Source organism: Staurois parvus, unplaced genomic scaffold (assembly GCF_062004578.1).
Source record: "Staurois parvus isolate SC_StPar_1 unplaced genomic scaffold, SC_StPar_1.0 ptg000075l, whole genome shotgun sequence".
In the NCBI taxonomy this organism is placed as follows: domain Eukaryota; kingdom Metazoa; phylum Chordata; class Amphibia; order Anura; family Ranidae; genus Staurois; species Staurois parvus.
The window spans coordinates 3,663,564-3,735,652 of record NW_028317871.1 but is presented as its reverse complement, the minus strand read 5'-3'; positions in this window follow the sequence as shown (position 1 = coordinate 3,735,652).

Sequence of the window (72,089 nt, the reverse complement as noted above, 5' to 3'; positions counted from 1 at the left end):
GCTACAATCAATAATCTCCACTATCCCTAAACCGGGCAAAGACCCTCAATTAGTTCAGAATTATAGACCAATTTTACTGCTAAACACAGACCTAAAAATTTATGCCAAGATAATAGCTCAACGACTGCTCCCATACCTTCCCACGCTAATCCATTCTGACCAAGTAGGATTCATACCAGGTAGACAAGCTCCTGACGCGACTCGACGAATTATATCACTATTACACCATCTTGAATCAAACAACCAACCCTCACTCCTCCTTTCACTTGACGCAGAAAAAGCATTTGACCGCATTCATTGGCAATTCATGACACTTACTCTCCAAAAATTCGGAATCACGGACTGGATGCTGTCAGCAATTCTATCCTTATACTCCAAACCCTCTGCTAGAGTCCTCACCAATGGCACGCTCTCGCAACCATTCCAAATCTCTAACGGTACTAGACAAGGTTGCCCTCTTTCCCCCATAATCTTTGCTTTACTCATCGAACCACTAGCATCCAACCTTAGGAATGACCCCAATTTCTCGGGAATTAAATTTCTCAAGCATGAATACAAAATCAGTCTTTTTGCAGACGACATTATATTAATAATTACAAACCCCTATAAATCGCTTATTTCAATACGCTCACACATACATGCCTATGCAGATGTTTCATATTATAAGCTTAACGAACCCAAGTCCTCTATCTTAAACCTTTACACCCCTGCTCCGACCCAAACCCTGCTTACAAAACGATTCCCTTTTAAATGGGAACCACATAATATACCCTATCTGGGAATTAAACTAACTCCTAAAACCAACCAACTCTACGCAGCCAATTTTAAACCGTTACTTGACACAATTCCGCGGGAGCTTAGGAGCTTACGTACAACCACTTTATCAATGTTAGGCAGAAAAGCTACTATCAAAATGTGCATATTACCTAAAATATTATATATCTTCTGTACACTACCTATTCCTATACCCTCCTCCTTCTTCTCTACACTACAAAAAATTCTAAATAAATTCCTATGGAACTCCAAACGGGCTAGATGCTCCACAAACCTCCTGATCCGTCCTCCTTCCAGAGGAGGAGCTGGCCTCCCACATTTAAAATCCTATTACCAAGCGGTCTTATTGGACCAGCTCTTCTACTGGTGGCACCCTACCCATGACAAAACGTGGACAGTCATGGAAGCTTCCTTGTACCCTTCAGGTGCCCTGTCAGATCTCTTATTTACGCCACGTACAATGCAAACTGGACCTCTACACACACACCCTTGTATCCAGGCCTCTCTGATAGCTTGGCATGATTTCCTAACATATACTCATTCACACAAGTCTAACCTATGAATGCCTACCCCAATATCTTCTCTGCAGCTCCTATCCCCCCATTTGAACCTGACATCTTGGAGAGCGTTTGGCATACAGTATATCCAAGATATCTACAACATTCATACACCAGATTCTTTCCAAACTCTTCAGAAGAAATTTCATCTTCCTGATACAGAACTATTTACTTTTATGAGACTATCCCATTTACTCCATAAAATAAACATACCACTTGAAATTGACCTCCCTGCTACTGCGCACCATTTCTTCCACAAGACTATTTACCCAAAGAAAGGAATTGCTACCTTCTATACATTACTAACCGAAGCACTATTTATAACCCATACATCATCCTTGACTAACTGGGAGAAGACTCTGATCCTCCCAACAACTCCACAATCTTGGCAAACAACCTTTACCATCACATACAAAGCCTCGAAATGTAGTTCCCACTGGGAATCATATTTGAAAATTCTCCACCAATGCTATTTAACCCCTACCAAATTATCTTTATACTATCCACAACAATCACAAACCTGCTGGAGACATTGTGGCAAAAGTGGCTTGCTCTTTCATTTGCTCTGGTCATGCAAATCCCTCAAGTCGTATTGGAATAAAGTGTTCCAAATAATCTCTTCAGTCTCAAGTTTACCAACATCCCCAAATCCCGCTATAGCCCTCCTTCATTTAACAATAGAAAAATTTCCCGTACGTTCACGCATCATTATAATACACATCCTAGTAGCAGCAAAGACCAACATTACAAAATTATGGCGATCTACGTCACCTCCCCTACTATCCCGTCTAGTTGCTGATCTCAATTTACAATGTGAGATGGAACGCAGAACGGCCCTCAAAAACTCTTCCTACCATACATTCATACTATACTGGTCTCGATGGTTAAAACACCCCAATTGCTCAATTACCTGATTACTAACCATAACTCCTATAGGATCCTATATTTGTAGCTCAGTGGTGCCCTCCTATCCCCCTCTCCTTCTTTCCTTTTTCCCTCTCTCTATCACTACCTAGTCCCTTATGTTTCACGGTTTTCTAGTATGGTTCACAAACCAACGAGCATACCTCTCATGTAAACATGATTACAGAAAATCGGGCTCCCAGCCGAGCGGAGGAGGTCTGTTACATCTTTTTGTCTTGCATATGCTGTTAATCTCCTAATGTGAACCTTGTACTCGACTTTTTCTATACAATGTTATGTTTGTTATGATATTTGAAAAATTTCACTAAAAATTACTTGAATATAAAGTGTTACTAAACCCATGACCCTGCATTCACTATCCGGTTTTACACAGAACATGGAAATGCAGGTATTCTAATAAATATAAACTGCTTAAATACCTTTTCTCATCAGCAGTATATAGCAATCTTGTGACTTCTATAAGTGTCCAGCTGAGCACTGGTTAAAGCTTGTAGGAGGAGTTTTAATTCTCTTCTCACTGTTATATGAGGCTGCATAACCCTTGACCCTCTGTATGGACAGTGCTGATTGGCCCTGTGCCAATCATGTGCACCCTCCAAAAGGAAAAAAAAAACCCTCTAGTAATACACGCAAAACTGAGTATGTGCAGTGACTTCAAGAGCTCTGTGCTATCAGCAGATGGATTGGGGACAGCAGAAGAATGGGAGGATCAGAGAAGACAGGATCAAATAGCCTTTTCACACAATGCAGAGGATTAACCCCTTAGGTCCACAGTGAGTATAAGAAGCATGCTTTACTGCATGTACAGACTGATTTTACTGTTGTGGGTTTAGTAACACATTAATTGGTTAGTCAACTTAATCTAAGTCTGCTAGTGCATCTAAGGTGGAACCACATTTAAGCTGCAATGTATTAATCTTTTTGGTTTAACACTGCTTTAAAGATTACGCTTATTACTAAGCCTATTGTTAATCATCGAACCCCTGCAGTACTGAGGCAGCTTCACTGCAAGGCAGGATCTTTACTGTACCCAGAGTTGGGCTTTACCTGGAGGTCAGCAGTATCATGAGGGACTACTAAGGGCCTGAGAATTGGTGAGGAGATGGAAGGTCTGGAAACGGCTGATGGTACAGGGTAATTATTGAACCAGTACCTTCCTGTGTAGGTTACTTAAAAGAATATCAGGGCCACGAAAGGAAAAAAATAGAGAAGTGGTCTCATGGGATTGTCACCCCTATCACCCATTTGTTTTTTATATACATTTCACTCTTAACCACTTGCCTACTGGGCACTTTTACCCCCTTCGTGCCCAGGCCAATTTTCAGCTTTCAGTGCTGTCACAATTTGAATGGTAATTGCGCTGCCATGCAACATTGTTCCCATATAAAACTATTATCATTTTTTTCACACAAATAGAGCTTCCTTTTGTTGGTATTTGATTACCACTGGGTGTTTTATTTTTTACGCTATAAACAAAAAAAAGAGCACAAAATTTTGATAAAAAAAGTTTTTCTTTGTTTCTATTATAAAATTTTGCAAACAGGTAATTTTTCTCCTTAACTGATGTCCATTGATGAGGCTGGACTGATAGGCAGCACTGATGGACACTGATAGGTTTCTCTGATGGGCACTGATAAGCAGCACTGATGGGCACTAATGAGGTGGCATGGATAGGCAGCACTGATGGGCACTGGTAGGCTGCACTAATGATGTGGTACTGATGAGGTGGCACTGATAGGTGGGACTGATAGGTGGCACTGATGTGCGACACTGACGGGCGGTGCTGACTGACGGCATTGAATGACAACCCTGACTGGCAGCACTGACTGATTGCACTGACTGCTGGGCACTGATAGGCAGCACTGATGGGTGGCACTGCTGGGGGCACTGATGGTTGGCACTGCTGGGCACTGGTGGGTGAAACTGGTGGGAGGCACTGCTGGGCAGCACTGCAGGGCATTGATCATCAGTGCCCTGATGATCAGTGCCGGTCTTCTCTGTGACAGCTGTTGATTATTGCCGATTAAGTGCTGCTGATTACCGGCAAATGTATTTACACCGTGCTCTGCTGTGTCATTGGACACAACTGATCATGTGATAAAAGGCCGCTGTGATTGGCCTTTTACCACATCATGTGATCAGCTGTGTCTGTAAGAGATCGCCGGGTGTGCGCCCGTGGGAGGCATGCAGGAGGGCGCCTTCTGGGAGGACGTCCTTTGACTATAGCGCAGTTACCAACTGGTTGATAGAGGGCTATGATGATTGTTCATTCCATGTCTCTCTATGGCTGCTTTGTTGGTTCTTTCTGCATTGTGTTTCAGCTAACAAGCTGCCTGCTGTTGCAAGGAAAATTTGCCTCAGCTGCTGAGCAATGGATTGGTGACAAATATTTAGGCAGGAAACATCTAGCCAATGAGTGTAACCTTTCACTTATATCCTCTCTTATCACTGGGCAGAGTCAGCATTTACCTCAGGTCTGTCAGCTGAACTCACCTCTGGATTCTTCTCAGCCTTCCTCCTGGATCTTTTGACCTGCTCTCCCACCCTTCCCTTGTTGTGGTCCACCTTTATGTGGGGTAATGTTGCTCAATTTGTGGGTTGACAGTGGTTGGTATGCTGTTATTTGGTTGGCATAAGATATTGCTGCTTGAGCCTTAGTGACTAAGCATGTTGGTCTGTTATTGGTAAACAACAGCTCTGTTTGATATTGAAGGTTCATCTTTATGAGGTAATGTCGCCTACTTTGTGGGTAGACAGTGGTTGGTAAACTGTTATTTGGTTGGTATAAGATATTGCTGCTTGAGTCTTAGTGACTGAGCATGTTGGTCTGTTAAGGGTTAACAGCGATTCTGTTTGGTATTAAAGGTTAAAGTTTATTTCATATTTAAAATTGATTTAAATCCAATAAAGGGGCCGTGGCCTAAACCTTTCCACAATCCTTGTTGCGTGATTATTTAGATATGTTCCTATGGTGTGATGGGTGTTAATGGGGTATACAATCCCATATTAAGGACACAAATGTGTAGTTTATACATTGTATTCCTCCTACACAAACTCAGATGTGCTCTCACTTAACCCATTGAATTGGCCCCCTGGAATCTGAAGTCCAGGAATGATCTGTATTGCATTCATACAGTGGTCCAGCTTAGCACAATGTAAGTATGCATATCTCATACTTGATGGCCTACTAGGGAAGTTGAAAATTACTGTGCTGGTCAATTGACCACAAGGGGTCACACTCTTGGCATAGTTGATATTCATAGAACCTCTTGTATTTGTTCAATAAATACAAAGCATTCCCTGACTGGACAAGGTGGAGATTGTGACATCCCCATCCCCTCCTCTCCACTTCATTCAATCAGAAAACTACTTTAATTCACATAAAAAATACAAGGGGTTCTATGAATAGCAGCATTGAGAAGAGAGCATCCCCCTGTGGTCAGTGAGCAGAGGGTAAGCTGTTAGCACAGAAGCCCAGCAGGGCCCAAAAGACTACAACTCTCAATGTAGTAGCATCCAACTACTACAGTGATTTTCAACTTCCCCAGTGGTCTCTCAGGTATGAATTATGCATATTTTAAAAAGTCCTACCAAGACAGATGTAAGTATGCAATAAAGTGTTACTGCTCAGATCATCAGGTGAAAACAGAGGGGAGAAAATCCCCCAAAAAAGAATGCATCTAATGCATCTACATCTAATCATTGGTAAGATGCCTTATATTACATTTTTCGTTTGGGGTTTAATACCGCTTTGGGTTTTAAAGAGATTGTAAAGTCCTACATTTTATTTGTTTTTAAATAAACATGTTTATAACTTCCTGCTCTGTGCAATGGGGTCCCCCGTCACTCACAGAACCAATGACTTCTGCTGTTCTCAGCAAAACTGTGAGAGCAGGGAAAAGAGGAGAGAGCCGCTACAGATAGGTATAACAATATAAAAAAAAAACCACACCCCACATTGGAGGGGTGATAATCTAGTAAGAGAACTTAGTAAAAAAGAATCGTTATGGATTTATGAATTAGGTTGTCTGGCCCCTAGTGGTCTAAACAAGGAATTTGACCTTTCATGTTTTATAAGTGACTCTTAAATATATTCCATATTGAATTTGGGATTAAATAGGGATGTTGTTTTTCTGGTCCTTAGAGTATAAAATATGTACAGATTGAGGTTTATAATACAATAGAGGTAACTAGATGATTTGGGGTTTGTTAATATTTATATTTATTGGTTTTATTATGTTTATTTAGTTAGTATTATTATATTTTTTATTTTATTCAATATTTTTTGTCTATTATTAATACTATTTGTTATACATCTAATTGAACTACATGTGATATATTCCTTTAAAGTGTTAATATATCTGTTGAATTTAGGGATCTATAGGTATAATGGAAAGTGGTCAATGTATGTTACAATGTTTAGTTTGAGTAATACAATAATCTCTTCTATGTGAGCCACCAGTTTGTCTGCTAATCTGCAGGGTGAAGTGACAATTAAGTAGCTAAATATAGCAACAAGATAGCTGTATTGTGATTACCATCACAGGAAATCATCATAAATGCCGTTTGTTTGGCCCCAAAAAGATGGCCGCGCCCATGAATACTTCGGGAAAATGGAGGACAATTACTACATAAGGGAACAAGGGTGTAGTGATCGTCCAATCAAAACCCCCTGATGAACCTGCGTGATCTGCAGCGTAACGCGTAGGGGAGGGGCTACGATGTCATTTGGCACCCGTGGATGGCAAGTACACTCTGAGTGCGGCGCACAAGCAGTAGAGTTATTGGATTTTAACCAAAAGCGCTTGTTTGTTTTATTAAATGTGAGTGCAACTGGTCACAAATTAAAGCTTTTAACTTTTTAAAGGATAAGGAACCATGTTTGTGTTTCTTTTTTGCTGAGGAACATCTTGAGGAGGTGTTTGAGCAGCAGAAGGAGTGAAGGATCTAAGTGGGGATAGTGGCACAAGTGGAAAGCTGCATTGGAAAAGCATCTGAGAGATATCCACCACTATTGTTATAGTGCAATAGGCGGTTTAATAGTTCTATCAGTGAACAAAAGCTGGATAAGCCTTTAAATAGGCTTAGAAGGAGGTGAGCACATAAGTAAAGCTTGTTAAGAAGTCACCGGGAGTTTCAATTACTCATTTTGGATTCGTTTGGGTGTAGTCACTTTCATCACCAGAGACTTATTTCTAAAGGATTTTGTTGCAATACTACTTTTTGATCACATTATCATATTATCAATTTGATTATCACTATAGAGGTGTGGGATTTTATAAGTGTGGAAGATGTTATAGTTGCAAAAGAACATCAGGCAACCCCAAACGGAGACAGGAACATCTTGAGGAGGTGTTTGAGCAGCAGAAGGAGTGAAGGATCTCAGTGGGGATAGTGGCACGAGAGGAAAGCTGCATTGGAAAAGCATCTGAGAGATATCCACCGCTATTGTTCTAGTGCAATAGGCAGTTTAATAGTTCCATTAGTGAACAAAAGCTGGATAAACCTTTAAATAGGCTTAGAAGGAGGTGAGCACATAAGTAAAGCTTGTTAAGAAGTCACCGGGAGTTTCAATTACTCACTTTGGATTCGTTTGGGTGTAGTCACTTTCATCACCAGAGACTTATTTCTAAAGGATTTTGTTGCAATACTACTTTTGATCACATTATCACTTTGATTGTCACTATATATTGTTTGATTTTTGTTATTTTTTTAGTTTTATGTATTTGTGTAAAAGCATATTAATTTGCAATTTTATCACTATTTATTAGGAGCGCGGCACATATTTCTTTTTATCGCTACAGATAGGTACTTCACTAGATCAAGTGAGAGCTCAAGTAAGTATTGAGGGGGCTATACTTTAGCTTAACCTCTTGGCGCCGGCCGAACGCAAATGTGCAGCCTCCCGGCATCTGGGCCTAGACGCTGAGCAGCCGCACATTTTCGTTCTATTAAAAAAAGACATATGTGCTGACAGTGCGCGCCCTGCGCTTCCAGCACGCATGTCCAGTACTCGCGGAAAGGTCCCGATCTCCTCTTTCAATGGAGACCATTCCCACTCATGTGACCGCTGTGACGTCGTGTCATGGTGGTCACATGACTCTAAACTCCGCCCTGCCTCCCCGCTAAACAATGTTTACCTTAATGCAAGGAATGCATTAGGGTAAAAAATGTTTAGGCTTTAAAACCACTGAAGTGGATACATTCTCATTGCTTCAATGAGAAGAGTAAACAAACAGAAAGTTATTCTGATTAAAACAGCTAGTGCTCTAAAAATAAAATATTTCATGAATGATTTGAATAAAATACTATCATCTCTGGTCTATTGATTTCTGTGCTTGCTGTTAAAAAGTCAAAATACTATTTTTGTAACACTTTACAACTAACCAAATTATGCCATCCAGGTTCTAAATGGAAAAGGATAAGCTAATTAGTGCTACTAGCAACATGAAACTGTTTCTCATCATCCTTAGGTGCACTGTGGTAGACTTTAATTTAACTGCAGATCCCAGCAACCCCTTACAAAGTAGCTATTTTCAGGAAACCCCCGTTTTTCACTTTTAGCCATAACAATATTTCTATCAAAGATAACATACTTTTTATCTGTTATGGAAATGTTATTAGCCTTCTCTCAGTCATGGCTGTCTCTCATTTTAAACTGGCAGCTGTAAGAGTCCTGGCCTCTGCTGCACAATAATGTGTGCATCTTTGTGGGAAGGGGGGTGATCACATGATCGCACACCAAACTGATCATTTGCATCTTATCATAAACAACCAAGCGCCAGTAAAGAAAAAAAAAAAAAAGCAAACTCTTATTTCTATGAAAGTAAAAATATCCTCATGGATACATGTGATTCACTACAGCATTATCATTGCTAAATATAAATCCCAAGAATGGAAGGGAAAAGGCAAAATCTGTTATAGAAATGACTAGAGGAATAGATTCTATGTTCTCTTATTTTGGAAAGACATAAGGACAGCCCAGTTTATTTTTGGGGTGGAATAGGCCTGATTAAACAAAATAAGAATTGGATGCCCAGAGCAGTGTTACCAGAGGGACCTTGTCATATCAAAGCAGTGTTAAGTGTTATTTGTATAGAGAGAGAGGGGAGAAAGTACTGGGTTTGATTTGGTGGCATGAGGAAATTTTAGCCCTAAGGTTTTGTGTCAGTTCTTATTTGCATACCAGTAGACCTTCATCTATCAATACCATTCGCTAATGCATTAAAAGTATTTTTCTAAATAACAACTCCTCTTAAACATTAGTCATAGAATTTAGGCAGCAATGAATATTTGCTAATCATTTGGTCTTTGATAGACCTTTCTACCCCCAAAACACATATCATTTTACATGATATCTTAAAAGTGTGCATGATTACATTGATGATGGCACCCTTGGCACCAGTCTTATCACAGAGAATTAAAGGACAGCGGCTGAAAACTCCAACTCAACCCATGGAACTAGTTTATCTGGAGATAAGTGTAACAGTGCCAACCACAATATATGGGAAGTCAGTGGAAAAGTGCCGCCTTACATTGGCGGTTGGTGGGAAAGGAGCTCCTTAACGTTAGTGGTCAGTGGTAGAGGAACTCCCTTACATTTCTATCAATAACATACAGCTAAAAAGATCATTGATGTACAGTAAATGGTCCCTTACCAGAGAGGATAGGGGAGAGGCTCAACTGGGTTTATAATACTGGTTCTTTTGAGCAATCATGGCACCAGAGCTTTGCAGGCAATGTTGTGCAGCAAATCAAACTGCGACTGCTCACTGTTCAAGGGACTCTAAGCATTATTTGGTTCCACAGAGCAGTGGATGAGAAGGCTGAGCTAAATTATACTTGACCATTTTGTAAATACAAAAATTATATACTGTATGAAAATCTAAGGTGTACTAGTGTACTGGCACCAAAAAGAAATAAAATAGTGTTTTTTTAATTTATTACTGTGACAGTCTGCTGACTGCTGGCTTGGAGATGAGAAATCAATATCTTACTTCACTTAACCCACCACCAGTAAGTGGAGCAGCTCTTAGGCTGCAGGAGCTGACCCACCATCACCAGGTTTGGATGCAACAGCAGCCCACCTACTACCACCAACATCACTAGATAGTGGGTACAGCCAGAAGATTCTTGTTAAAGTTGTAGGTTTATACCCATTTACCCTACACCAAACCGTTCTACCCTCTTGGCTAACATGCTTATACTTTCATTTCAATATGTTATAGTCATAGGCATGAAACAGTAAAGTGATAAGACATTCTGACTTTTTGCTGTATGCTGTGGGACCTTCCTGATGTGTGTTCTTTTCATCTGCTGGTTTTCTTGCACAGATTGTAAATAACTTCAGAACACATGGATCAGGAGTAGGTAACATACTGAGTGTAGGGGTCATGAGTGTGTTATGTAAAGGAAACAGAGGTCAGGAGTGTGATAGTGCAGGGATCAGAGGGGTGTCATGTACCATGCACTGTGGTCAGGAGTAATTAACATACAAATTGCAGCAGTCAGGGTTGTGTAATGTACAAAGTGCAGGGAACAGGAGTATGAAACACATTGCAGGAGTCAGGAGTGTGTAACATGCAGGGTATAGGCATTAGGAGTGTGAAGCATATAGAGTACAGGGGTCAGGAATGTGAACAAAGTGCAGAGGTCAAGAGTATGTAACATACATAGCACAGAGGTCAGGAGTATATACTTCAAAGTGCACAGACACCATTAGGGTCCGGAAGAGTCCTAGGTCCATACAGGTATAGAAATGGCAAACCCAAATGCTCCTGCGCTCAGGGATGGACTCTAAAAGGATGGGACCACATCACAAATTTTTTGGGATATGCACGCCTTGCTGCCCTCAAATGACTGGGGAAGTCCAAGTATACTGAATAGAGAAAAACAAAAAGAGGGTGCACCAGCCTAGTGCATTACCTTAAAAAATGTGTTTATTAAATAATAAAGGTAGGTATTGTACTCACAAAATAACAATACAGTCAAAGGTACATCGTATAGGAACAGCTTGGTCCAATCCGCACTACATGTGCGTCCGTAATGGGAACTCTGGACCTCCAACAGGCTGACGTGTTTCGAGGACTTGCCTCTTCCACAGATCCATACAGGTATCCTGACCCCAAGGTGTCCCATTACAACTGGACCTTCCACATCTCCATTTTAATTGCTAATCAGGTGTATCCAAGGTATAGGTTACCCAACCTGGGTCCCTAATGTCAGGGATGGGGGTGTGACCAGAAGTGTGTGGACTGACACAGGGAAACGCAAGCTTCAGATATGGTATAAATAAGACAATTTATTAAGACTAACAATACAAATATAAACGCAGTGCACCAAACCCCAAGCTAACACAAATACATACAACAAGGTGAAACAAACCTAAACTGATAAAGATACACAGGTACATACACATACAGAGCACAACGTAGTCAGGCAGGCCGGGTCGATAACTATCGGGCAGGTAGGTACAGGAGGAGCAGGCGGAGAGAATGGTCAGGGTCACAAGCCAGGGGTCAAACAGGAGAAGTCAGCAGAGGTCAGGATCAGGCAGGGTCGGCAACAAGTCAGGCAGGAACAGGAATTCAGGTTACAAGGTACAGGGGCCCATGGAAAAACACACACCAAGGCACAGACTGCAGGTCTGGCCATCCCTTAAATACACCACCTGCAATCAGCCCCAGGTGATGGCTAATTGCCGAAGTGAACCTCTGGTTGTTGAGAGCACCCGCTGGCCAGCCCTGGTACTGCAGCCCACAAGGCCGGTGAGTCCCACCACTATTGGCAAGTCCATTCCTGACACCTAATGCACCTTGGGATTGCAGAGATACCGCCGAAGTCAGGAAAAGGTGAAACTCTGTCCTTCCCTAGAAACCCTCTACTACTGGGGCAATAAAAGAGGATGCAACTCTCATATTCAAAATGGGTATCGGGACCTCTCAGCCTTGGCGCAACAGGAGCAAATGGCTGCAAAAAGAATTAAAAAAAGGCAACACTTGTGATCTTAAACCAAACAGGTAACCCATGCAAGCCACATGACAATGGAAACTTGGAAGCTCCAGACCCATCAGTAGATGGGAGCTTAACCCAGTTAACAGAGTCCAGCTGGGCAGTAGGTAGAGCATCAGCATAGTCTGGCTTGGCTGCGGCTCTGGAATCAGCATAGTCTGGCTGGGCAGCAGCCCAGGAATCCGTATAGTCCAGCTGAGGAGCGGCCTAGGAACCAGCATAGACCAGCTGGGCAGTGGCCCAGGAATCAGCATAGTTTGACTTAACAGCAGGCAGCGGACAGTGGACCACCAGAGGCAGGCTTGGCAGTGGAAAACAGACGACCAGATGCAGGCTTGGCAGCAAACAGCAGGTAAACAGAGACAGGCATTGAGGCAGACTGAACCCCATCAGCAGGCATTGAGGTAGACTGAACCCCATCAGCAGCTATTTGTGGCAGACTGCACCCCATCAGCAGGCATTGAGGCAGAATGAACCCCATCAGCAGGCATTGAGGCAGACTGAACCCAATCAGCAGGCATTGAGGCAGACTGAACCATATCGGCATTCAGCTTGGAGGCAGACTGGACCCCATCAGTAGACAGCTTAGAGGCAGACTGGACCCCATCAGCAGGCAGCCCAGAGGTGAACTGGACCTCATCAGCAGGCAACATGGAGTTAGGCTAAACCCCAGCAGCAAAGTTGTACGAATAGAAGCATTTTTGTTTCTTTTTTTATTTAAATGCTGGACTGCAAGACATCTTTTGCCAGTCAAGGTATTTTTACACACATGTACATACATTTAAGGATATATGAAAAAAAATTAACCACTTCCCACCGGCCGTACGCAAATATACAGTCTCTCAGCTGGTGGTTTTTAACCCAAGCTGCTGCATACAGTGTATGCATCTCTATGTGAACACTTTACTGCGCATACTTGCGATCGGGAACTTTTCAATCATGTCACAGCAGTCACTTGCCTTGAATGCCCACCTCTTCCTCCCAGCATTTAGAACCCATGGCAGTGGGAAGGGGTTAAAAAAAAAAAAGTCTTCATATATTTGTCTGAATATGACCGTAAACTACAGAGCACATTCAAATATTAAATATATATATATATATATATATATATATATATATATATATATATATATATACACACACAGTATGCTGACCATTCATTTGCTAGCCTTTTTTTTGCAGCATCCCGCTGCATTGTTCTAAAAGTTACCAAAAAAGTGTAAAAACACACATTATCCCCACTCTTAGCCATTCCATTATTATCATATTCCATAATATTATATATCATATTGAGCTACATCTCTTAAATATAGCTGGGATGAATTTGGCTAGTGGCACCACAGTTCGGTAGCAGTGCCAAGAAGCCTAAATGTAGGTACACGAGGCACAAACAGATTTCTTCCTAAAAAAAGCTTGAGTTATAGCCAGTAAGTATAGGTCGGTAAAAACTGGCCAGTGAAACCACAGTTTAATGGAAAGGCCAACAGGCATTTTCGTTTTAAAACAGAGCAGAAAAAATATGAACATTTTCTGCGATTCAAGCCTGGCTGATTTAATAAATGTGAGCTAGTCTATGCACTCTGGTGACAGGCAGATGCATTTTTCATTCACAACCCTTCCTGTTGCTGAAGACCCTTTCTGACATGACATTTATAGAAGGGCAGACCATCAGTCCATGGCTCCTATTGGTGTCAACCTACATAATTGCTGATTTTCAGGTTCTGGTGATGCTTGTGACTGGTGCCATGTAGTAGGTCCTGGCTAATGTGACATACAAAAGCTGTGAGGCAGTGTAAGCTAGATTTAGCATTGTTTCACATACATTAGCCACCTTTCTCCTAAATCAAATAGGCTTACTGGCACTTGGATGCCCTCAAGACATAAGGTGCAAAGTTATATGTTCAGAATCGGGATGTAGCCTGCAAATTTTAAAGAGAGAAAGTGTTTATGTTCTGTGTCAGATGTCTTCAAAGTGGTAAGGCAATACCTTCCAAAACAGCAAGTTTGATCCATGGTCTGAAGGAATGTTTACTGGAATGCCATGTACCATGTATGCAAAAAGTGGAAGTGTCTGGCAAAATGCAACTTGGGAAATGACACAAAGTGGTACACCATTACCCAGATTACTAAGTCAATGATAAAAAATCATTGGCCTGAAGTTAGAGAGTGTCAGGGCTCCAGGTATGACCAGAGGTGCGTGGACTGACACAGGGAAACGCAGGCTTCAGGAATAGTGTAAACAAGACAATTTATTGAAGACTAAACAACACAAACGCAATGCAAGGTAAACATAACACCGTGCAAACAACCCACACCCAACAGATAACCATATATACAATCAAACGTAGTCGGGCAGGCCGGGTCGGTAGCAAACGGGCAAACAGGGTACCAGGAGCGAGGAATAGCCGAGGTCAGGACAGGCGGAGTTCGTTCAGAGTCAGGATCAGGCAGGAAGCAGACAGGATGCAGGTACAAGGGCTCATGGGAAACATACACCAAGGCACTGACTGCAGGTCTGGCCATTCCTTAAATACACCTCCTGCAATCAGCCTCAGGTGATGGCTGATTGCAGGAGTGAGCTTCTGGTTGCTGAGAGCACCCGCTGGCCAGCCCTGGTACTGCAGCCCACACGGCAGGTGAGTCCCACCACCAGTGGTGAATCCTGACGGGTGTGGTTGTATGCTGGAGAGTTCAGCTGAGCTCCAGAAAGGCCTGAAAAGCCAGGGGCTTGAGTGTCCCAGCCAGCCCAGGAAGGATGGCGAATCCTGGGCCTGGCCCTGCAGGAGCAAGGTCCCCTGAGGGGCTTAGTACCGGTCCCAGCTTTCCACCAGTGGAGGACCTGGGAGCGGCCCCTAGGAAGGGTGAGAACTACTCACAGTATCGGGTCCATGTGGCTGCCCGGGCCAAGGCTGTGGAGAAGGAAGAGGCCAAGCTCGGTAAGCTCAGTTTGGAGCTGAAGAAGCTCCGGTCACAGTATGACCGTGTATAGAGCTCCAAACGCGAGGCAATGAAGCCAGGCCTGGAAGCATTGAAGCAGCGTGTTTCCCTGCAGGAAAAATATGTGGCAGCGCTGAAGCGCAAGAGTGGAATCCTCTGGGAAAAGTACCAGAATGACGCCAGATTCAAGGCAGCAAGAAGCCGCAGTGTTGAAGCTGTGAGGGGCCCTGTGGAGGAGGCCTCCTCCAAGGAGGAATTGTCAGAGGAGCTCATGGTGGAAGGTGAGCAGGTGCAGGGGCCAGCTGAGCACGCTGCATCTTCCTAGCATGGCACTGATCCCAATAAGGAAGACGCAGTGGCCGCGGCGAGCGCGGGAGAGTCTGGTTCCCTCCCCCTTGGGCAGCAGCAGTCGGCTGATTGGGGGACACGGATGGAGAAAGCGGAGGCAGCGGGAGAGCTTTGCTTCGAGGTGGAAGTGGGGCAGGTACTACAGGCAGATGCTTTCCGCTTTGCTTCGGAGGAGTCTGATGGCAAAGTGGAGGAAGTGGCGTCACGGAAGTCACGGAAGCCGCTTCTAACAGAGCTGGCAGTGTATGTGAAGCTCGAGCGTATGCCTAACGCTCTGGAGAGTGGCCTGCTGGCAAGAGCTGGAGAACCAGCGGTTAAGGACGTGGTGCAGGACTCTGACGCATTGGGTGGTAACGTGCCTGGTAATGTAGCGGTGGCTGGGGATGCATGTGCTGGAGGGTCTGTGGTGGGGGTTCCCTCTGTAAGTTCAGGGGTTGGTGTTACTGCCCCTGTCAGTGCTCCAGTCCAGGTCCCGCCTAGTCCCAGTCTCTTGGGGGTGGTGGTTGCTCCTGGTGCAGTGCCTAGTTCCCCTGGTCCCCTTGCTATTGTTCAGGTCTCCCCAGGGTCTGTGGTGCGGAGTCTCACCTCTGCTGGTTCAATCCCTCGGCCTTTGGCCTCTGCTGAGCCCGTTTCGTCTGGGGCTAGCTCTACAGTTGCAGCTGCTCCGGCTGTGGTCCCTCTTGTTTCAGGCCCCTCTGCAGTGGGTACCTCTATGACCAGGCCCGCTTTGAGTTATTCGGCGGCATTAAGAGGGGGTCAGGAGTCAGCTAGGCCACACCAAGCAAGGGCAGGGAACCTGCCAACATCTGCAAAGAGGTTATAGACCGGGTCCTAGAAATGGGATTCCGGGTGGTCAACATTTTTGCCTTCATTGCCCCAGTGGGCACGGGCGAGTATGACCTGTCCTTTGAGAGGGCAGATCAGCTCGACCTTTTCTGGCAAAAATTCGAGGCCACCTACGTCAAAAGCCCCAGGTGGGCGGGTCTCACCCCAAAGCTTATTTCACGTCAGAACGTGATTAAAAAGGTGACAATTCTCGTCTGGAACGAGTCTGTTCCGGCCTCGGATATGGTCGTCTGGCTGGGGAGATATGGAGATGTGTTGGGACCCCTTAAGAAAATTTTGGATGATAGGAAAATCTGGACGGGAGGATGGACGGCACATGTCCGTTTGAGGGTGGTCGGTCATGTCCTGCAACACTTCCCCTCCTCGGCCTCCTTGGGGAAAGACCGGCTGATCATTTTTTATCCGGGTCAGCCTCGGGTGTGCCACAGATGTGGTGGCAAGGGGCATTTCATCCCGCCACCTGTCCTGTTATTAGGTGTTCCCTATGCCAGGAAATCGGTCACTTGGCGAGGGACTGCAACCAGATTTGTTGCAATCTCTGCGGTGTTTTAGGACACTCCTATAGTCAATGTCCTGAGGCTCTACGCAACTTGCCTGTAGATGAGTTGGCAGCAGAGCTGGACTGGATGGATGCTGAGGAGGCTGAGTTGGGGGCGGAGAGGGCTGGTGTGGCTTCTGCAGTGTCTTCCGGGGCAGGAGGGGAGGCGTCTGAGGCCCAGCCCGTTTCAGTTACCCCTTGTCAGGGCTCCCGGGTGTGACCAGAGGTGTGTGACTGACGCAGGGAAACGCAGACTTCAGATATGTTATAAACAATGTAATTTATTAACACTAACAATACAAACATAAACGCAGTGCAATACTAAAACATAACACAGTGCAAACAAACCAAACCACCCACAGATGACAGTACATACAATGCAAGCGTCGTCAGGCAGGCCGGGTCAATATCAATCGGGCAGGTAGGTACAGGGGGAGCAAGCGGAGAATGGTCGGGGTCACAAGCCAGGTTCAGCAGGTAAGCGGGCAGCGTGGTACAGAGGGTCAGGCAGAGGAGAATGGTCAGACAAGCCAGGGATCAGGAGCAGGAGAATGGTCAGACAAGCCAGGGATCAGAGCAGGGTCAGCAGAGAATCAGACAGGAACAGGAAACAGGGCCCAGGAGAAACACAACACCAAGGCAGAATCTGCAGGTCTGAATGTCCCTTAAATACACCAGTATAATTAGTTCCAGGTGTTTGACTGGCTGCAAGGTTGAGTCTCTGATTGCTGGGAGCACCCGCTGGCCAGCCCTGGTACTGCAGCTCATAAGGCAGGTGAGTCCCACTATTGCTGGCCAGTCCATTCCTGACACCCCTGCTGAGTCTGATCCAGTAGAGTCCCCTGCAGTTCCTTCTGTAGCACCTGTCCCCCTTCCCAGGAGAGGGAGGAAATTGGTTGAAGCCGCCAAAGGGGTGGGGGTGGTTGAGTTAGGATCTAGGTCTGTTGTGCCTGTTCCTCCGGTCCTTCTCCCTCGCAGGCGGAGTGGGGGGGGTCTCTCGGGAGGCTCATGGTCCTGTTCGGGAGGAGAGGGATGGGGTTAAGGTGGAGGAGGGTTTGTGGGGAAGCGGAATCAGCCTGTCCTTTCTGAGGTGGGGTCAGTCTCTTCCTTGGAGGTGGAAGACTTGGCCCAGGATAATCGGTTTGGGGCTCTGTCGGGGGAGGAAGGGGGGGCTTCTATTGACCCCATGTCCCTGATGGAGGATGAGGAGGGAGGTGGGTCCCTGAAGAGGGTGAGGGATCCTGCTCGAAAGTCCAGAAGGAAGGTCAAGAAACGTCTTTCTCAATCTCCTTAATGGCAGTTCCCGCTCCGTTGAAGGTGGCAACCATTAATGTTGCCAGCCTGAAATCTGTAAGTGCACGAGAAACAGCCTTATTTTTGATCAGTGGTATGGATGCTGATATTTTCTTTTTGCAGGAGACCAGGTTGCCCAGCTTGGCGGATATACACCTGGCCAAACGGGAGTGGAGGCGTGGGCTCTATTACTGTCAGGGCTCCAGGGTATGACCAGAGGTATGTGAGCTGACGCAGGGAAACGCAGGCTTCAGATATGTTATAAACAATAAGACAATTTATTAAAGACTAACAATACAAACATAAACGCAGTGCAATACTAAAACATAACACAGTGCAAACGAACCAAACCACCCACAGATAACAATATATACAATGCAAGCGTCGTCAGGCAGGCCGGGTCAATAACAATCGGGCAGGTAGGAACAGGAGGAGCAGGCAGAGAGTAGTCAGGTCACGAGCCGGGTACAGCAACTAACGGGCAGGTAGGTACAGGGGGTCAGGCAGAGAATGGTCAGGGTCACAAGCCAGGGATCAAAACAGGAGAAGTAGCAGAGGTCCGGATCAGGCAGGGTCGGCAACGAATCAGACAGGAACAGGAATGCAGGATACAGGGGCCCATAGAAAAACACACACCAAGGCCCAGACTGCAGGTCTGGCCATCTCTTAAATACACCTGCATAATCAGCTTCAGGTGTTTGGCTGGCTGCAGGGTTGAGTCTCTGATTGCTGGGAGCACCCGCTGGCCAGCCCTGGTACTGCAGCCCACAAGGCAGGTGAGTCCCACCACCTGTGGTGAATCCATTCCTGAGCTTGTTGTGGAAGGTGGTGTGCAGGCTGTGCTCTGAGCTTCCAGAGGCCTTTTTTGGAACCGGGGACTGGATTCCTCTCCCTGCCCAGGAAGGATGAGTGTTCCTGGGCAGGATCCTGGTGGCGGGGGCCCCCCCAAGGGCCCTAGTACCGGCCCCATGAAAACACCAGTGGAGGACCTGGGAATGGGCCCTAGGCCAGGGGAGAAATACAGTGCATACAGAGAGCGCACTGTGGCCCATATCAACCGCTTGAACAAGGAGGAGGAAAAGCTAAGTGGGTTGAGACTGGAGTTGAAGAAATTCAGAGCTTCCTATGACCGGGTCTGGTCCTCCAAGCGCCATACCATGAAGCCTCAGTTGGAGATCTTGGAACAGCACGTCAGCGAGCAGGTCAAGATGGTTGCTGCACTAAAAGCGGCCAGTGGAATCCTGCGGGAAAGACATACTAATGAAGACAGGTTTAGATCTGCAAGGAGGAAGCTTGTGGCAGAGGCCCGTGGTCATGCTGAGGAGTCATTTCTGGAGGAGTTTTCTGATGCACCAGCAGGTGAGGGAGCCTGCCAGGGGGAGGCTGATCTGGCCAGCCCCCCCATGCATGCTGAGGAAGTATTACCTGCAGTAAAGGTTGTAGGGTCTGGCTCCATCCCCCCCAGCAGCAGCAGCAGCCCCTGGACTGGGGGTCTCAAGTGGAGGTGGCTGAGAGAGCTGGAACTATGCATTTTATTAAAGAAATGGAGTCCCCTTTACATGTAAAGCAGTTTGCTTTTACATCTGAGGAATCAGAGGATGAGGATGACAGGTGTAAGAAGCCAGATAAGCCCAGAGAGAAAGAAAGAGTGGTGTTTGTCAGCTTGGAAAGGATCCCCAGCAAGTTGGTGACGTCTGCAGCAGCAGGAGTGAAAGTGTCAGAGGTGTTGGGAGTGAACCCATCCAGCAGTGAAGTGGTGGCTGAATCCAGTGATCTAAGTGTTGGAGATGCTAAGGAGAGCGGGGTGTCCCTGCCCAGGGATGTCAGCATGCAGTCTGGAGGTGTGAAGGAGAGCGGGGTGTCCCTGCCCAGCAGCGGGGGTGTGCCTGCAAGTCGGGGTCCTCATGGCATGGAGGAAGACAAGGTGTTGCAGCCCAGAGGCGGGGGTGTGTCTGCAGCTCAGATTCCCTGTGGCTTAGAAGATCATGGAGTGTCCCCGCCCACTGGCAGTACAATGCTGGCTCTGGGTCTCTGTGATGCAGCACGGGGAGGACTGGCCCTGCCCAGTGGTGAGTCATGTCCTGGTCTTTGTGATGGGATGAAGAGTGGAGTGGCCCCGCCCATAGGTGGAACTGAATCTGTACTCAGAGACCAGCGTGTCTGTAACGCTGGAGGACTGGCTAAAGCCATGAGTCTGCAGGAGGGTAAGAGTTTGGTGGGGGGGGAAGGAGGAGGAGATGATATGTGATGCACCAGGTGGGGAGAGTGTAAAGTCTGTGATCTCTAGTTCTGCTCTTACAGTTCCTGGGTCTGTCCTTGTTCCATGTGCTTCTCCCATCCCTGCTGCCTGTAAGGCAGTCCCTGCTCCTGTCATCCATGCTGGCTCTGGGCCAGTCCCTGCTCCCTCTGCTCATCCTATCCCTGCTGTTCAGGGGTCCATCCCCACTCCCTCTGCTCATCCCATCCCTGCTGTTCAAGGGTCCATCCCTGCTCCCTCTGCTCATCCCATCCCTGCTGTTCAAGGGTCCATCCCTGCTCCCTCTGCTCATCCCATCCCTGCTGTTCAGGGGTCCATCCCCACTCCCTCTGCTCATCCCATCCCTGCTCCCTCTGCTCATCCCATCCCTGCTGTTCAGGGGTCCATCTCTGCTCCCCCTGGATCCATCCCAGCTGCGGGCTCTGTCAGTTATTTTGCAGTGGTCAGGGGAGGCCAGGGGGTGAGAGGGGTGTTAGAGTCCCGGGTTGGGGGTTCCCCTTCTTCGGTGGCACGGCGTAATGTGGTCCAGTTACGGTGGACGGGTGAGGGCGCCCCCCCAAATAGGAGGGAGGTGATAGACAGAAATATAGAAATGGGCTTCAGGGCTAGTGAGATCTTTGCCTTTATTGCTCCTTTGGGTGCAGGTGAATACGATGTATCTTTTGTGAGGGCTGATGGCCTGAATTTATTCTGGCAAAGGTATGATGATAGGTGGAAGGGGTCTCCCAGGTGGGCGGGTTTAACCCCGAGGGTCATCTCTCGTCAGCCTTTGGTAAAAAATGTGACCATTCTGGTGAGGAATGAGTCCATCCCAGCAGCGGACATTATGGTTTGGCTAGGCTGCTATGGAGATGTGTTGAGCCCATTAAGGAAGATACTAGATGACAGGGGAATTTGGACAGGTGGCTGGACGGCTATGATGAGGTTGAAGGTCACTGATAACGTGATCAAACACCTCCCCTCCTCCGCTTTCCTTGGGAAAGACAGACTTATCATTTTTTATGCAGGCCAACCGAAGTTATGTCATCGGTGTGGGAGCAAGCAGCATTTTGCGTCAGGATGTGCAGTCCTGAAGTGCTTATTGTGCCAGGGGATTGGGCATCTGGCTAAGGACTGCAACGAAATCAGGTGCAACCTGTGCCTTAGGCTAGGCCACTCATATAGTCGTTGCCCTGAGGCACTCCATAACCAGCCGGAGGTAATAGACGAACTGTTGAGGTTGGAAGCGGAAGAGCTTAAAGAGGCCTCCAAGGCTCGGGACGATGCGGTGGCTGTAGCCGCTGCATCGGCAGAGGGATCATCTGTTGTTCCTGATGTTGCTTCCCCTGTGTCTGCCTCTTCTCCCAAGGCTGGGTCTGTTTCTGTGAGTGTGTCTTCCCCTGCCCAAGTGTTGTCTGTGTCTCCCTCTGTCCCTCCGGTTAGGAGGAAAAAATTGGTGAGGCGGCTAAAGGTGCTGGGCTTGTTGGGCAGGGTGTGCCCCCCTCTCCGGTTCTTCTTCCGCGGCGGCGCCGCAATGTCCCGGGGGTGGCGGTGGAGGAGTCAGGAGGTGGGAGGCCTCATACCCAGATGGGGAACCCCGGTGGAGAAAGGGGGGGTGAAGAGTGGTCTGTAGTGGGAAAGGGTGGGAGAAATAGGACAGTAATTTCCCCCGCCACATCCCTTTCATCTCTGGAGGTGGATGATCTACCTTTAGAAAATAGGTTTGGGACTCTGTCTGGGGATGGGGAGGAGTTAGGGGACTCCCCTGCCCCGATGGAGGAGGAGGCGGCTTCTGGTGTGTCCCTGAAAAGGACCAGGCCCTCAGCTAAGAAGGGGAAAAAGAAGGCTAAGAAACGCCTCTCTCAATTACCTTAATGGCAGTTCCCGCTCCGATAAATGTGGCAACCATTAATGTTGCCAGCATAAAGTCTGTGAGTGCTAGAAGTGCGGCCTTATTTTTGCTCAGTGGTGTTTGTGCTGACATTTTGTTTTTGCAGGAGACCCGGCTTGAGTGCCTTGCCGATATCCACCTGGCAAAGAGGGAGTGGAGGTGTGGTCCCTCCTTCTGGTCTCTTGCGGCCGAGCCTTACAGCGGAGTTGCGGTGCTTTTTACCGGCATGGTAACGTGTCGGCGGGTCATTGAAGTGGAGGTCGGAAGATGCATGGTCTTGGACGTCCTTGTGAAGGGGCAGGAGCTGAGGCTTGTAGTGCTTTTGGGGACCATTTATCAAAAACATAACTTCATTCCAACAGCAAACCAGCCTAGCCGTCTGTTAAGGGTTAACTTTTCCTGGTTGGAATTCAGAAGACCTTTTAGTAAAGTTACATGCAAACACTGGGTGGAAGGGCTTCTTCCAGAGACAATAGACTATTTGAATATCCACAGGTGATCCAAGACAGACAATCCTGAGAGGTTTAGGTTGGCGATTATAAGGCTAGCTAAAGTGTATATATGTCAACAAATGCTGTTTGTCTATTGGGGTTGAGGAGATTGCACCTACAAAAGTTAATCAGACAGTCAAATACAACGTTGGACCTCCAAACAGTCACTACACCAACCCAGTTAACAATACATAAGACATACTTGTAAGCCTGAGAAGAGTAAACAAACCTTGGGGAGAGTGATGAGCCAACAGTCTTTTCAAACAGTCTTCTCGAACTACAAGGACAACTGGTTGTTTACCCTTTGGTCTTTACAATGGACATAAACATCAGTTTCCTGTGTCATTCTTAAGACTAAAAGTTAAAACTTAGAACTTAGATTTTTACCCACAAAGACATTAAAAGAAAGATACATTATTCACACTCTTTCTCAAACAAAAATACATTCAGCAGAGTTGGGGATTGTATACCACTAAATTGAGTATGAAATGATGAAAAGTAAGATATTTTGTGAATTGGTATCAGTTAATAGATTTCTATCAGAAAGCAAATGTTTTCACACAAGTTTGTACCTCAGGGAAATGAATAACTGAATACACATATATCTTCTATAGTTCCTATCCAGGACATTATAGGTATAATCAAATATATATATCTGGATGAGACGTATATTTAATACCTGAAATCACCTTGGATTCCACCCGAGGTATGAGTCATCATAAATACTCAAATTGTTTTGTGATCCCTGACTGACATCTAGTGGACAGGTGAGAGATAGCTTAGGTACATACACTTCTCGACCGGCCAATCAAAAAGCCTGTTGGGAGGGTCTTTTAGAACAATAGTTTAGATGGTATAAAAAAGCCATGCACCTCATTTGAAAAAAAAAAACCTCACTGAAAAAACAAACTGAAACAAGCTGAAGAAATCTGACGAGGCTGAAATCCATCTGAAGAACTACTGCTTAATCTTTCCAAACTTCTAAAACTTTTACTAAACTTCTAAATCTCTGTACCTCTAACTTCCTACATTTTCCAACATCACTACCTATTACACTATCTCTCACTTGCCCCCTGCGGCCATCATCCCTGAAGGCATTTCCATTGCCAGCTGAATCCACTGGGGAAGCGTCATAATCCCGTTTTGGGCGTGGTGAGACTGTTTAGATCTGATATTGTATTGCATATTTCCTCTGTGCTTAGAGTGATAAGAATTACATTAGAGTGATAATAACTGCATTGGATGTTCATATATACAGTTGCAAGAAAAAGTATGTGAACCCCTTGGGATTACGTGGAGTTTTGCATGAATTGGGCATAAAATGTGCTCTGAATGTCATCTAAGTCACAACAATAGAAGAACACAGTCTGCTGAACATAATACTACACAAACATTAGATGTTGCCATGGTTTAATTGCACATAACATGCAAATATTCACAGTGCAGGGTGGAAAAAGTATGTGAGGCCCTAGCTTAATGACTTCTCCCAGAGCTAATTGGAGCCAGGAGTGAGCCAACCTTGACTCCAATCAGTGTGATGATATTGGATATGTTGCTGACAGCTGTCCTGCCCTTAACAAACACACACCTGTTTTGGGTTTACTGGTTTCAAGAAGCACTGTCTGATGTGAACCATGCCTCGCAGAAAAGAGCTCTCAGAAGACCTACGATCAAGAATTGTTGACTTGCATGAAGCTGGAAAGGGTTACAAAAGTATCTCCAAAAGCCTTGATGTTCATGTGTCCACGGTAAGACAGACTGTCTACAAATGGAGAAAGTTTAGCACTGTTGCTACTCTCCCTAGGCGTGGTCGTCCTGTAAAAATGACTGCAAGAGCACAGCGCAGAATGCTGCATGAGGTAAAGAAGAATCCCAGAGTATCAGCTAAAGGCCTACAGAAATCTATGGCACATGCTAACATTTTTGTTGACACATCTACAATAAGGAAAACATTAAACAAGAATGGAGTACATGGTAGGACACCACGGAGGAAGCCATTGCTGTCCAAAAAGAATATTGCAGCACGTTTGAAGTTTGCAAAAGAGCACCTGGATGTTCCACAGCACTACTGGCAAAATATACTGTGGACAGATCAAACCAAGAATGAGTTGTTTGGGAAGAACACACAGCACTTTGTGTGGAGAAAAAAAGGCACAGCACACCAACATCAAAACCTCATCCCCACTGTAAAACATGGCGGAGGGAGCATCATGGTTTGGGGCTACTTTGGTGCCTCAGGGCCTGGACGTATTGTTGTCATTGATGGGAAAATGAATTCCAGAGTTTATCAAGACATTTTGCAGGAAAACGTACAACTATCTGTCCGCCAACTGAAGCTCCGCAGAGGATGGGTGATGCAACAGGACAATGACCCAAAGCACACAAGTAATTCAACAAAACAATGGCTGCAACAGCACAGAATACGCCTTCTGGAGTGGCCCAGTCAGAGTCCTGACCTCAACCCAAATGAAATGCTGTGGCATGACCTTAAGAGAGCGATTCACACCAGACATCCCAAGAATATTGCTACACTGAAACAGTTTTGTGAAGAGGAGTGGTCCAAAATTACTCCAGATCGTTGGCAGGTCTGATCTGCAACTACAGGAAACGTTTGGTTGAGGTTATTGCTGCCAAAGGAGGGTCAACCAGTTATTAAGTCCAATGGTTCACATACTTTTTCCTCCCTGCACTGTGAATGTTTACATATAATGTGCAATTAAACCATGGCAACATCTAATGTTTGTGTAGTATTATGTTTAGCAGACTGTGTTCTTCTATTATTGTGACATAGATGATGTTCAGCGCACATTTTATGCCCAATTAATGCAAAACTCCACGTAATCCCAAGGCGTTCACATACTTTTTCTTGCAACTGTATATATAGAGAGATCCATGTATTACTGCTAAAATTGTTTGGTGTCATTTAAAAAAATTTACATATTTCACAAATCATAAATTTTTATTGGTTAGAGTATAATTTATCAGGGAATATTTTCTCCCATTCCTATGGCCACGTTATGAGAGAAAATGACCTCTGAGATACACTAAATTCACATTTATCGCTAAATTTTATTGTAACCTTTATTATCATTATCTAGAAATATTGTATTGTGTATAATATTGGTATAGTATATCTTTGATCGTGTGTACCAGTATTCATTCATCACCAGTCTTTTGCGTTTTGTGTTAATATATATATATAATTTTTGTACATAAATAAATTTATATATTTATCTATTATAAGGCAAATTTTGTGTGTATGGTATGAAATCATACTGGCTAAAAGGATTCAAGGTATAATAATAAGTGGTGATCAAATTATCAAGGTGTCCAAATTATTGGTTCATTAAATATTTGCCGTATTTGACGGCTGGAGGCACTGTAATATTTTATTTAAGGGAAAGGGACACCGCCCTTTATAAGTAGAATAAATCCTTACATAAACCACCACAGGCTCATTAATGTTTATGGCCCGCAGTCAAAGTGGGACAGGAAATGCCTCTTTACAAGGATTAAGCCTTTCCTTTTTACATCCCGGCAGGTTGTCTTTGGAGGTGATTTCAACACCCTTACTAGGCCCAAAGACAGGAAAGGCTCCAATGACAGGCTGGGATATGACAGCGTTTTTCTAAATGCGATAGTCAGGGAAGCAGGTCTGGAGGATGCCTTAATTAAGTGCAGCCCGGACAGCACGGGGTTCACATTTAGGCGAGGTACAAGTGAGAGTAGAATAGACAGGTTTTTTTTAAAGGGGGACTCCGCTTTCTCGGCACCTGTGTGTCAGGCAGTGGAATTCTCTGACCACCTTTTGCTAACTGTGTCTTTGAATGTTGCAGATACTCCACTGAAGGGGAGGGGTGTCTGGAGATTGAATTCGTCCCTGCTGGACGATGAGGAGGTGAGACGATCCTTCGAGGACTTTTTCCAGGCTCAGGAGACCATCCTGGATTTCTGTGACAATAAGTCAGAATGGTGGGAGCTTACCAAGGTGCAGATTGGCAGGTTTTTCAAGGCCCTAGGTAAGAGGAAACAATTTGATAAATATGTTACCTACCAACGGTTGAGGAGGAAACTCGATCGCCTTGTCTCTGAGGGTGGAGATTCTGGGGCAATCTCAGAGGTTAAACTTCTCCTCAGAAAATATCAATATGATCGGCATGCCTCCTTGGTTCTGGAGAGGGACTATGGGAAATACCATTCACCCGACCCTTACCAGAATTGCAAGCAAGGTATAGCGGTTAAGATGATCACTGGTCTGAGAGACAGTACGGGTTCCCTGACAAAATCCAGGGCAGGAATCCTGGAGGTCTCGAGGGCTTTTTTTTAAGGATCTTTTGGGGGAGAAGCACCTCGACCAGGCAAGGATGTTGAGTTTCTTGGAGTCTACGCCAGGTCTAGAAAATAATGTTCTGCCCGCGAATTTGACAGGTGAGATTACAGCTGCGAGGTTGCCAAAGCCATAGATAGTCTGGCCATCAAGAAGACGCCTGGGCCGGATGGTTTGACAGCTGAATTTTTTAAGATCTTCAAGTCCAGCTTGGCACCCCGTCTCGCGGAGGTCTTTAATAGCTGTTTTGATGAGGGCTCACTCCCTCCATGAGAGTTTCGGCTGTAATCTTGCTGTCAAAGGGTAAGGACCCTTTGGCGATTGAGAATTGGCACCCCATCAGCCTTCTTAACGTCGATAGAAAGATTTTGGCCAAGATTCTTTTCTGGCGCTTGTCGTCAGTGGCAGACGAGTTGCTTTCACATCAGCACTGTTCGGTCCAGGGCAGAAGTACGGTACCTCTGGCGTCTCATTGACCGGTATGGCCTGGAAGGGAGGTTCATTGGATGGCTAAAGACATTGTACAAAGGGGCAGAGAGCTTCATGCTGGTTAACGGTTGGGTTGGGCAGCCTTTCAGGGTAGGCTCAGGGGTGCGCCAGGGGTGTCCGCTGAGCCCCTTGCTTTATGCTTTTGCCATCGACCCCTTCATCAGGAGGCTAGTTGGCGGGGTTTTGGCTGGGGTGCTGGTGGGCGCAACTGGTGAGACGCCTTTGAAGGTTGTAGCCTATGCTGATGATGTGTCTGTTTTTATCTCTGGGGCTGAGGAGGTGCAGGTGGTGGTTTCAGAGATGGAGCAGTATGCGGAGGCATCAGGCTCCAAGATTAATCGTGACAAGTGTGAAGTTTTCTGGATGGGTAGGGATGGTGAGAACTTCTCACTTCCGGAAGCCTTCCCAGTGCCCCAGTCGAAGATCAAAGTGTTAGGCATCACTTTTGGCCCTGATGATTATGGTAAAGCAAACTGGGAATCCAGGTTGTCTGATGCCGAGGTCAAGGTGAGATGCTGGAAGGGGTGGCGGCTCTCCTTAAGGGAAAGGGTCGACCTGATTAAGACTTACTTGATTCCGGTCTTTTTGTACGTCCGTTATGTCTGTCTCTTGTCAGAGTCTCTCTACACAAGGGTCTACAGCTGTTTTTTCCAGCTATTATGGGGAAACAGGCTGAACCTCGTGAAGCGGAATGTGACCTATTGACCCAGGCGGGAGGGTGGCTTAGGAATGGTCAACCCGATCGTTTTCTTCTCTGTAATGTTCATTAAACATAATTTTGGTAACATGCTGAAAGAGAGGCCGCCTGCATGGGTAGGTTTATTTCTGATGTGGTTTAGACCTTTTCTGAACCGTTGGGAGAGTGGCGGGCCAGTGAAAAGCCTGAGAGTCAAGCACGGTAAGCTCCCGGCTTATGTTGCCCCGAGCTTGAAAATTCTTAGGCGGTGGTGTGTGACAGCGAAGGAGGTCAGATCGCTTCCTGGGAGATCTCTCAGGGAGAGGGTCGTGGCCACCATTTTTCATGCACCTCTGGCCTTGAAGGATTGCCCAGGCCATAGTTTGCGGGAGGGTTTAAGATTGATAAACATGGAAAGGATTCCCTTGAAATTTAGGGACCAGGCCTGGCTTGCGTTCCATGGCAGGCTATATGTGAGGGGGAACTTGAAGTTCCATGCTCTGGATGACCGCGGTTGTCCGAGGGCGGAGTGTGGGGGTAAAGTGGAATCTATGGACCATTTCTTGCTTCAGTGCCCCTTCAATATAGAGGTGTACAAAGAGGTGGGGAGGGCTCTAGACATCCCGTTCCTGCACCGCATGTCTTATGCGGAGTGGGTATATGGGGCTTTTGAAAGACGTGTGGGGTTTGATTTTGACACTTTTTTTTAGTTGGTCTAGTGGTCCGATATTTCACCTGGAATGCACGGTGTCAGGTCTCCCTTCGGCAGAAAGTCCTTCCTGTTCTGGTGGTGGTGAATGACATTCTTGGTGAGGTTGGGAAAATTCGGGGTCTTGAGAAAGACAGGCTGCGGCGAAGGGCCTGGATAGAGGCGTGGAGGAATATCGGGTCTGTAGTCGCAGTCTGTTGATCTCTGGGTGTGGATTCTGTTCTTTCTTTCTTCCTGCGTGTTTTACTCCCCTAGATTTGTGAAGAAGAATTTTTAAGAGAGGCTTTGTGCATCCGAAGATCTATGTTTCTTAGCCTTGGATTTATGTATTGTTACTGTTATAGTGTTATAGGTACAACAACACTTTTTTTCAGCAATGTAAGGGTGTTGCCATGGGAGCTAAGTATGCTCCCAGTGTGGCAAATCTGGTAATGGATAAATGGGAGGAAGAAAGTATTTTCAATAAATGGCCAGAGATGGCGCTATACAAGAGGTATATTGATGACATTATAATGGTATGGGATGGATCCAGAGAAAAGCTCGATTCCTTTATGGAATATATTAATATGAACCGCTATGGATTGAGATTCACTGTTATGAGTGATTTTGAGCAAATTAATTTTTTGGATCTGGTCCTATATAAAGATAATGGCCAAATTTGTACCAAAACTTACTTCAAGGAAGTGGACAAAAACAGCTATATACCTATTTCTAGTGGACATCATCCAAATTGGTTATATAGCACTCCAAAAAGTCAGTTTACCAGATTAAAAAGAAATTGTAGCGCTAACAAAGATTTTTTCGATCAATCTGAGGTATTAATTGAAAGATTTATAGAGAAAGGGTATGATAAGACCTTTTTGATTAAAGAGAGAAATTCGATTAGTATTAAAGATAGGGAGACGTTTCTTGGAAATAGAAAGGCTCATTTGGGATTTGAAAACAATGTACCCTTTATTACTAACTATAATATGCAATACAAAAATATTGAACGAATTTTTAAAAAATATTGGCCCATTTTGTTAAAAGATGATATACTAAATAAATTCTTATCTAAAACTCCTAAATTCATTTATAAGAAAAATAAGTCTCTTAGGATGAAACTGGCTCGCAGTGTCATCGAACCCCCAAAAAAGTTCGATCTGTTTCCAAATTTAAATGGTTTTTTTCCTTGTAGGAAGTGTAAAGTTTGTAGGACTGTAAAAGTTGGTAATAATAAAAAAAAGTCATTCTGCTCTTCATTTTCCAAAAAAGAATATGATATTAAATCCCTGATTACATGCAATTCTACACATGTGATTTATGTTTTAGAATGTCCATGTCATTTGAGATATATTGGGAGAACTGGGAGATGTTTAAAAACAAGAATAGGCGAACATATAAGAAACATAGTAAAAGGATTTGATAAACATAGTGTATCCAAACATTTCAAATTGGTACATAATTGTGATCCGAGCTTACTTACCTTTTATGGGATTGAGATGGTAAAACCCCATTGGAGGGGCTCGGATTTGGTTAATGAGATTTCCAAAAAAGAGACGTTTTGGATTTATGAACTAAATTCCTTGCAACCATTTGGGTTAAATGTCGATATAGATTTGAATTGTTTTCTCACAAATTTTTAATTTTTAAATTTTATGTTATTTTAAGTATATTTTTATATAGGCAACTGTTTAAAGATGATATATGGGAGATTGTATGTTTTTTGTACAATTTTTGCATTATTTTTGTATTATTACTAGAGTTCCCCTTTATTTGTGTTGAAAGTGTTACTGGCCCTTTAAGTTCCCTTTTTGAAACACAGTCTTAGAGGGTGCTGGCCCGTTAATGTATTTACTTATTTAATTTATTTATCATTAGTGTTTTATTTAAATTTCTTTTTATTCTATTTTTGTTCTCTTGTTTTAAAGTTTTTTTGCTTGTGATGGCAAATATATTGGATACATTGTATATCCTTTGTGGACTCCTGTCATCTGTGGGGCGGCTTGCTTTGCTTGATTCCCCATTGATGTCAGCTGTTCGTTTCCTGTGAGTGAATATTTAAGGAGGTTGAGACGTCTCACATCTATCCGCTCCGTGAGGACGTCGATGACGAAACGCGTAGGGCGGAGCTTGATTGATGTGACATCATTACGTTTTTGGCTGCCAGCTACTGCGCATGTGCTGAGTAGCCAGGCTCGTTTATGTGTTTGCTGTTATGCTGTTGATGCTGGTGTCGGCTGGGACACCTCTTGAGTAAGTGCAATGAGTATCTAATAAAGGAATTGGTTTTTATAATATTGCACCATGAAGTCTTTCTGTTTCTCTCGAGTGCTTGGCATTTCCCCCCATGGATACGTTTGAAGGTGGTCCTTTATCTATTGGAGAAGTGGATTTTCGATTAATTACAAAGTTTTTCATCCTGTTATTTCGATCGATGAGGATCGGTGTGTTGCAGAGTTTCCGTTTCTGAAGATATATTTATGGATGATCTGCCATTATATTATCAAGGTTTTTTGGTGAAATTTTTCATATTTAGACACTTTTTTTGCACAAAAGTTTTTTGCACTTAAAAGTTTTTTTATTTATTTTTTTGTGGTATTGGCATATATATATTTTTTTTCTGGACTTATGATTTGATGATTTCTTTATATATATTTATACACATTTACTAGCGCAAATTATTTATTTATTGGTACACTTTATATATGGTGATTTTTTGCAGCTGGTACACTATTAGTAAGTTATATAATTTTGACCATAGGCGCTATTATTAATTTTTCTTATTTTTAGCGCCTGAAAGGCGCCAATATAGCTATTTAGTATAAAGCCATGAAGGCCTTTTTTTTTTTTTGAAATTTGTGTTTGCATTTCCTTTTATGATATGTTTTTTCATGGTGAAGTAACCTTGTGTAATTGTATTTAAGGCCGGATGTGTGGCCATGTGTTTATTTATTTATTTATTTGTACTTTTATAAGAAAATGTATGCTGGTTGCAAGATTTTTTACAATAAAAAATCTCCCACCATTACTGGCAAGTCCATTCCTGACACTTACTGGTGTCTTGCGGCTGGGCCTTACAGCGGGGTTGCGGTTCTTTTTAACATGCCGGCGGGTTATCGAGGTGGAGATTGGAAGATGTCTGATCCTGGATGTCCTTGTGGGGGGGCAGGAACTGCGTCTGATTAATGTTTATGGGCCACAGTCCAAGTGGGACAGGAAATGCCTCTTCACAAGGATTAAACCTTTCCTTTTTACGTCCCGGCTGGTAGTCTTTGGAGGTGATTTTAACACCGTAACTAGGCCCAAGGACAGGAGAGGCTCCAATGACAGGCTGGGCTATGACAGCGTTTTTCTGAATGCAATAGTCAGGGAAGCAGGTCTGGTGGATGCCTTGGTTAAGAGCAGCCCAGACAGCACTGGTTACACGTTTAGGAAAGGTAATGGTCAGAGTAGGACAGATAGGTTTTTTTTGAAGGAGGACTCTGCCTTTTCGATACCTGAGTGTCGGGCGGTGGAGTTTTCCGATCACCTTATGCTTACTGTGACTTTAAATATTTCAGACACGCCACTGAGAGGGAAAGGCATCTGGAGGCTGAATTCGGCCCTGCTGGAAGACGAGGAGGTGCGACAATCCTTCGAGGAGTTCTTTCAGGCCCAGGTGACCGTGCTGGATTTCTGCAACAGTAAGTCGGAGTGGTGGGAGCTTACTAAAGTGCGGATCGGCAGGTTTTTCAAGGCCATAGGTAAGAGAAAGCAGTTTAACAAATATAACGCCTACCAATGGTTGCGGAGGAAGCTCGACCGCCTTGTTTCTAGTGGTGGAGATTCTGGGGCAATCTCGGAGGTTAAGCTTCTCCTCAGAGAGTACCAGTATGACCGGCGGACCTCTTTGGTTCTGGAGAGGGATTATGGGAAGTACCACTCGCCCGACCCTTTTTAGAACTGCAAACAGGGTGCAGCAAATAAGACGGTCTCTGCCCTGAGGGATGGTACGGGGTCCCTGACGAGATCCAGTTCAGGGATTCTGGAAGTCTCTAGGTCCTTTTATGTGGACTTGCTGAGTGAGAAGCGCCACGACCGGACAAGGATGTTAAGCTTTTTGGAGTCTACACCAGGTCTGGAGGGTAGCGTCTCGTCTGACTGGGGAAATTACTGCAGAAGAGGTGGCCAAAGCTATTGACAGTCTGGCCATTAGGAGGACTCCTGGGCCTGACGGTTTAACAGCTGAATTTTTTAAGACCTTTAAGTCCAGCTTGGCGCCTCGCCTTGCGGAGGTTTACAATTGCTGTTTGGATGAGGGATCCTTCCCTCCCTCCATGAGGCAGTCTGCAGTTATCCTTCTGTCAAAGGGTAAGGATCCTTCGGCTATTGAGAACTGGCGCCCCATTAGCCTGCTCAATGTCGATAGAAAGATTCTGGCCAAGATGTTGTTCTGGCGCTTGTCGTCAGTGGCAGGCGGTTTGCTTTCTCGTCAGCAGCATTGCTCGGTCCAGGGCAGGAGCACCTTCACAGCGGTGTTAGCTTCCCGGGAGGCTCTGGAACGGTGTGAGGCTGAAGGATGGGGAAAGTTTCTACTGGCAGTGGACCAGGCAAAGGCCTTTGATCGGGTCAATCACGAATACCTCTGGCGTCTCCTGGACCGGTACGGTTTGGAGGGGAGGTTCATTGGCTGGTTGAAGACGTTATACAGGGGGGCTGAGAGCTTCATGTTGCTGAATGGTTGGGTTGGGCGGTCTTTTGGGGTCAGATCGGGGGTGCGCCAGGGGTGCCCGCTGAGTCCTCTGCTCTACGCCTTCGCTATCGACCCCTTCGTCAGGAGGCTAGATGGTGGAGCGTTGGGTGGGGTGCTGGTGGGTGCTGCTGGTGATCCACCCCTGAGGGTCGTTGCCTACGCTGACAACATTTCTGTCTTCATCTCCGAGACTGAGTAGGCGCAGGAGGTGGTCTCGGTGATGGATCAGTATGCTGAGGCGTCTGGCTCCAAGGTCAATCGAGACAAATGTGAAGTTCTTTGGATGGGTAGGGAGGGTGAGAGCTTCTCACTTCCGGACACCTTCCCAGTGCCTCAACAGAGTGTGAAAATCTTAGGCATCAATTTTGGCCCTGCTGATTATGGCAAGTTAAATTGGGAAGCCAAACTGTCTGATGCTGAGGTCAAGGTGAGATGCTGGAAGGGGTGGCGGCTCTCCTTGAGGGAAAGGGTTGACCTGATCAAGATTTTCCTGCTTCCTGTATTTTTGTATGTCAGCTTCATCTGCCTCTTGCCAGAGTCGCTCTATACGAGGGTCTACAGCTGCTTCTTCCAGATGTTATGGGGAAACGGGCTGAACCTTGTTAGGAGGGACATAACTTACTCATCTAGGCGGGAGGGTGGCCTAGGTATGGTCAACCCGATAGTATTCTTCTCTCTGATTTTCCTGAAACATAATCTTGGTAGTATGTTAGCAAAGAGACCGCCTGCATGGGTAGGACTGTTCCAGATCTGGTTTAGGCCCTTTCTGAGCGGTTGGGAGAGTGGCGGGCCAGTGAGAAGCCTGCGGGTCAAGCACGGTAAGCTCCCGCCTTATGTGGCCCTGTGCCTGAAATTACTCCGGCGGTGGCATGTGACAGCGGAGGAAGTCAGATCCCTCCCTAGGAGACTCCTAGGTGAGAGGATTGTGGTGACCGCTTTCCATGCGCCGTTGGCCTTGAAGGATTGCCCAGGCCATATCATGAGGGAGGGTTTACGTTTGTTAAATCTGGAACGGATTCCCTTGAAGTTTAGGGACCTGGCCTGGTTCGCCTTTAATGGCAGACTTTACGTGAGGGGCAACTTGAAGTGCCGTCCTCTGGATGACCATGGTTGTCCGAGGTCGGAGTGTCAGGGTGAAGTGGAAACTATGGACCACTTCCTGCTTTAGTGCCCCTTTAACGTAGAAGTGTACAGAGAGTTGGGTGGGGCTCTGGGTGTCTCTTTCCTCCATTGCATGTCTTATGCAGAGTGGGAGTATGGAGCATTTGAAAGCCGCCCGGATTTTGATTTGGACACCCTGTTCTTAGTTAATGTAGTGGTCCGGTATTACACATGGAACGCACGGTGTCAGGTCTCTATTCGGAAAAAAGTCCTCCCCGTTCAGGTGGTGGTGCGTGACATCCTTGGTGAGGTTGGGAAAGTTTGGGGCCTTGAGAAAGGCAGGTGGCGGCGGAAGGTCTGCTGATCTCAGGTGGTGGCATCTGTCCCTATTTTCCTCCTTTTTCACCCCCATAGATTTTGTCAAGAAATATTCCATTTTATGAAAGGTCGCGACGCTGAAGGTCTATGTTTTTTGGCCTTCCTTCTGGTAAGTTTGTAATGTTGTTAAGTTCTCTTTCTATGGTGAGTTTAGGCCATAAAGGCCGAGTATTACGGGAGATTGGAAATTGCATGTGTCCTTTCTTTGGCCAAATAGGCCTACTGCATGGTAATATCCTGTGCTATATATGTTCTTGGATATGGGCATGTTTTTGGCCATAAAGGCCTATGTATATATGGATTTTTTTCTCCTTTTGGGGATGAACTTTCTCTGGTCATTAAGGCTTTTTGGACTTAAGTAATAGGCCAATACAGTCCTGGGACTACTATATAGTGAGCCTAAAGGGCGGTTTTTGTTAAAGGTTTTCCTTTTCAGGAGTTTCTGGACTTTTGTTTGTGCATGAGTTTCATGTTTGTATTTATTTATTTATTTATTTATTTATTTATGTTTTTTACTTTTGTAAGAAAGGTATGATGGATATGTATGGCTCAAATACATAATAAAATATCTCCATTCCTGACGGGTGTGGTTGCAAGTTGGAGAGCTCTGCTGAGTTCCAGGAAGGCCTGAAAAGCCAGGGGCTTGATTGTCCCAGCCAGCCCAGGGAGGATGTCTGCTCCTGGGCCTGGCCCTGCAGGAGGAAGGCCCCCTGAGGGGCCTAGTACTGGTCCCAGTTTCTCCACCATTGAGGATCTGGGAACAGCCCATGGGGAATATAGAGACCGTATGGTGGTGTGAGTGAAAACCGTTGAGGAGGAAGAATCTAAGCTGACTAAGTTAAGCATGGAGCTTAAAAAACCCCGGTCAAGTTATGACAGAGTCTGGAGCACCAAACGGCAATCTATGAAGCCGGGTCTGGAGGCCCTGGAGCAGAAGGTCTCGCAACAGACAAAGTATGTGGCAGCCCTCAAAAAAAAGAGCGGTGTACTAAAGGAAAAGTTTGGGAATGACAGCCGCTTCAAAGCAGCAAGGAGCAGGTGCATGGCAGCGGCGAGAGGCCCTGTGGGTGAAGCCTCTTCCATGGAGGAACTATTGCAAGAGCCAGTGATGAGAGGTGAGCCGGTGCAGGGGTTGGTTGAGCCCGCTGCACCAAATTTGGAAATGGCGCCAGCGGTTATGAAGGACGCTGAGGAATCCAGAAGTTTGGGCTCCATCCCCCTGGGACAGCAAGGAGCGGATTGGGGCACCCAAGTGGAGGAGGAGGAGGCAGCTGGTGGATTGAGCTTTGTGCCGGAGGTGGAGCAGGCACTCCGTCCAGACCACTTTCAGTTCTCGTTAGAGTCTGACACAAGGTGGAGGAGAAGACGCCAAAGCCGGCGAAGTCAACTGTCAGAGAGAGGGCTCAAACTCCAGTGGATCCCCAGCTCCCTAGAGAGCAGCCTGATGGAGAGGGTGGGAGAGCCCGCGGCTGAGAAGGACAGGCAGCGGGTCCCAGTGACATCAGTGGGTAATGTACTGCCGGACAGTGAGGGCATGATGGACCCAGGTTTACAAGCAGGTGTGCCTGTTGTGCAGAGCTCCGCTGTGGAGCAAGAGAAGGGTGCCTTGGTCCTCCCCCCTGTCAGTCCGGTTTTGGTCCAGTTAGGCCCCGCCCCCAGGGAAGTATTGTTGCGGAGGTGGTGGGTCCCGCCCCACGGGCCCCCCTTCCCAGGGTCCCACCCACCGGAGTGTTGTCTCTGGCGGTCCGGGTCCCCTGGGTAGTGCTTTAGTGGCTGGGCAAAGTTCCCCTTTATTGTTTCCCTCCTCTCAAGGTCCCGCTCCCTCGGGCGCAGACCCCTTGGACCCCACCCCATTGGGTAATGGTTCTGCTGGTCCCGCCCCTAAGAGTGTTAATGCAGCAGCTGTGGGTTCCCCCATGGAGGGTCCCCTTCCCCCAGGGATAATATCTGCGGCTATGTTGGGTCCTTCCCCATCGGGCCCCCCTTTGCAGGGTCCCGCCCCTTTGGGTGCTGGTGTAAGTGCTGTGACGGTGCAGGGTCATGCTCCTCAGGTTTCAGCCTCTGTCCTCCCTGTCCCCCCTGGTCCAGTCTCTTCTGCTGCAGGTGTTAAGCCAGTTTTGAATTATTCAGCAGCAGTAAGAGGTGGGCAGGGGCCGGTGAGGTTGTTGCTGGCGCGGGCAGGTAATCTGCCCACTTCAGCAGTAAGAAGAAATGTGGTACAGTTGAAATGGTCAGGGTAGGGGCCCCCTTTGAGTAGAAAGGAAGTGACCGATCGCGTCTTGGAGACTTCAAGGCAGCTGATATTTTTGCTTTTATAGCCCCAGTGGGGACTGGTGAATATGATGTCTCGTTTGTGAGGCCAGAACAACTCGACTTATTCTGGCAACGTTATGAGGCTACCTATGTTCATAGTCCCAGGTGGGTGGGGTTGTCCCCCAAGCTGATATCGCGGCAAAATGTAATTAAAAAAGTGACCATTATTGTGCGGAATGAGTCCATCCCACCGTCAGACATTGTAGTATGGTTGGGGAGGTTTGGGGACACCCTAGGGGCCCTCAGCAAGGTGGTTGATGAGAGGGGGATTTGGACAGGAGGATGGACAACAACCGTGCGCTTGAGAGTGGAGGGCAATGTGCAGCCTTCTTAGTGAGGGATAGAATTGTCATATTTTATGCTGGTCAGCCCCTGGTGTGCCACAGGTGTGGTGCAAAGGGGCACTTTGCAGCCACATGTCCAGTAATAAAATGCTCTCTTTGTCAAGAGATTGGTCACTTGGCAAGAGATTGCAATGTTGTAAGGTGTAATCTCTGTGGGGTCTTAGGTCACACATATAACCAGTGCCCGGAGGCAGAGATTGCTGCAGAGCTAGAAAGGATGGATGCTGAGGAGGTGGAGGTGGCAGCGGAAAGGGCCAAGTCGGTCTCTGCAGCCGCCTTGGTGGAGCAAGGAGTTGCCTCCATCGTCCCTCCTGTTGCAGTCTCCCCAGTAGTGCCCACCCCAGCTAGTGTCCCGGTAGTGCTTCCTGTTGAGTCTGTCCCCCCTCCCAGTAAGGGCAAAAAACTGGCAGAGGCTTCCAGAGGGGCAGGGGTGGTGGTTGGGAAATCTAGGCCATCGGTGCCTGCTCCCCCTGTCCTTCTCCGGTTGAGGAGGGAAAAACTTAGTAGGGAATCTCATGGGTCCCAGGGTTCTGTTCAGGGTGAGCAGGGTGGGGTTCAGGTGGAGGAGGGGTGGACGGTGGTGGGGAGGCGCAGCAAGCCGGTCCTCTCACCTGCAGGGTCTGTCTCCTCTTTAGAGGTGGGAGACTTGGCCCTTAACAACATGTTTGGGACTCTGTCAGGGGAGGAGGAGGTGTCTGAGGATCCTGTCTCCCCGATGGAGGATGAGGAGGCAGGGGGGTCTCTCAAGAGGTTAGGGGACCCTTCTAAAAAGGTCAAGAAAAGGGTTAAGAAACGCCACTCTCAATTGTCTTAATGGCAGTTCCCGCTCCGATAAAGGTGGCAACTATTAATGTTGCCAGCATAAAGTCTGTGAGTGCTAGAGAGTCAGCCTTATTTTTGCTCAGCGGTGTTGATGCTGATGTTTTGTTTTTGCAGGAGACCAGGTTTGCCCAGCTTGGCTGACATACATCTGGCCAAGCGGGAGTGGAGGCGTGGGCCCTCCTATTGGTCTCTTGCGGCTGAGCCTTACAGCGGAGTTGCGGTGCTTTTTACCAGTATGGTAACGTGCCGGCGGATTATTGAGGTGGAGATTGGATGATGTCTGATCCTAGATGTCCTTGTGAGGGGGCAGGAACTGCGCCTAACTAATATTTATGGACCACAGTCCAAGTGGGACAGGAAATGCCTCTTCACAAAGATCAAGCCTTTCCTTTTTACTTCTCGGCTGGTGGTCTTTGGAGGTGATTTTAACACCATAACTAGGCCCAAGGACAGGAGGGGCTTCAATGACAGGCTGGGATATGATAGCGTTTTTCTGAATGCTATAGTCAGGGAAGCAGGTCTAGTGGACGCCTTGGTTAAGAGCAGCCCAGACAGCACTGGTTTCACGTTTAGGAGAGGTAATAGTCAGAGTAGGATAGACAGGGTTTTTTTGAAGGAGGATTCTGCCTTCTCGGCACCTGAGTGTCGGGCGGTGGAGTTTTCTGACCACCTTATGCTTACTGTGACTTTGAATGTTTCAGACACGCTGCTGAGAGGGAAGGGCATCTGGAGGTTGAATTTGGCTCTGCTGGAAGATGAGGAGGTGAGACAATCTTTTGAGGAGTTCTTTCAGGCCCAGGAGACCGTGCTGGATTTCTGCAACAGTAAGTTGGAGTGGTGGGAGCTTACTAAGGTGCGGATTGGCAGGTTTTTCAAGGCCATAGGAAAAAGAAAACAATTTAATTAGTACATCGCCTACCAACGGTTGCAGAGGAAGCTCGATCGCCTTGTTTCTAGTGGTGGAGATTCTGGGGCAATCTCGGAGGTCAAGCTTCTCCTCAGGGAGTACCAGTATGACCGGCGTGCCTCTTTGGTTCTGGAGAGGGATTATGGGAAGTACCACACGCCCGACCCTTTTCAGAACTGCAAACAGGGTGCAGCAATTAAGACGGTCTCTGCCCTGAGGGATGGTGTGGGGTCTCTGACGAGATCCAGGTCAGGGATTCTGGAAGTCTCTAGGTCCTTTTATGTGGACTTGCTGAGTAAGAAGCACCTCGACCGGACAAGGATGTTAAGCTTTTTGGAGTCTACACTGGGTCTGGAAGGTAATGTCTCACCCGCAAGTTTGACTGGGGAAATTACTGCAGAAGAAGTGATCAAAGCCATTGACAGTCTGGCCATTAAAAAGACCTGGGCAAGATGGTTTGACAGCTGAGTTTTTTAAGACTTTTAAGTCCAGCTTGGTGCCTCACCTTGCGGAGGTTTACAATTGCTGTCTGGGTGAGGGGGCCCTCCCTCCCTTCATGAGGCAGTCTGCAGTGATTCTCCTGTCAAAGGGTAAGGATCTTTCGGCTATTGAGAACTGGCACCCCATTAGCCTTCTCAATGTCGATAGAAAGGTTCTAGCTAAGATCTTGTTCTGGCGCTTGTCGTCAGTGGCAGACGGCTTGCTTTCTCGTCAGCAGCATTGCTCGGTTCAGGGCAGAAGTACCTTCACAGCGGTGTTAGCTGTCCGGGAGGCTCTGGAATGGTGTAAGGCTGAGGGATGGGGAAAGTTTCTACTGGCTGTGGACCAGGCAAAGGCTTTTGACCGAGTCAATCACGAGTACCTCTGGCATCTCCTGGACCGGTACGGTTTGGAAGGGAGGTTCATTGGCTGGCTGAAGATGTTATACAGGGAGGCTGAGAGCTTCATGTTGGTGAATGGTTGGGTTGGGCGGCCTTTTGGGGTCGGATTGGGGGTGCGCCAGGGGTGCCTGCTGAGCCCTCTGCTCTATGTTTTCGCTATCGACCCCTTCGTCAGGAGGCTAGATGGTGGGGCGTTGGGTGGGGTGCCGGTAAGTGCTGCTGGGGATCCGCCCCTGAGGGTCGTCTCCTATGCTGACAACATTTCTGTCTTCATCTCTGGGACCGGGGAGGTGCAGGAGGTGGTCTCGGTGATGGATCAGTATGCCGAGGCGTCTGGCTCCAAGGTCAATCAGGACAAATGTGAAGTTCTCTGAAAGGGTGGGGAGGGTGAGAGCTTCTCACTTCCGGACACCTTCCCAGTGCCTCAGCAGAGTGTGAAAATTTTAGGCATCAATTTCGGCCCTGCTGATTACAGCAAATTGGGAGGCCAAGCTGTCCGATGCTGAGGTCAAGGTGAGATGCTGGAAGGGGTGGCGGCTCTCCTTGAGGGAAAGGGTTGACCTGATCAAATCTTTCTTGGTCCCTGTGTTTTTGTATGTCAGTTTTGTTTGCCTCTTGCCAGAGTCGCTCTATACGAAGATTTACAGCTGTTTCTTCCAGATGTTATGGGGGAACAGGCTGAACCTTGTCAGGCGGGATGTAACCTACTCATCCAGGCGGGAGGGTGGCCTAGGTATGGTCGACCCGATAGTTTTCTTCTCTCTGATGTTCTTGAAACATAATTTTGGTAACATGCTGTCAGAGAGACCACCTGCATGGGTAGGGCTGTTTCGGACTTGGTTTGGACCCTTTCTGAGCAGTTGGGAGAGTGGCGGGCCAGTGAAAAGCCTGCAGGTCAAGCACGGTAAGCTCCCAGCTTATGTGGCCCTGTGCCTGAAGTTACTCCGGTGGTGGCGTGTGACGGCGGAGGAGGTCAGATCCCTCCCTAGGATGCTCCTGGGTGAGAGGATTGTGGCGACCGCTTTCCGTGCGCCGTTGGCCTTGAAAGATTGCCCAGGCCATATCATGAGGGAGGGTTTACGTTTGATAAATTTAGAACGGATTCCCTTGAAGTTTTGGGACCAGGCTTGGCTCACTTTCCATGGCAGGCTTTACATGAGGGGTAACTTGAAGTACCGTCCTCCGGATGACTGTGGTTGTCCGAGGTCGGAGTGTCAGGGTGAAGTGGAAACTATGGACCACTTCTTGCTTCAGTGCCCCTTTAACGTGGAAGTATATAAAGAGGTGGGTGGGGCTCTGGGTGTTTCTTTCCTACACTGCATGTCGTATGCAGAGTGGGTGTATGGAGCATTCAAAAGCCGCCAGGGTTTTGATTTAGACACCTTGTTTATAGTCAGCTTAGTGGTCCGTTATTACACGTGGAATGCACGGTGCCAGGTATCCCTTCGGCAGAAAGTCCTCCCCGTCCAGGTGGTGGTGTGTGGCATCCTTGGTGAGGTTGGGAAGATTCGGGGCCTTGAGAGAGGCAGGTGGTGGTGGAAGGCTTGGATGGAGGCGTGGAGGAATATCAAGCCTGTACCTGCTGCCTGTTGATCTTGGGTGGTGGCATCTGTCCCTAGTTTCTTCTTTTACACCCCCCTTGATTTTTTCAGGTATGGATCCTTTTTTGATGAAAGGCTGCAGATGCTGAAGGTCTGAGTTTCTTAGTCCTTTTCTTGGGTATGTAAATGAAAGAAGACCGAGGGCTGGGCCCACAGATTCAGAGGGTACACGATGCCACACAGACACAGACAGCGGTTCTTTTAAAACAATTACATTTACTGAACAGTTATAGTGATCATGTAGTTGAGCATACGTAAACAGAATGATAACAGCGCATAACCATACAGTAAGAATAATACTGTCTAACACTAACCCCGTACTTGCGGACTTTCCCCAATGTCCAGAAAGCAGCCTGGCTGCGCCTGAATGTTCCAGAGCAAGATATAACGTTGGGGTGCACCCTAAGTATTGCGCAATACTATTTGTAATCCAACGGAAAGTGGAGTGTGTCTCTTGTAACTTTCTGGTATATCCAAAATGTCACTGACCATGTGTGGTGCGATGTGCTGCAGCCAAGCCGCACTTACAGTTCCCTGGCAGGCTCTTGGTGCTTTTTCTTGATCCCCTCCAGAACCGGATTGTCAGGGATGTGGGTGTGACCAGAGATGTGTATACTGACACAGGGAAACGCAGGCTTCAGATATGGTATAAATAAGACAATTTATTAAGACTAATACAAATATAAACGCAGTGCACCAAACCCCAAGCTAACACAAATACATACAACAAGGTGAAACAAACCCAAACCTAAACTGGTATAGATACACAGGTACATACACATATAGAGCACAACGTAGTCAGGCAGGCTGGGTCAATAACTATCGGGCAGGTAGGTACAGGAGGAGCAGGCGGAGAGAATGGTCAGGGTCACAAGCCAGGGATCAAACAGGAGAAGTCAGCAGAGGTCAGGATCAGGCAGGGTCGGCAACAAGTCAGGCAGGAACAGGAACGCAGGTTACAAGGTACAGGGGCCCATGGAAAAACACACACCAAGGCACAGACTGCAGGTCTGGCCATCCCTTAAGTACACCACCTGCAATCAACCCCAGGTGATGGCTAATTGCCGAAGTGAACCTCTGGTTGTTGAGAGCACCCGCTGGCTAGCCCTGGTACTGCAGCCCACAAGGCATTGTGAGTCCCACCACTATTGGCAAGTTCATTCCTGACAGTACCCCCCCCTCAAGGAACGGCCTCAGGATGCTCCAAACAGTCCTAGCTGGGCAAAATGTTCCACCGCCCTGGTCCGGTGACTGGCGGGATATCAAAGACTGGCAGATCGGGCTGGGCACCGGACAGAGACACTTCGAGCTGGAACCGGACGGAGGAACTTTGGGCTGGACACCGGACGGAGGCACTTCGGGCTGAACACAGGACGGAGGCACAATTTATTTGAAAAATCTTGCGAGCCAAGTAATAAAATTCCTATTGTTGGATCGCAAACTTCTAGCACATAACTACCAATGTGAAAAAGCGTGAAATAAAAATGTAGTATTGCGCTCACAACCTTCCAATCTATATAACTAAACAATAAAAAATGTGTATATGATATACATAGATGACTATATTTGTGAATCTATTGAAATCCACTCTCATCAACAAAATTCAAAAAACAGTGAAAAATTACTAAATAATCATAATATAGTATAATAATAATGTCCCACAGAGAAATTAGTGACTTTGTGCTGAAAAATCTTCAATATCTTTAAATAGGTGACTGCTTGTGCCTCCTCCCTCAAGTGAAGATGTGCGCTCACCTCATAGATAGCCTGCAATTAGGCTATTAAAGCTTGCGGTTCACCTCCTTTGGAACCTACTTGTATAGGAACTCCTGTTTATAAGATAACCATGAAATGCGACATGTGCTGTGGAAAAATATCCTCTCACTGGGTGCCACTCCAATGTCTTCTTTTATCCATGCGGTTCTCCATAAATAAGAAAAATCCTGACATGGTGCTTTATCGTTTTAAAAGCTTTAATGAGTAGCTGACAGGTGGCACTCACATAAATCGTATAGTGGTAGTACAGCTGTCTCAGACCTCCACTGACTGTCGGAGCTGTGCGCTCGTGGTCCGATGGCCGGACTGACTCCCTCCGAGTGACGTGAACAGTCCCACCCCTACGCGTTACGCCACTAGTCACGTGGCTTCATCAGGGGGATTTGATTGGTCAATCACTCGTGAGCTACCGGCTTATAAAGCACGGCTCCGCCATTTTGTTGGCTATCTAATGGGGGCAGCCATTTTCCTATAGACATGTAGTTTATTGTTAATATTACTGTCAACACTAAACCCATCCCGGAGGGGTGCCTGACGTCACTGCTCCGCAGTCAGCTCGAGGACTAAGAATCCATCACTTAATGGAATGACCCATAGCGCAAATTAATATTTAAATAAAATATACAAGTGTTAACAAATTTATATGACAAATTTAAATAATAAATTTTAAAAAAACTCATTAATTTAATCTGTGGTGATCAAACCAATGAATATAAAATAACCCATATCATATATTTTATACAAAGTAAATTAGAATGACAAATTATAAAAATATTAATTGAATATAAATGAAATTACAAATAAAATATATTATAAATGATAATAAATATAAAAATAAAAATAAAGAATATAAAATAAAAAATGAAAATGCTTTAATCACAAATATATAAAAATATTTAAAATATATATATAGGTTGAAGAATGTGCCCAGGTCGATATCAGGTGGCATGCATGTACAAAAAAATGATGAAAAAATGAACAGCGGCAGAGGAAAACTGACGCAAATGAGGCGCTCATGACGATGGACCAATGTGAGCCTTACCCCATAGCATCGCCCTGCGTGTTCATGCCCGCACATGCATCCTGAATGGACCCGGGACACAGTCCCCAATCTACACATCACTAATAAAACATGATAAATAAAAATCTTTGTTTAATCCTCCTGGTGCTAAACTACCCAACTCATAAATCCAGAATGATTCTTTTTTACTTATTTCACGTACTAAATTATCCCCTCTCCAGTGTGAAAAATGTTTAGTGATACCCCAAAATTCAACTTTGTCTGCATCCTGATTATGATGCGTTTTGAAGTGTACTGATAGGTGATGGTATTTGAATCCTATCTCTATATTATGTATGTGTTCTTGCATACGTTCTTTCAAGCTTCTTTTTGTGCGGCCTATATATAAATAATTGCAGGGACATTTTAAAGCATACACTACTCCTGTACTGTCACAGGAAATAAATTGTTCTATTTTATATTGTTTACCATTCCTTGGATTGATAAAGAACTCTCTATGTTTTGGATTTGAATGTGTTTTCCTGCAGCTGTCGCAACGTCCACATTTATAAAATCCAGTTCCAGTGAAAAAATTTAGAGTAGTTTTCAAAGTTTGGGGGGGTTCTAACACATTTTTGACTATTCGATCACGGATATTCGGTGCTCTTTTATAAACAAACCTGGGTTGCTTTTTAACTACATCCTTCAAGGTTTTATCAAGTTGGAGTATGTTCCAATGCTTGTTTATAATTTTCTGAACATCTCTATATTGTCTATTATATGGTAATATTATAGATAATTCTTGTTCTTTGGTTCTGAATTTCTTATTTCCCTCTAACAGTGAAGTTCTATCTATAAGTTCTATTTTACTTCTTTCATCCAGTATCATCTCTTTTTTATAACCCTTATCTACAAACCTTTGGACAAGTATTTGACTTTGTGTTCTATAATCTTCAATATTAGTGCAGTTGCGTCGTAACCTATAAAATTGTCCCCTTGGTACATTTTTGATCCATGGTCTGTAATGGCAGCTATTAACTGGGATATATGAATTACGATCAGTTTTTTTAAAATGATTTTTTGTTATTATCCCTTCATCTGTGTTCATTAAAGTGAGATCTAAGTAATGTATTATTTCTTTATTGATGTTCCAACTCAATACAATATTTTTAACGTTCGTGTTCAGATTCTGATAATAATCGATCAGTGATGGTGTATCACCTTTCCACAATATTAGAATGTCATCAATGAATCTGCCATATAATACTATATTTCTATTAACATTGGAGAAAACTGCTTCTTCCTCCCACTTAGCCATGTACAGATTGGCAATATTAGGTGCAAACCGGGCGCCCATGGCAACTCCCCTTATCTGTAAGTAGTATTCACACTTGTACCAAAAGAAGTTATGACTGAGGCAAAATCTGATACATTTAATCAAAAATTTAATTTGTTTCTTAGAAAGAGTAGAATATTTATTCAGGGCCCAGGTTGCTGCCTCCATTGCTCCTGCGTGATCTATTATAGTATAAAGTGAAGAGACGTCTGCTGTGCTCAAAATGAAGTTATTATTCTTTTCTACTGTCTGCAAAATATTAATCACATGTGTGGTGTCTTTTATATATGCTTTTGTTTTCTCTACTAGGGGTTGGAGAAATTGATCGATATACTGTCCAATTCTAGATAATAACCCATCTATACCATTAACTATAGGTCTCATGGGAGGATCTTCTAAACTTTTATGTATTTTTGGTATAGAATACAAAACTGGTATCTTGCTAACTGAGGGTACTAAGTAATTTGCTTCCTTCTCATCCAAAATCTTTCTTTGTTTACCATATAATATTAATTTACTTAATTCTGTTTTATACAATTTAGTGGGGTTATTAATCAGTTTGCGATATGTGTCAGTATCACCCAACATATTGCTCATAGACTTGTCATAAGAATCTTTCGATAATAACACTATTCCCCCCCCTTTGTCCGCTGGTCGCACTACTATATTGTTTCTATCTTGCAGACGTCTCTTCACTTTATACTATAATAGATCACGCAGGAGCAATGGAGGCAGCAACCTGGGCCCTGAATAAATATTCTACTCTTTCTAAGAAACAAATTAAATTTTTGATTAAATGTATCAGATTTTGCCTCAGTCATAACTTCTTTTGGTACAAGTGTGAATACTACTTACAGATAAGGGGAGTTGCCATGGGCGCCCGGTTTGCACCTAATATTGCCAATCTGTACATGGCTAAGTGGGAGGAAGAAGCAGTTTTCTCCAATGTTAATAGAAATATAGTATTATATGGCAGATTCATTGATGACATTCTAATATTGTGGAAAGGTGATACACCATCACTGATCGATTATTATCAGAATCTGAACACGAACGTTAAAAATATTGTATTGAGTTGGAACATCAATAAAGAAATAATACATTACTTAGATCTCACTTTAATGAACACAGATGAAGGGATAATAACAAAAAATCATTTTAAAAAAACTGATCGTAATTCATATATCCCAGTTAATAGCTGCCATTACAGACCATGGATCAAAAATGTACCAAGGGGACAATTTTATAGGTTACGACGCAACTGCACTAATATTGAAGATTATAGAACACAAAGTCAAATACTTGTCCAAAGGTTTGTAGATAAGGGTTATAAAAAAGAGATGATACTGGATGAAAGAAGTAAAATAGAACTTATAGATAGAACTTCACTGTTAGAGGGAAATAAGAAATTCAGAACCAAAGAACAAGAATTATCTATAATATTACCATATAATAGACAATATAGAGATGTTCAGAAAATTATAAACAAGCATTGGAACATACTCCAACTTGATAAAACCTTGAAGGATGTAGTTAAAAAGCAACCCAGGTTTGTTTATAAAAGAGCACCGAATATCCGTGATCGAATAGTCAAAAATGTGTTAGAACCCCCCCAAACTTTGAAAACTACTCTAAATTTTTTCACTGGAACTGGATTTTATAAATGTGGACGTTGCTACAGCTGCAGGAAAACACATTCAAATCCAAAACATAGAGAGTTCTTTATCAATGCAAGGAATGGTAAACAATATAAAATAGAACAATTTATTTCCTGTGACAGTACAGGAGTAGTGTATGCTTTAAAATGTCCCTGCAATTATTTATATATAGGCCGCACAAAAAGAAGCTTGAAAGAACGTATGCAAGAACACATACATAATATAGAGATAGGATTCAAATACCATCACCTATCAGTACACTTCAAAACGCATCATAATCAGGATGCAGACAAAGTTGAATTTTGGGGTATCACTAAACATTTTTCACACTGGAGAGGGGATAATTTAGTACGTGAAATAAGTAAAAAAGAATCATTCTGGATTTATGAGTTGGGTAGTTTAGCACCAGGAGGATTAAACAAAGATTTTTATTTATCATGTTTTATTAGTGATGTGTAGATTGGGGACTGTGTCCCGGGTCCATTCAGGATGCATGTGCGGGCATGAACACGCAGGGCGATGCTATGGGGTAAGGCTCACATTGGTCCATCGTCATGAGCGCCTCATTTGCGTCAGTTTTCCTCTGCCGCTGTTCATTTTTTCATCATTTTTTTGTACATGCATGCCACCTGATATCGACCTGGGCACATTCTTCAACCTATATATATATATTTTAAATATTTTTATATATTTGTGATTAAAGCATTTTCATTTTTTATTTTATATTCTTTATTTTTATTTTTATATTTATTATCATTTATAATATATTTTATTTGTAATTTCATTTATATTCAATTAATATTTTTATAATTTGTCATTCTAATTTACTTTGTATAAAATATATGATATGGGTTATTTTATATTCATTGGTTTGATCACCACAGATTAAATTAATGAGTTTTTTTAAAATTTATTATTTAAATTTGTCATATAAATTTGTTAACACTTGTATATTTTATTTAAATATTAATTTGCGCTATGGGTCATTCCATTAAGTGATGGATTCTTAGTCCTCGAGCTGACTGCGGAGCAGTGACGTCAGGCACCCCTCCGGGATGGGTTTAGTGTTGACAGTAATATTAACAATAAACTACATGTCTATAGGAAAATGGCTGCCCCCATTAGATAGCCAACAAAATGGCGGAGCCGTGCTTTATAAGCCGGCAGCTCACGAGTGATTGACCAATCAAATCCCCCTGATGAAGCCACGTGACTAGTGGCGTAACGCGTAGGGGTGGGACTGTTCACGTCACTCGGAGGGAGTCAGTCCGGCCATCGGACCACGAGCGCACAGCTCCGACAGTCAGCGGAGGTCTGAGACAGCTGTACTACCACTATACGATTTATGTGAGTGCCACCTGTCAGCTACTCATTAAAGCTTTTAAAACGATAAAGCACCATGTCAGGATTTTTCTTATTTATGGAGAACCGCATGGATAAAAGAAGACATTGGAGTGGCACCCAGTGAGAGGATATTTTTCCACAGCACATGTCGCATTTCATGGTTATCTTATAAACAGGAGTTCCTATACAAGTAGGTTCCAAAGGAGGTGAACCGCAAGCTTTAATAGCCTAATTGCAGGCTATCTATGAGGTGAGCGCACATCTTCACTTGAGGGAGGAGGCACAAGCAGTCACCTATTTAAAGATATTGAAGATTTTTCAGCACAAAGTCACTAATTTCTCTGTGGGACATTATTATTATACTATATTATATTATGATTATTTAGTAATTTTTCACTGTTTTTTGAATTTTGTTGATGAGAGTGGATTTCAATAGATTCACAAATATAGTCATCTATGTATATCATATACACATTTTTTATTGTTTAGTTATATAGATTGGAAGGTTGTGAGCGCAATACTACATTTTTATTTCACAGGACGGAGGCACGTCGGGCTGAACACCGGATGGAGGCACGTCGAGCTGGGCACCGGACGGAGGCACATCAGGCTGGACGCCGGATCACCAGGCGGAGCGGCAGGCACCGGGCCCCCAGGCAGAGCGGCGGGCACCGGGCAACAAGGCGGGGCGGCGGGCACCGGGCAACCAGGCAGGGTGGCGGGCACCGAGCCCCCAGGCGGGGCGGCAGGCACCGGGCCCTCAGGCAGGGCGGCGGGCACCGGGTCGTCTGGCAAGACCGCGGGCACCGAGTCGTCTGGCAAGACCGCGGGCACCGAGTCGTCTGGCAAGACCGCGGGCTCCGAGTCAACTGGCGGAACAGCGGGCACCGAGTCGTCTGGCAAGACTGCGGGCACCGAGTCTTCTGGCAAGACTGCGGGCACCGAGTCGTCTGGCAAGACTGCGGGCATCGAGTCGTCTGGCAAGACTGCGGGCATCGAGTTGTCTGGCAAGACTGCGGGCATCGAGTCGTCTGGCAAGACTGCGGGCATCGAGTCGTCTGGCAAGACTGCGGGCATCGAGTCGTCTGGCAAGATTGCGGACATCGAGTCAACTGGCGGAACAGCGGGCACCGAGTCGTCTGGCAAGACTGCGGGCACCGAGTCGTCTGGCAAGACTGCGGGCACCGAGTAGTCTGGCAAGACTGCGGGCACCGAGTAGTCTGGCAAGACTGCGGGCACCGAGTAGTCTGGCAAGACTGTGGGCACCGAGTCCACTGGCGGAACAGCGGGCATTGAGTCGTCTGGCAAGACTGCGGGCACCGAGTAGTCTGGCAAGACTGCGGGCACCGAGTAGTCTGGCAAGACTGCGGGCACCGAGTAGTCTGGCAAGACTGCGGGCACCGAGTCGTCTGGCAAGACTGCGGGCATCGAGTCGTCTGGCAAGACTGCGGGCACCGAGTCGTCTGGCAAGACCGCAGGCTCCGAGTCAACTGGCGGAACAGCGGGCACCGAGTCGTCTGGCAAGACTGCGGGCACCGAGTCGTCTGGCAAGACTGCGGGCACCGAGTCGTCTGGCAAGACTGCGGGCACCGAGTCGTCTGGCAAGACTGCGGGCACCGAGTAGTCTGGCAAGACTGCGGGCACCGAGTAGTCTGGCAAGACTGCGGGCACCGAGTAGTCTGGCAAGACTGCGGGCACCGAGTCGTCTGGCAAGACTGCGGGCATCGAGTCGTCTGGCAAGACTGCGGGCACCGAGTCGTCTGGCAAGACTGCGGGCACCGAGTCGTCTGGCAAGACTGCGGGCACCGAGTCGTCTGGCAAGACTGCGGGCATCGAGTCGTCTGGCAAGACTGCGGGCACCGAGTCGTCTGGCAAGACTGCGGGCACCGAGTCGTCTGGCAAGACTGCGGGCATCGAGTCGTCTGGCAAGACTGCGGGCATCGAGTCGTCTGGCAAGACTGCGGGCACCGAGTCAACTGGCGGAACAGCGGGCACCGAGTCGTCTGGCAAGACTGCGGGCACCGAGTCGTCTGGCAAGACTGCGGGCACCGAGTCGTCTGGCAAGACTGCGGGCACCGAGTCGTCTGGCAAGACTGCGGGCACCGAGTAGTCTGGCAAGACTGCGGGCACCGAGTAGTCTGGCAAGACTGCGGGCACCGAGTAGTCTGGCAAGACTGCGGGCACCGAGTCGTCTGGCAAGACTGCGGGCACCGAGTCGTCTGGCAAGACTGCGGGCACCGAGTCGTCTGGCAAGACTGCGGGCACCGAGTCGTCTGGCAAGACTGCGGGCACCGAGTCGTCTGGCAAGACTGCGGGCATCGAGTCGTCTGGCAAGACTGTGGGCACTGAGTCGTCTGGCAAGACTGCGGGCACCGAGTCAACTGGCGGAACAGCGGGCACCGAGTCGTCTGGAAAGACTGCAGGCATCGAGTCGTCTGGAAAGACTGCAGGCACCGAGTCGTCTGGAAAGACTGCAGGCACCGAGTCGTCTGGCAAGACTACGGGCACCGAGTAGTCTGGCAAGACTGTGGGCACCGAGTCAACTGGCGGAACAGCGGGCACCGAGTCATCTGGCAAGACCGCGGGCTTCAAGTCAACTGGCGGAGCAGCGGGCACCGAGTTGTCTGGCAAGACTGCGGGCACCAATCAAGCGGGCATAAATCAAGCTGTCATAAAAATAGATGACAAGCAACTTGCCCAGGTTGGAAGATATTATTAACAAACTTCTGAAAGACAGCTGGGGCATTTTGTGAATCAAAAAGCCTTATCAAGTATTTGTACTGTCGATCTCCAGTGTTGAAGGCTGTCTTCTACTTGTTCCCTTCACAGGCTTGGATGAAGTTATTTGCCCCCCTGAGATGGATCTTGGAGAAAATCCAGGCTTCCTGGTGATCACAGGGATTGGGTATTAGTTGGGAACAAGAATTTGATTCAGGCCTATAGTCCATACATGGCCTGAGGTTTTAAACCCTACACCAGAGGGAGAGTGTCAGGCTCCGCCCAACGGGATCTCTAGTGGTCCACAGCACAGGATTTCCCAGGACGCGGAGTCTAAGTCCCAGTCTGCCTTTTCACCAGAGCCCCTGGTGGTGGGGATGGACTTGGTGCAAGACTGGAACCAGGTCGCGCCCCTGGGCACCCCCGGCAGTGGTAGAGGGGTCCCGCTGAGGGTATGTGCCCGGGATGAGCCTGCTGTGAAGGGGCTGACAGGTCCCGATCCGAGCGGGATTTATGGATGACTGCTAGGAGTGAGCGAGGTCAGACTAGCCGGGTTGGTAACAGTGGGGACAGGTGCGGTACCAAGCAGCAGGCAAAGAGTAGTCAGGTCACACACCGGGTTCAGTAACAGAGGGTCCAAAATAACAGTAACTACAGGCAGAGGAATGATCAGGGACGAGCCGGGGTCAAAGCAGGAGAGGGTCAGCATAAATCAGAACAGGCAGAGTTTGGCAACAAGGAAACGTACTAACAGGAACACAGGAACAAGACCTTGCGGCAATTTGGAGATGCACAGGGCAGGTTTAAATAGGGCGCCCTGTGCTCTCATTGGTGCAGCTGCGATTGCTAGTGCGCATGCGCGGCCGCCGCCGCGATTGCCGAGAACTCCGTCCTCGCCGGCTTGGACGAATCGGCGATCTGCGCATGCACGCACTGCTGAGCGGCCAGGATCCCTGACATTGCCCCCCCCCTACGGGCAGCCTCCGGATGCCCAACCGACCCCTTCTTAAAGGCTGGTTCTGAAAAAATTCCTGCACAAGTCTCGGGGCGTGCACATTTTGGGCCGGCTCCCATGAATTTTCCTCCTACCCATATCCCTTCCATTTAACCAGAAACTGAGTTTGGCCTCCCCTTTTCCTACAATCCAAGATAGCTTCAACTTCAAATTCCTCCTCCCCATCCATGTTTACTGCCTCCGGTGATTTAGACCTTCGATCCGGGAAGGGGTCTGGAGTTGCTGGTTTCAATAGGGACATGTGGAAGACCGAATGAACCTTTATAGATTCAGGCAGTGCGAGCTCGTATGCTACCTCATTGATCTTACGTTTGACCCGGAAAGGGCCCAGGAATTTGGGAGCCAATTTCTTCGATGGGCAGGACATTTTTAAATTTGCGGTGGACAACCAAACCTGGTCCTCCGGCTGCAAACTTAATTCACCTCTTCTTTTCCTATCAAATGCCCTCTTATTGTCACCCTGGGCCTTTGCCATTGCTTCCTGTAATACCTTGTTATTAGACGACAAAAAGTTCAACATATCCTGCGTGGCCGGGACTGTGACCTCCGGGATCAGATCTGGCAGGAATACAGGGTGGAACCCGTAATTTGCAAAAAATGGGGACTGTCTTGTAGCAGAGTGACTCGCATTGTTATATGCGAATTCCGCAAGTGGCAGGAGAGTAAACCAGTCATTTTGGAGGAAGGTGGTATAGCACCTGAGGTACTGCTCTAGGGTCTGGTTCGTTCACTCCATCTGGCCATTGGTCTGTGGGTGGTAAGCTGAGGAGAATGATAGCTTAATTCCCAAGGTTTCACATAGAGCTTTCCAGAACCTAGATGTAAACTGAACCCCTCTGTCAGATACAATATCCCTGGGAATTCCGTGGAGTCTTACCACTTCCTTAATAAAAACTTGTGCTGTCTCAAGGGCTGTAGGTGTGTCTTTTAGAGGTACAAAATGGGCCATCTTGGGCAGGCGGTCTACAATCACAAAGATTGCTGTGTGGTCCTGAGAGGGTGGAAGTTCCACAATAAAGTCAATGGAAATTATTGTCCATGGTCTGTCAGGTATTGGTAATGGATGCAAGAGACCCCAAGCCTTATTCCTAGTTTGTTTGTTTCTCTGATAAACGGGACAGGTCTTCACGTAAGCTTCGCACTCCCTGGCCATTTTAGGCCACCAGAAAGTATGCTGCAGCAGCTCTAAGGTCTTACGTGCCCCAAAGTGCCCGGCCAGCGGGTGATCGTGGCAGTATCCTAGTACTAATGCACGGGCTTCCTCAGGAACCACAATCTGATCCTCCTTCCAGAGAAGTCCCTCCCTATTCAGTAAGGGGACACCGGGTAGACCTGGCATTCCTACGGACGCGGTCTGCAATTTAGAACGGAGCTCCGATTGGAGGACTAGGAAATTCCCTGGGGACAGGATAGTGTCTGGCTTGGGAATCTCTTCGGGATCCCGAAACATGCGGGAGAGCGCGTCTGGTTTCGTATTCTTTGACCCTGGCCTATAGGTGATATGGAAAGAGAACCGTGAAAAGAACAGTACCCACCTGGCTTGACGTGGCCTTAGACATTTAGCTGTTCTCAAATATTCTAGGTTCTTGTGGTCAGTGAAAATCAATATTGGGTGTATCGCCCCCTCTAACAAGTATCTCCATTCCTCTAGTGCCACCTTGATCGCCAAGAGTTCCCGATCCCCGATATCATAATTCCTTTCGGCAGGAGTTAGTTTCCTGGAGAAGAAGGCCACCGGGTGCATAAGCTCCTTGATGCCCTTTCTCTGAGACAGGATCGCCCCGACCGCATTCTCGGATGCGTCTACCTCCAAGATATATGGTAAGGACGGATCAGGGTGGCTCAAAATAGGGGCTGCCGTAAACAACTCTTTTAAGGCTTCGAATGCCCTCTGTGCCTCAGGTGTCCACTGGAAGCGAACTCCCTGCCTAGTCAGCTGGGTGATAGGGGACACTAGGCCCGAAAAGTTCTTAATGAACTTTCTATAAAAATTTGCGAAGCCGATAAAGCGTTGGACCGCTTTTTTATCAGTGGGTGCTGGCCAATCCAAGATGGCCGAAACTTTTTGGGGATCCATGACTATTCCCGTGGTAGAGATGGTTAGACCCAAAAAAGAAATACTACGCTGTTCAAAACAGCACTTGTCTGCCTTGGCATATAGGCTGTGTTGGCGAAGCCATTCTAACACGCGCCTCACGTGACCTCTATGGTCCTCCAAGGTTGGGGAAAAGATAAGGATATCGTCTAGGTACACACGACAAAGATATCCAGGTAGTCCCTGAACACATCGTTTATGAAATGCTGGAAGGTGGCCGGAGCGTTGCATAGGCCAAAGGGCATAACCAAATATTCAAAGTGTCCGAATCTGGTACGGAATGCTGCTTTCCACTCGTCCCTTCTCTGATACGGACTAAATTATAGGCACCTCTCAAGTCTAGTTTAGTGAAGACAGATGCTGACTTCAGCCTCTGAAAAAGTTCGGGGACTAGTGGCAGCGGGTAGCAGTTCTTTACTGTGACCTTATTCAAGTCCCGGTAATCTACGCAGGGCCGGAGGGACTTGTCCTTTTTTTCCACAAAAAAATGCCCGCCCCAGCTGGTGACGTGGAGGGTCTAATAAACCCCTTATGGAGATTTTCATTGATATATTCTTTTAGCACCCCTAATTCCCGTTCGGATAAGGGGAATATCCGCCCAAATGGAATTTCCGACCCTGGGAGGAGATCAATTGGGCAGTCATAAGCTCGGTGCGGGGGAAGAGTGCCCTCCCCCCGCTTGCTAAACACATCCAAAAAACTATGGTAGGCTGAAGGAATGACTTGCGCCAGCTCCGCATCTGTCTCTAGACACAACAAGGCCTCCGGAATCGGGGAGGTCCTAGGGAGGCAATGCTGCTGGCAATATGTGGAGAGGAACTGGATAGAACCCGTCTTCCAGTCCACCTGGGGATTGTGGGCTCATAACCACGGGAGCTCCAAAATAATTGGGAATAATGGGGATGCTATGCAGCATGATGTTAAAATCCTATATGAACATAATACATATATGTGCGTGATGATACTGACAAAATGGAAAACAGATGTGCAACCCCTACACACAGTGCACATATATGAATATAAAGTCCAGTGATCCTGTATCAATATTTGCACTCAAACAGAGTCCTTGGACTGTATGTGGGCCCGCACACCACCACGTGCAATCCGAAATCAGCTGAAGTGGCCTCTCACCTCCTCCCTGCGACCCTGCAGGGCCACAGAGCTTTATCAGATCCCCACTGAGTCAAGGTATGCTTCCTCTTGAGTGGATGGTTGGTATATCCCCAGTATACAGCTTCCACCTCTCCTGTGGTATCCTCCGAGGTGAGCTGAGCAGGATGCACCCCAGCTCAAGCCCCCATGGGATAAAGGAAGCAAAAGACATCCTCCATAGTGTAAAACAGTTTAATAAATGCCGGAAAATAAATGTATAATACACTCACATTTGCCAAATAACATACAAGCTGTTTCCCATAGCATGGGTGTATGCGTGTGGCTGAGGGTGTACCAAGATGGCGCCGCGCCGGAAGTGCGTCACCACGTATTGCCGTCGACGCGTTGCGTCACGTGACCCCGTGACTTCCTCAGGACTGACGTGATTGGTCTATAGCACTCACTTAAATAGGCCAGCCTTTCCTCCAATCGTGACCCGCTGGGAGTGGTCACGGCGGCCATGTTCTTGTAGCCCGTCGATCTTCTACTTACACATAGCCTGAATAGGTGTATATAGAAGTATACATACACCACAGGCTTCAGCTCTAGCACAAAAAATCGTGCCAGAACCGATGTGGAATGTAATGGTAAGTAATTATGATGTACTAAATCCACCAGCAAAATGTAAAAACACATATATGAAAAATGTGATGAATCTATAAACAAAAAGCCTCCTGAAATGAACTTTATTAGGGAGGTAAATAAAATGCAAATGCAAATCTAAAAAATAATGATGATAAAAATAATAATGAAATGTATATAAAAAATATATATATATAAAAAATATATATATAAAACAGGTAGATCACAGAAAACCGCCGCTCTCTATTTGAGGAGATAAATATTGCCAAAAATCTTGGGAAAAAAAAAACATAAATAAAAAAATAAAAATAAAAATATAAAAATAAAAATAAAAATAAAAATAAAAAAAAAAAATTTAAAAAAAAAATAAAAATACCACCTCTAGACATACGCTGTTCACCCTTCATATGGTTACATATATGAATAAGAATGCAAATAACCAGAAAACACATAAGTAACTCAAGATACCACACAAAAGAAAAATTAATAATTGCTAATGAAGCAATTTAAATCAAAATCAATGTTAAGCCCTTTGGGCGTGTGTGTATCTAAAATAAATATCCACTTTGACTCCGCCTGACTTAATGTTCTGATCTTATGGCTTCCTCTCCAGTGCCTATGATACTTCTCAATTCCCCAGAAAACCAGACTAGAGGGATCCTTATTATGATACTGTGAGAAATGTCTAGAGACACTATGCTTAGGAAAACCCTTGCGAATATTTTGAACGTGTTCTCTCAATCGGACCCATAGCGGTCTTTTCGTCCGGCCAACGTATTGGAGACCACAACCGCATTGCAGTGCATATACCACCCCCTCTGTCTTACAGGATATAAAATCCTTAATTTGAAATTCTCTTTGGTTGTTAGTAGAGATGAAAGAATGGCGTCTAGGATTGGGGCCTTTAATAGCTCTGCAGGCATGGCACATTTTGCAAGGGAAAAAACCCTTATAATCCAAAAAAGTTGTTCTATTTTTATTAGGAGGATCTATCACGTTATGTACTAAAACAGATCTCAGAGTGGGGGCTTTCCTGTATATAAATTTCGGAATAGTAGGTAAAATTTTACACAATAGAGGGTCCGTAAGCAAAATGGACCAATGTTTGATAAACACCTTTTCAATATCCTTATAATCAGCTGTGAAGTCTAGAATGATAGCCAATTGATTGTCAAATTCCTTCTTATTCTTGTTACTCTTGTCTACCAGAAGGCAATTTCTATCCATATCTCCTACTTCTCTAATTTTACTCTTGATGTTATCTTGACAGTATCCTTTGTCCACAAATCTATTTTCCATAATTGTGGCCTGCTTAAAGAATTCTTCTTTGTCAGTGCAGTTCCTCCTCAGTCTAATCAGCTGTCCCTTGGGTATATTCAACAGCCATGGGGGGTAATGGCAACTATCCAATGGGATATACCCATTGCGATCGACTTTCTTAAAGAAAGTCTTAGTATAGATCTTCCCCTCATATGTGTAAATACATAAATCCAAAAAATTGATACTTGCCCGATTAACCTCCCATGTAAAGGTGATGTTCTTCCCATTGGAATTCAGCTGATAGAGGAACGCCTGTAGATCTTGTTCTGCACCGTCCCAGACAATGAACACATCATCGATGTATCTCTTGTACAGGACTAACTGTTGTGGGGGATTATGGTATACTGACTCTTCCTCCCAGTGGGCCATGAACAGGTTGGCCACACTGGGAGCAAATCTAGCCCCCATGGCTACACCTCTGATTTGTTTATAAAAGACACCTTTATACCAGAAGTAGTTGTGGGATAGACAATACTCGAGACATTCCGTGATGTATCTCCTCTGGGCCCATTTATATTGGCTGAGCTCTCTCAGACTCCAATTGACTGAATTGATTGCATCTTCATGATTAATGATCGTGTATAGGGCTGATACATCTGCACTTGCAAACACCAATTGATTGCCTCCTTTAACATTCTCTAAACATTGGATGAGATGCTTGGTATCTCTTAAATAGGCCTTAGTTTTAATAACCAAAGGTTGTAGAAAAATATCTACATACTGTCCCATTCTGGCCATGACAGAATCTATCCCATTGACTATGGGCCTCCCAGGTGGATTATCTGGATCTTTGTGGATCTTCGGTACTATGTATATAACGGGTATCCTGCACACTTCTGGATTTAGAAACTTAGTCTCTTTCTTATTTAATATTTGTTTGGCTTTTCCTTTCTCAATCAATTTAGTCAGGTCTTTTTTATACACATTAGTAGGATCTTTAGGTAAGGTTAAATATGTGGCTCTATCATTAAGATGTACTTCCATTTGTTTTTCATAATAGTCTTTAGTTAAAATCACTATACCCCCACCTTTGTCTGCTGGCCTAATGATGATGTCATTTCTTTTTTTCAATCTGCTAATACCAATAGCCTGAGCCTTATTCTGTATTCCTTTTGTAAAGCTCAATTTCTTAATGTCCATGTCAATCATTTTTTTGAAAACCTCAATCTGATTGTTATTACTTACTTGGGGGTTGAACAATGACTTATTTTTAAGTCCTGTGTGTACTATGTCATCATTGGGAGCAGTAGATACTAGATGTTTGGGTCCTGGTAACCCTAAGAAAAACTTTTTGGTGGTCAATTTTCTGGCATATTTAAGGGTGTCAACGTATATATTGAAGCCATTGGCTTTGTGTGGAGGGGCATATATAAGACCCTTATCTAAAACTAATAATTCCTCTGTCGTGAGCTTGGTGTTGCTCAAATTGAAGACTCCTTCTCCTATGACTCTTTTTCTTTTGAGCCTGGCGGCCTCCTCTGCATCCCCTCCTCTGTCTATACTTCTCCGGCCTGGGCTGACTTCTGCCCTGTCCCTCCCTGACCCAGTATTATAATGGTCCATCTAGACATGAACCATATTATCCTAATAATGCCCGATCAGGATATAATCCGAATCCTTATTATGATAGAAGCCCAAGACCTTACCAGAATTATGATTACCATTATCGCCCTCATGAGCGAAGTCCACCTCCAACCTCCAATAGGTTTGAGCCTCTAAGATATGAACATCCAGATAGGGATTTTTTTTGGAGGGACAGGGCAGAAGTCAGCCCAGGCCGGAGAAGTATAGACAGAGGAGGGGATGCAGAGGAGGCCGCCAGGCTCAAAAGAAAAAGAGAGTCATAGGAGAAGGAGTCTTCAATTTGAGCAACACCAAGCTCACGACAGAGGAATTATTAGTTTTAGATAAGGGTCTTATATATGCCCCTCCACACAAAGCCAATGGCTTCAATATATACGTTGACACCCTTAAATATGCCAGAAAATTGACCACCAAAAAGTTTTTCTTAGGGTTACCAGGACCCAAACATCTAGTATCTACTGCTCCCAATGATGACATAGTACACACAGGACTTAAAAATAAGTCATTGTTCAACCCCCAAGTAAGTAATAACAATCAGATTGAGGTTTTCAAAAAAATGATTGACATGGACATTAAGAAATTGAGCTTTACAAAAGGAATACAGAATAAGGCTCAGGCTATTGGTATTAGCAGATTGAAAAAAAGAAATGACATCATCATTAGGCCAGCAGACAAAGGTGGGGGTATAGTGATTTTAACTAAAGACTATTATGAAAAACAAATGGAAGTACATCTTAATGATAGAGCCACATATTTAACCTTACCTAAAGATCCTACTAATGTGTATAAAAAAGACCTGACTAAATTGATTGAGAAAGGAAAAGCCAAACAAATATTAAATAAGAAAGAGACTAAGTTTCTAAATCCAGAAGTGTGCAGGATACCCGTTATATACATAGTACCGAAGATCCACAAAGATCCAGATAATCCACCTGGGAGGCCCATAGTCAATGGGATAGATTCTGTCATGGCCAGAATGGGACAGTATGTAGATATTTTTCTACAACCTTTGGTTATTAAAACTAAGGCCTATTTAAGAGATACCAAGCATCTCATCCAATGTTTAGAGAATGTTAAAGGAGGCAATCAATTGGTGTTTGCAAGTGCAGATGTATCAGCCCTATACACGATCATTAATCATGAAGATGCAATCAATTCAGTCAATTGGAGTCTGAGAGAGCTCAGCCAATATAAATGGGCCCAGAGGAGATACATCACGGAATGTCTCGAGTATTGTCTATCCCACAACTACTTCTGGTATAAAGGTGTCTTTTATAAACAAATCAGAGGTGTAGCCATGGGGGCTAGATTTGCTCCCAGTGTGGCCAACCTGTTCATGGCCCACTGGGAGGAAGAGTCAGTATACCATAATCCCCCACAACAGTTAGTCCTGTACAAGAGATACATCGATGATGTGTTCATTGTCTGGGACGGTGCAGAACAAGATCTACAGGCGTTCCTCTATCAGCTGAATTCCAATGGGAAGAACATCACCTTTACATGGGAGGTTAATCGGGCAAGTATCAATTTTTTGGATTTATGTATTTACACATATGAGGGGAAGATCTATACTAAGACTTTCTTTAAGAAAGTCGATCGCAATGGGTATATCCCATTGGATAGTTGCCATTACCCCCCATGGCTGTTGAATATACCCAAGGGACAGCTGATTAGACTGAGGAGGAACTGCACTGACAAAGAAGAATTCTTTAAGCAGGCCACAATTATGGAAAATAGATTTGTGGACAAAGGATACTGTCAAGATAACATCAAGAGTAAAATTAGAGAAGTAGGAGATATGGATAGAAATTGCCTTCTGGTAGACAAGAGTAACAAGAATAAGAAGGAATTTGACAATCAATTGGCTATCATTCTAGACTTCACAGCTGATTATAAGGATATTGAAAAGGTGTTTATCAAACATTGGTCCATTTTGCTTACGGACCCTCTATTGTGTAAAATTTTACCTACTATTCCGAAATTTATATACAGGAAAGCCCCCACTCTGAGATCTGTTTTAGTACATAACGTGATAGATCCTCCTAATAAAAATAGAACAACTTTTTTGGATTATAAGGGTTTTTTCCCTTGCAAAATGTGCCATGCCTGCAGAGCTATTAAAGGCCCCAATCCTAGACGCCATTCTTTCATCTCTACTAACAACCAAAGAGAATTTCAAATTAAGGATTTTATATCCTGTAAGACAGAGGGGGTGGTATATGCACTGCAATGCGGTTGTGGTCTCCAATACGTTGGCCGGACGAAAAGACCGCTATGGGTCCGATTGAGAGAACACGTTCAAAATATTCGCAAGGGTTTTCCTAAGCATAGTGTCTCTAGACATTTCTCACAGTATCATAATAAGGATCCCTCTAGTCTGGTTTTCTGGGGAATTGAGAAGTATCATAGGCACTGGAGAGGAAGCCATAAGATCAGAACATTAAGTCAGGCGGAGTCAAAGTGGATATTTATTTTAGATACACACACGCCCAAAGGGCTTAACATTGATTTTGATTTAAATTGCTTCATTAGCAATTATTAATTTTTCTTTTGTGTGGTATCTTGAGTTACTTATGTGTTTTCTGGTTATTTGCATTCTTATTCATATATGTAACCATATGAAGGGTGAACAGCGTATGTCTAGAGGTGGTATTTTTATTTTTTTTTTAAATTTTTTTTTTTTATTTTTATTTTTATTTTTATATTTTTATTTTTATTTTTTTATTTGTTTTTTTTTTCCCAAGATTTTTGGCAATATTTATCTCCTCAAATAGAGAGCGGCGGTTTTCTGTGATCTACCTGTTTTATATATATATTTTTTATATATATATATTTTTTATATACATTTCATTATTATTTTTATCATCATTATTTTTTAGATTTGCATTTGCATTTTATTTACCTCCCTAATAAAGTTCATTTCAGGAGGCTTTTTGTTTATAGATTCATCACATTTTTCATATATGTGTTTTTACATTTTGCTGGTGGATTTAGTACATCATAATTACTTACCATTACATTCCACATCGGTTCTGGCACGATTTTTTGTGCTAGAGCTGAAGCCTGTGGTGTATGTATACTTCTATATACACCTATTCAGGCTATGTGTAAGTAGAAGATCGACGGGCTACAAGAACATGGCCGCCGTGACCACTCCCAGCGGGTCACGATTGGAGGAAAGGCTGGCCTATTTAAGTGAGTGCTATAGACCAATCACGTCAGTCCTGAGGAAGTCACGGGGTCACGTGACGCAACGCGTCGACGGCAATACGTGGTGACGCACTTCCGGCGCGGCGCCATCTTGGTACACCCTCAGCCACACGCATACACCCATGCTATGGGAAACAGCTTGTATGTTATTTGGCAAATGTGAGTGTATTATACATTTATTTTCCGGCATTTATTAAACTGTTTTACACTATGGAGGATGTCTTTTGCTTCCTTTATCCCATGGGGGCTTGAGCTGGGGTGCATCCTGCTCAGCTCACCTCGGAGGATACCACAGGAGAGGTGGAAGCTGTATACTGGGGATATACCAACCATCCACTCAAGAGGAAGCATACCTTGACTCAGTGGGGATCTGATAAAGCTCTGTGGCCCTGCAGGGTCGCAGGGAGGAGGTGAGAGGCCACTTCAGCTGATTTCGGATTGCACGTGGTGGTGTGCGGGCCCACATACAGTCCAAGGACTCTGTTTGAGTGCAAATATTGATACAGGATCACTGGACTTTATATTCATATATGTGCACTGTGTGTAGGGGTTGCACATCTGTTTTCCATTTTGTCAGTATCATCACGCACATATATGTATTATGTTCATATAGGATTTTAACATCATGCTGCATGTCCTAAGGCACTGACGCTTTAACTGGGTGTTTTAGCGCTACATCATTTGTATTTCTTCTGCATTGTTTTGATCTTGGGGTATTGGATCAGATGTTAGCAGCTTCACACGTTTACCAATTGTATTTTACATAGGAGCGCAAGCAGATTCTCAATTATCATAATGGGGATGCTATGGCGTCCAACCCAAGGAGTTCTTGATGATGGGTCGATACTGTAGTATGGATAGGTGGGGTTTCGTGGTCCACCACCCCTGACCTAATACGGGACCCATCTGCTAGCAAAATATTCAATCCCACCTCTTTTGTTTGTAGGGGGATTTGTTACTGAGCTGCAAAGTCCAAATCTATGAAGCAACTACACGCCCCAGAGTCCACAATTGCTGTGGTCACCACAGTTCTCCCAGGCAGCTGAAGTGACACAGGTACCGCTAGATAACTAGTGTTGCCCATACTGTTAGAAGTGACCTTAGAGAAAACAGCGGAACACTTACCCCTCTTGGCTCGACAGGTACGTACCACATGGTCTGCTCCCCCACAGTAGAGGCAGAAATGGTTGGCCAGATGCCTCTGGCGTTCCTCAGGTGTAAGTGTCGGCCGTATCCTTCCCGATGGCCCGGACTTGGGTGTATCCATAGCATTCTGATTCTGGCTTGCGTGCTGCGACTGGGTTAAAGCATGAGGGGGTGTTCCAGTTGGTCCCTGTCCTTGGTTGGACCTTTCCTGCCTGCGCTCCCGCAACCGGCGGTCAATTTGAATAGTCAAAGCTATTAAGGCCTCCAAAGTACTAGGTATGTCTATTCGGGCCAATTCGTCCTTCAGTGACTCAGCTAACCCTATGCGGAACTGGTGGTGCAGGGCCGCCTTGTTCCATTGGCTGTCACTACGCCAACACCTGAATTCAGCGGCATAGTCCTCCACTGTCCGGTGACCCTGCCTCAGTGTATATAGGGCTCTCTCGGCCATTGCTGTGCGCAGAGGGTCATCATACAAGAGTGCCATAGCCTCAAAAAATACTGTCACCGACCTCAACAGTGGGTCTCGATTCTCTAAGAGCCGGTGGGCAAAGTCTTGGGGTTCACCCTGTAGTAGGGAAATGATGAACCCTACCCTCACCGATTCTGAGAAAAAGGTCCGAGGCTGGAGGTTTAAAGTATAGCTGACAGGAACTACGAAAGGCCCTGAATCTACTTCGGTCTCCAAAAAAACATTCTGGTGTGGGGACACGGGGTTCTGGAACGGGAATCAACCCCGGTGTCTCCCTAGTGGGTCCCCAGACCCCCTGGTAGGTGTAGCTAAGGTCTGCATGCGACCATCCAACTCCGTATAACCCTCCTGTAGGACCCTAACTCCTTGTGTAAGGGTCTCCAGCTGTTGACAGATGTCATCCAGAGGGGAAGTTCCTCTTCCAGGCTCAGTCATGGCTGCAAGGTACTGTCAGGCTCCGCCCAACGGGATCTCTGGTGGTCCACAGCACGGGATTTCCCAGGACGCGGAGTCTAAGTCCCAGTCTGCCTTTTCACCAGAGCCCCTGATGGTGGGGATGGACTTGGTGCAAGACTGGAACCAGGTCGCGCCCCTGGGCACCCCCGGCGGTGGTAGAGGGGTCCCGCTGAGGGTATGTGCCCGGGATGAGCCTGCTGTGAAAGGGCTGACAGGTCCCGATCCGAGCGGGATTTATGGATGACTGCTAGGAGTGAGCGAGGTCAGACTAGCCGGGTTGGTAACAGTGGGGACAGGTGCGGTACCAAGCAGCAGGCAAAGAGTAGTCAGGTCACACGCCAGGTTCAGTAACAGAGGGTCCAAAATAACAGTAACTACAGCTAGAGGAATGGTCAGGGACGAGCCGGGGTCAGAGCAGGAGAGGGTCAGCATAAATCAGAACAGGCAGAGTTTGGCAACAAAGAAATGTACTAACAGGAACAGAGGAACAGGAACGAGACCTTGCGGCAATTTGGAGATGCACAGGGCAGGTTTAAATAGGGCGCCCTGTGCTCTCATTGGTGCGGCCGCGATTGCTAGTGCGCATGCGCTGCCGCCGCCGCGATCGCCGAGGACTCCGTGCTCGCCGGCTTGGACGAATCGGCGATCTGCGCATGCGCGCACTGCTGAGCAGCCGGGATCCCTGACAGAGAGGAAGAGGGGTGAATTAACCATTTTGCTGGTTTTCTTCAGTTTGACCCTTTATGGTTTTGAGGTTCAGTAAGGGGGCAAACACAAGCCTTGGCCCAATAAGGTAGCAGGAAGTTTGTCTATTGGGCAGTCATAGAGCCAATGAGTGGGTAACACAGCAGAAGATCTGGCACAAAAGACATCTGAGTTTTCTTGATAGCAGCTGGGGAGAAATTTGGCTGCAAGGAAGTATAGGACAACTTGTTGGCGTAGATAGTGGTTGGTAAAAGAGTTGTTCCAAACCACAATCTTCTGATTAGCCCAACTGATACTCAAGTTGTTGGTACATAACCATGGTCCAGGATCAGACAGTAGGCCGGATAATGAGGATGTGAAGGTCACTGGGTGTTTTGATATTACATTTTGAACAAAGAGGATTGTTTTATAACTTTTTTCTTTTCAAACATAGTTTTACACACTCTGCAAAGAAGCTGCACAGAGAACATAGTGACTGCAGATGGATAATTACTTTGTTACACCTTTGGCGCAGAGTTATAACAGTTATATCATCATGGAGGAGAACTTAAAGCATTGAAGAACCATGGATGTCAGTGAAGGGTCAGAGGATGGTAAACTGAAAACCCAGGGCAATGGATCCTCTTGAAGTATTGATGTAATGACTCTAAAATTCCAGTGGTTACCACGAAAACTGTCTGGTAAAAGAATGGTAGGCTCAGTTTCAGGAGCTACAGAGATAGCAGGGGCAGGGGTTGGGTGCAATTGAGCAGTATTAACTAAAATTGCATGGACCTGGTGGATCAGCTTCACAGAACCAGGTTACCCCCATAGCACATACTGTACCATGTCAGATAGATTCAAGGTGGTGCTGTGTGTAGGAGTGACCAGGCTGACGGCTGGCTTGATGCTGAGCTAGCAGTGGTCTGAACTGAGAGCAGGTAGTAGGGCAAACCAATAGCCAGGCAAGGGTCAGCGCAGGAGGCAATCAGTTGGGTTATCCATTATCTAGGGAAAGGATAGGGCAGTCAGCAATTAGTAGCATTATCTGTTATCCAGGCAAGGATCAGGGAAGGCAACAATCAGTAGCATTATCCATTATCCAGACAAGGGTCAGTGCCGATGACAATCTGGATTTCTATCAGGACATGGGTCAGAAATATTAAGCAGTCCAGAACAAGGCACTTGGTACAGATGCTAGTAGTTAAATATTATCACACAGCCAGAACCCTGGGCTTGTAATTGTGAAACATAATGTGCTACAGTGCCACCAGCCAGTGGGAACAGAGGAGTCCAGGAAGATGGACTAGTAATAGTGCTTCCGCCGACCAATGAGAGTGGAGGAGGAGTTGCCAGCAGTGCAGATTCTGTTGTCCAGCATCTGACTTTTATGCTGGGGAAGAGAGAATGGCCAAGTGGCAGTTGCTGGGAGAAAGATGAGAAATAAAAAGTGCAGCGCTTAAAATAAAACTAGGGTAGTGGAATCAGTCTAAAAACATATGAATAATCCAGAAATCCACCAATGTAGGAATTACCTGTCGAAAATGGTAGGATTATGCGCTTACCAGATGCGCATCGAATATGCGCATTTAAAAAATTCCTCCTCAGGGACTAATGGTAATGATGTGTGATGGTAATCTGTAGAACATCTGTCTAGGAATGGGCAGCTCTGCGGTCGGTGGAAGATGATTCAGTTGATTTTCCTCTGAAGACGTGTGGTTGCACGAAAGGCCTCAGGAGATCAACTAGCTGTGACATCAAGCCGCCGGAGCCACGAGCTGGTCCGGCAGCTATCTTTGGAATGGTCAGTGCACCTGTCATCCTTTATAACTGAATATCGTTTTTGAATAAAATTAAGTGCATTTAAAAACTACTACACTATGGGCACAATGTTTATGGCTTCTTTATGGAGCCTTTAAGCCTGCGTAGCCTGTGAGGAGTACCAGTCTGAACGAGTATCTAGAGGAAGGGAATCCCTGTAAACAGGTGGCTGACCCTAAAGGAGACCTCTGGAGCCAGACATCTTCCACCGACCGCAGAGCTGCCCATTCCTTGACGGATGTTCTACAGATTACCATTATTACCATTAGTCCCTAAGGAGGAATTTTTTACATGCGCATATTCGATGCGCATCTGGTAAGCGCATAATCCTACCATTTTCAACAGCTATTTTCTATATTGGTGGATTTCTGGATTATTCATATGTTTTTAGACTGATTCCACTACCCTAGTTTTATTTTAAGCGCTGCACTTTTTATTTCTCATTGTATTTCTGAGGTTTCTTTTGGTTGCCTGAGTGTACTAGCTGCTACACAGGAGAGTGCTCACTACTGTCTATATATATACTGGGAGAAAGATGTGCAGGGAGAGGGGCAGGCATCTTAGAATATTGACTCAAGCTCCTAACAAGCAGCCATTGCTGCTGTTATTGCTTGTCAGGCCATGAGGTACAGCGATGAAGTTGCTAGTTACTTTTAAAGGACATTCTCAAAGGCTCCATCTGGAATGGCAGAAATCTCTGCCTTTTTGGAGTTATAGCATTGGTCCAAGAGAGTAATCACCCAATAATGATCTCTCCCTTTAAAGACATGTAACTTATGTAAAGTTTCTTTCATATGCACTGCAGTTTGAAGGACTCCATACACAAAAAATTGCTCAAGGTTAAGAACCAAGATTCTTCTGTGTCACACAACACAATATACCGTATTTTTCGCTCCATAAGACGCACCTGACCATAAGATTAGGTTATAGAGGAGAAAAATAAGAAAAAAAATATTCTGAACTAATGGACTGCAGACATAGTACAGGAGATGACCAGAGACTGCGGACACAGTACATGAGATGACCAGAGACTGCGGACATAGTACAGATGACCAGAGACTGCGGACATAGTACAGGAGATGACCAGAGACTGCGGACACAGTACAGGAGATGACCAGAGACTGCGGACACAGTACAGGAGATGACCAGAGACTGCGGACACAGTACATGAGATGACCAGAGACTGCGGACATAGTACAGGAGATGACCAGAGACTGCGGACACAGTACAGGAGATGACCAGAGACTGCGGACACAGTACAGGAGATGACCAGAGACTGCGGACACAGTACAGGAGATGACCAGAGACTGCGGACACAGTACAGGAGATGAGCAGAGACTGCGGACACAGTACAGGAGATGACCAGAGACTGCGGACACAGTACAGGAGATGACCAGAGACTGCGGACACAGTACAGGAGATGACCAGAGACTGCGGACACAGTACAGGAGATGACCAGAGACTGCGGACACAGTACAGGAGATGACCAGAGACTGCGGACACAGTACAGGGATGACCAGACACTGCGGACACAGTACAGGGATGACCAGAGACTGCGGACACAGTACATGGATGACCAGAGACTGCGGACACAGTACATGGATGACCAGAGACTGCGGACACAGTACAGGGATGACCAGAGACTGCGGACACAGTACAGGGATGACCAGAGACTGCGGACACAGTACAGGGATGACCAGAGACTGCGGACACAGTACAGGGATGACCAGAGACTGCGGACAGCACAGGGATGACCAGAGAGTGCGGACAGCACAGGGATGACCAGAGACTGCGGACAGTACAGGGATGACCAGAGACTTTGGATAGTACAGGGGATGACTGCTGACCTTTGGGGAGGGGGGGAGCGGGTACCTGAATTTGACAGATACCCGCTCCCACTTCCGCGGAGTTGTTCTTTCATCTTACCTGTTCCTCTATCCAGCCGCGCGTTGTCTTCCCGGCTTCTGTAATGGCGCTCGGCATGACAGCCGGGTGCCCAGTGTGCATGAGCGAGAAGCACTTGCGCTTTGTGATTGGTCCGGCGGCTTCTGGGATCTGTCATGTGTCCCAGGTGCCGCCTTACCATTCACAAAAAGCACCGCTTCTTGCGCATGCGCACTTGACACCCGGCTGTCATGCCCACACTACAGAAGCCGGGAAGACCGCGCCGCTAGATAGAGGAACGGGTAAGATGAAAGAACAACTCCACGGAAGTGGGAGCGGGTATCTGTCAAATTCAGATACCCGCTCCCCCTCCCTCCCCAAAGGTCAGCAGTCATCTCTAAGGTCCTGCTGTAGAGCTGAGCGGCCGGCCCGGTATTCTGACACGGCGGCAGTGGAAATACCGGATCGGCCGCTCCATATTCGCTCCAAAAGACCCACTGACATTTTCCCCCCTTTTTTTGGGGGAAAAAAGTGCGTCTTATGGAGCGAAAAATACGGTAGTCTTTAATGTACTCACCACATCCACATACAAGGTCAACATATACTGTACCTTCCTTTTTCTTCTTCCCTCCAGCACCCCAAACATTTTATTCATTCTCTTCCTCTGTCTTTGTATTCCTTTTGTAGAACAGTAGGGAACAGATAGAAGACTTGTTCTGCTTATCTCAAAAATAAACACTGTAAATAAATAAATAATAAATATTAACATTGCTATTTGCATGCATAATAACTTTGCTACATGAAAATAATACATTTTATGACCAAGATCAGTATTTGCTAAGACTTAATGTAACACTTTATTTGTTCAAAATGAAGAATGCTGCCTTCACTAATGATGGGCCGAACACCCCCTTGCTCGGTTCTCAGTCGAACATTGGAACCTAACAAAAGTTCGACCATTAACTTCGAACAGAGGGGGCAATTCACTAAGTGGTATCTTACTGCATCTGAGTATGTGGTAAGATAATGCACAACTTCTAAAATATCACATGAGTTATATTAGTCATGCGGGATTTTAGTAGTGAAAACATTCTTACATGTTTCAGCTCTCAGCAGGGTTTCCCACTGACAGCTGAATGCAAAAATAATTGCTGGCATTGTTCAGCAATTAAAAAATAAAAAAAAACACATGGGCCCCCCCCCATTCATATCAAGCCTTTCGAGTCTGTTATGGATTTTGAGGGAACCCCCATGCCAAAATTTAAAAAAATATGATGCAGTGGTCCCCCCCCAAATCCATACCAGACCCTTATGCAGACCGGCAGGTGAGGTAAGGGGGGTATGAGCTAGTGCCCCCCTCTCCTGAACCATACCAGGCCACATGGGGGGGTGCTGTGAGGTAGTGGGGCTCCTCCCCAGAGCACCATGTCCCCATGTTAATGGGGACAAGGGCCTCTTACCCACAACTGTGGCCAGTGGTTGTGGGGGTCTACAGGCAGGGGACTTATTGGAATCTGGAATCCCCCTTTAACAAGGGGGCCCCAAATCCCACCCCCCCATGTGAATGAGTATGGGTTACCTGGTACCGCTACTCATTCACAAAAAAAACAGTGTAGTGTAAAACGTGACAGTAGACTTTGACAAGTCCTTTAATAAAAACAAAAATAAAAAAATGTCCCCCCCACAGTAGATCGAGCAGCAATCACGATGCCCACTACCAACGCCAAGGGAAAAAAAATTGCTCCACTCACAACACTGATTCCCGCCATCTGACAGCTGCGCCAGGATGACAGTTCTTTAATACTGTGATGAAGCTTCCTTATTACATCATCATGTGCTGCGATTGGCAAAAGCAAAGCACCTGACCTGTGGTCAGGTGCACTGCTTTGGCCAATCACAATGTACTGGCAGGGCACAGTGCATTGGGAGGCGTGGCCTGCTTAACACACGAACGTCAAATGTTTGAGTCAAAGTTATGTTCGACTCGAACATCATGCCCAACACTATCCTTCACCAAAGAGAAACACCTTACTACCTATTTACATTATTTAGGCTAAGAAGCATTCACTAATGGATGCTTAATAAAGATATCAAAGATACCCAGCAATCTAAAAGTGGTCACCAAGAAGGCCTGATATTCCTCAACACTTTCATTCAGGCATCCCACTGTAATAATAGCTCAATATATTGACTAAAAATACAGCACCAAAATCCCAGCAAGTCTGAAAAACCCATATTCTCACTTAGCATATGCAAAAATAGCGGGGATACCCATAATCCCCCTCCCCTTCCCCACCCATCTCCTATGAAACTCTTCACTGAAAGGAAACCAGGGCAAAAAGTAATCCATAGATTTTACTTCCCTCTTGCGCAACCACAGTCATTCAAAAATGTTCCTTATGTGTCCTCTAATATAGAACCGTGAGTGTTTAGCAAGCCCCAAATCCTAAATGCCCACAAGATCTTTTGTACTTTCCCAAACTGGTTTCCTTCATAATAACAGAGCCTGGGGAATTGTTCAAGGCCAGTGATTCACTAAAAACATTTCCCGGAATAGGACTTGATATCCTCTACTATCACTTACAACTACTGAAACATTTTCAAGCCTGGGTCAACAAAAGCTGGGTGCTTAACATGCTTGACCCACAGACCTAATACTGGACCATCACTTTCCTAGCTGTGCAGAAAAGGTTTAAACTAAGTGCAGAAAACACCTATCCACCCTGGC